Source organism: Pelobates fuscus, chromosome 9 (genome assembly GCF_036172605.1).
Source record: "Pelobates fuscus isolate aPelFus1 chromosome 9, aPelFus1.pri, whole genome shotgun sequence".
NCBI lineage: Eukaryota > Metazoa > Chordata > Amphibia > Anura > Pelobatidae > Pelobates > Pelobates fuscus.
In genome coordinates, this window is record NC_086325.1 from 46,163,923 (window position 1) to 46,236,011 (window position 72,089).

The 72,089-nt window shown below is 39.5% G+C and overlaps 1 protein-coding gene across 1 annotated transcript; it reads right to left on the minus strand.

The window, feature by feature from the left end:
- Positions 1 to 14,534: 14,534 nt before the first annotated feature.
- Positions 14,535 to 43,584, minus strand: P2RY10 (P2Y receptor family member 10). The gene is made up of 2 exons (XM_063433351.1): positions 43,513 to 43,584; positions 14,535 to 15,679 (listed from the first exon to the last, which is right to left on the minus strand). Exon 2 carries the CDS (start codon positions 15,626 to 15,628, stop codon positions 14,660 to 14,662), a length of 969 nt encoding a protein of 322 aa, XP_063289421.1. The 5' UTR covers positions 15,629 to 15,679; positions 43,513 to 43,584; the 3' UTR covers positions 14,535 to 14,659.
- Between the last annotated feature and the right edge of the window lie 28,505 nt (positions 43,585 to 72,089).

The following is a 72,089-nucleotide window of genomic DNA, read 5'->3' on the forward strand; positions in this document are numbered from 1 at the left end:
GCGCTCATGCGCAGTGGGTGTGGTGGCGCAGCAGGGGGTGTGGTTCAGAGGGTCACGCAGTGGGCTCTCCAGCATTGGGCATGGCAACACATATGTTGTGGGCATGGTTTCATGGAAAGGGGCGGGGTACCTGTCAAATTCTAGTTTGACATAAAGATTCCATCTACTGCTTGTACATACAGTCCCCCAAAAAGACATTCTTGAATCTACTACTGGATTTTTAATCGATAAGACTATATTATTTTAACCTACTTTGCTCTTTATTACTGGCGCTGCCTATCTACTACTCTCTACCCTATTGCTTTCTCTACCTGTAAGACCTTCTGAGGAAGCCTTACTACCCTGGTGTGCTGCCCAATTATCAATTGTTTTATCCATACCCATACCTTGAGTGCTGACCCATCTCTACCTTTTTTTTTTTTTTTTTTTTTTTTACTGTAGCATATTTGCCATGACCATTTTTTCTACTCTTCTGTTGCCGGAATTCAGGCTTCACCAAGAAAGAGGCACCTTAATAAGCTTGAATTGTAAATTTATTGGATCTGATTCTGAAAATGTCATGATTATATGATGGAACTGATTTGTGGAATTTCTAAATGTCCATGTCAATCACTCTTGCTCTATGTTCTTGTGGGGTGTTTTTTTTTTCATGTTTTGTTATTTAAACCTTAATTAAAGATTGATACACTAAAAAAAAAAAATTTATTAAAAAATCTCAATTGATTTCTTTGTTCAAAAGTTTCAGCATCCAAAAAACAGGGGTGGAGCACTGAGCAGATGAAACCTGGGCATTTCATTAATGCCTTTCAGGATTATTCAGGAAAGTGAGAATTGTTGGGAATCCAAATTTTAGGCTGAACTGGAAGCACAGATGAACAGGAGAACTCTTCCAGTTTGGCTATTTTAGCCTTACATTTGAAATTCACTTAGAATGTTTGACAATTCTCACTTTTATGAATCACCATCTGAAAGGCACTTTGTCAGTAATAGCAGATGTCTCTACAAGTTCCAGAAACACCTGCTCCGAGTTTCATTGAGAATATGCACAGAGAGCTTTGAAATCTGTTAGTTAACCCCCTACCCACACACTATTAGACAAACCGGCAGTTAGAGAGTTGTTTTGGTGCTATTTATCTCATGTGGGCTAATGACTGTCACATTTATAATCTCTGCAAAGAGAGTTAAACAAATATTACAGTGCTGGCATAAACATGCCTATTAGTTCAGACCCCTAAAGACAACATTCAGAAGACTCTGAAGCTTCAACTGGTGGTGGGCACATATTAAGGTTGATGATGCAATGTATGGGGATTAGCACAAAAAGAATAATTTTGTATAGATAATTTTGCATATTGTTAAATGCATTTTAAATGGGTTAAAGGAAAACTATAGTGTTATGAACACACTGTATATTCCTAATACAGTGTCCTAATCACTTTTTAGATTACCTCCTCCCACAAGTGGGCATTACTTATTTTATCCCACACTGTGCTGTTGTCTCTGTGGTTGACCATGCTAGCTTGGGTGAGATCATCAATCTTGATCTCAGCAAATCAAAAGCTTTCCCACAGGAATGTAGCCCATGGATCAGCGCAGCTAAGAGGAATAGGCCTTGACAGAGCCAGGAGGTAGGCATAGCAACCACAGGAAGTTAGTGACAGCTAGCATGCTGGGTAGGGCGGAGCCATAAGGGGAATATTAACACAAGCCATTATATGAAGTGGCCATTTTAACTGAACCTAAGCTTACCTGTCAGTTGTCCCTCCCACCCTCCCTGTATTTGGTTAGGTTAGTTGATTTCCCGTTTTTTCACAGCGGCGGGGAATGGCCTGGTTAAATCGGAGGGTAGATGGAGGAGAAAGTGGTCATCCTGAGGTTTAGTGTGGATTGGGCAGTGTTGCACGTGGTTGGTAGGTTCGAGCCCGTCGGTGGCTCCGAACCTGGGGGTGTGGTGGTGTCTTGGTACACCCTACACTGGAACTGATGGGTAGCGGTGTCTTGGTACACCCCTACAATGGATATGGTGGGTAGCGTTGTCTTGGTACACCCCTACAATCGATATGGTGGGTAGCGGTGTCTCGGTACACCCCTACAATTTAACCTGGTGGAAATGTGGTCATATTGGACGGCCAGTTTCTGTATTAACATGTTTTTTAGATTGTTATCTGTGTTATTATTGTGGGGTCATTGCTAGGGGTATGTTATGTATATGGGGGGATGTTAACTTTAATAAGATTTGTTGGCAATGACCCCATTTGTTATTCCTTAATTATTTTATTAATAATTTAATAAAGCTGTGGACTAATTATTTCCAACAGTATAACCTGTGTCCGTGTTTTAATGGGGGTTGGGGTAAGGTTAGCGCATATGCCGGCAAATCCGACTGTGCGCCTGTCAAGCTTTTGGAGGCTAGTGCACATGAACAGCAAAACACAGCGCTGCACCAACCAGATGGTCTCTAGGACTCCGTCCGATTGAAATTTACTAAACTGGTTCATGGATTGCAGGATAAAACTTACCAGGAAAGGTTAAAGGATCTTAACATGCATAGCTTGGAGGAAAGATATGAAATGATAGAAACAATTAAATACATAAAGGGAATCAACACAGTAAAGGAAGAGACCATATTTAAATGAAGAAAAGCTACCACAACAAGAGGACAGTCTTAAATTAGAGGGGCAAAGGTTTAAAATAATATCAGGAAGTATTACTTTACTGAGAGGGTAGTGGATGCATGGAATAGGCTTCCAGCTGAAGTGGTAGAGGTTAACAAATTGAGGGAGTTTAAGCACACGTTTGATAGGCATAAGGCTATCCTAACTATAAGATAAGGCCAGGACTAATGAAAGTATTTAGAAAATTGGGCAGACTAGATGGGCCGAATGGTTCTTATCTGCCGTCAAATTCTATGTTTCTGTAAATAGTCAAGATTCACTCAGATATTTCTGTGTATTTGCCTTTAGCGACTGTCAGAGTCACAGCCAGTAGAGGCATTTAAACCCAATGCTTTCCACTACAGGGTTAAAATGAGAGGGACACGACACCTGAACCTCTTCATTGAAATAAAGTACTCTGGGTGTGTATACTGTCATTTTAAAAACAGTGTGGCTTGCCTCTTAACCCCTTAACGACGAGTGACAGACGAGGTCCGTCACTCAGGGGAAACCCTTAACGACGAGTGACGGACCTCGCCCATCACGCAGTAAAATTAACCCCAGATCGCCGCAATCGCTGCGATCGCGGGGTTAATGGTGAAAAACAATTATATCATTGTGGATGCAATGAAATAGGTAAACCCAGGAGCTAATTCCACTTAAAAAGGCTTGAATCACCAATATGGATATGCAGTGCGAATACCAGGCAACTGTTATATATATGGTGTGTATACCTTTAAGTCTGTTAAAAAACAGAATAGGGTTATAACACACCAATTGCTTATACTTAGTATAAAAGAAAGATAGTCTTTGTACACAGAGAAACAGTATGAGGAACTGTTCCCTATATTAGTGTGAGATTAGTGCAACATAAAGAATATATCTGGTGTATATCCCTTTAAATCTGTATATGTCAAAAACAATATGCTCATGAAGATAAAACTTCAAAGTTTATGGATGACTGTATTCTATGTAAAAAATCAATTAATAGAATCCAATAAGTTGAAATTGGTACAGAATTTATTAGAAGAAAAAATAATAATAATAACTGTGTCAAACCATAAATGCTTATGCAGAATGACAATGAAAAATTAAAAATATATATATCGAAAAGTATAAAAATATATAAAAATATCAATTGGGGACGGTTTGCAAGAATATTATATATATATATAATATATACAAAAAGGAGGAGGATAAAAAATTGTAGGAGGATAAAAAATTTTTGGAGGAGGATAAAAAATTTTGAGGGAGGATAAAAAAAAATAATAAAAATTAAATTAAACTTTGGAGGATAAAAAAATTCTTTGGAGGATAAAAAAAATTTTTTTGGAAGATAAAAAAAAAAAAAAATTTTTTTTATAAAAATGCATTAAGTTCAAAGTCTATGTTTAGACCTTTGGGAGCCAGGGTCTCCAGATCAAAGATCCACTTTGCTTCGATTTGATCTAAATTTCTTTCAATGTTTCCGCCTCTCCAATGAACATTCACTTTTTCAATAGGTAGGAATTTCAGTGTTGTAGGATCTCCCCTATGGAACTCTTGATAGTGTTTGGAGAGATTGTGGGTCTATAGTCCCCTTTTGATATTACGTATGTGTTCTGATATTCTAGTTTTTAGGGATCTTTTTGTTCGTCCTACATATTGCTTGGAGCAAGGACAGGTAATAAGATAGATGACCCCTACTGTGTCACAGCTCATATCGGTGTGTAGATTGTATTCTTCTGAGTTGTGTATAGACTTGAATTTGGTAGTTTCTAATTCCAAGGAGGGGTTGTTTTTGCATGCTATACACTTGGTACATCTTTTAAAACTTCTAGTTCTAGTTCTGTCTTGAGCAACATGGGAAGATTTGAGAGTTGGTGCTAACATCAGTTGTAGGTTGGGTGCTTTTGTGAAGATAATGGGAGGTTTGGGGTCTAGAATGTCAGTGAGTGTGGAGTCGCTCCTGAGTATATTCCAATGTCTGTGTAGAATTCTTTCTATAATGCGAGATTGGTGGTTAAATTTGGTTATGAAGGCAGGTTTTGATTGGAGCATATCTTTAGTCTTCTTCATACTCTTCAGAGTATCTTCTCTTGGGATGGTCAATGCTTTCTTTCTGGCATCCGTCAGTAACGTGGTGGGATATCCTTTGGTTAGAAACCTCTGTTCCATTTCCTCCATTTTCTCTTCACAGGATTCCATTCTGGAGCAGTTTCTTCTAATTCTCCTGAACTGGTTGTATGGAATATTCTTCAACCAGGTATGTTTGTGATGGCTATTAAAAGGAATAAAATTGTTGCAGTCCACAGATTTCTTAAAAGTCTTAGTGTGTATTTCGTTGTCTTCAATATATATATTCAAGTCTAAAAATTCGATCTGTTGATGTGAGTGATTAAAGGTGAATTCCAGGTGATATGGGTTAGTATTGAGGTAGTTCTTGAATTGTTCCAAGGATTCCAAGTCTCCTTTCCAGATGAAGAAGCAGTCGTCGGGGTTAATGGTGCTCGGATCAGGCTGTCCCAGCACATGTGCCCGCTCTGACAGGGTTCAGTGTGAAGTGCAGGGAGACGGATCAGTGCTGATCCTGCCCCCTGTAAAAGAAAAATAAAGTTTATTTAAAATCCCACCCCCCTTTACCATTTTAATAAAAAATTAACCCCTTCTCTGCCAATTGATCACTGACTACAGTGATCAATTGGCAGGGATTGCATTTTACTATGATCTGATTTTTTTTTTTTTAACCCCTGAGGGTTAATTCTTTTTTTTTTTTTAATCCTCAGGGGTTAAATTTATTTTATTAATTAATTTAAGTATTTTAAAATTATATATTTAGCTAGCTGGGGAGGGTGGAAGTTAGTGGGGAATTGGGGATTTGGTGTTAGGCTAACTAGGGGTTAACGTTAAAAAAAGTTTTAAAATAAGCTTTAAAAAGTTAGAAATGAAGTTAAAAAAATGTTTTAATAACGTTTAAGTAAAAAAAATAAAAAAAACACCCCCCTTTACCCAGTCCAAATAAAAATGAACCCCTTCCCTGCCAGTCGATCACTGCCTACAGTGATCAAAACACAGATCACAGTATTATACTGTGATCTAATTTTTTTTAACCCCTGACGATTAACTTTTATTTATTTTTTAATAAAATTTAAATATTGTATAATTAAATATTTTTTTCTAGCTGGGGTGGGTAGGAGTTATGGGAAAATGGGGAATTTACTGTTAGTGCTGCTTACTGCTAGTTAGGGGTTAACGGTAAAAAAAAGCTTAGAAAAATGTTAAATCTGTAAAAAAAAAAAATTAAGAAAGTTTAGGAAAGTTTAAAAAAATTAATAAGCAAAACAAAAGTTTAAAAAATAGTTTTAAAAAGTTAAAAAGTTAAAAAAAAGTTAAAAAATACATTTAAAAACACTCATTACGAGGGGCGGAGCTAGCTAGCTAACGGAGCGGTCGCATGCACCCTGAGCTCCGACGCCGAAAACGCTTGAAAACCCACATTACCCTAATCGGAACAACGGGTCTGCACTCCAAAAACATCACCTGAAGCAGGAGAACATGGGCAAACACTCCCGCAAATCTCGGGGCTCAGGTGAGCACAACACCCGAGATATTCGTTTTTTACTCACCCAGACACTCAGGCCTAAAATGGCGGACCGCAGGGCAGAAACACCACACGGCTCCACATCGGCCTCCGAGGAGGAAGATCCTGAACCGGAGGAGACTCAGCTGCACACTCGAAGTGGCAGAGTGGCCCCCCAACGGCAACCCGACCCGCAACTGGCTACAAAAACAGACATAACCGCAATGGTGGCGGAGCTCAAAACCTACATAGCCTCTGAGATGGCGGGCCTGAAAACGGACCTCAGCACTCTAGCAGGCAGGATACAATCCTCGGAGTTAAACAGGACATCACTGCAGCCCAACTGCAGGGAGTAACCCTCGCATGTGCAGAGCTGACAGCGAAGGTGGGACAGATGGAAGACGCAGCAAGACAGCGTAACCTCAAAATTAGAGGGATTACAAACAACATTGATGCCGGAGAGCTCCCACAGTACGTCACGAGATTACTCTCCACTACTCTGACACCCAAGCAGGCTAAAAGTATGCAACTTGACGGGATATACCGCCTCCCGGGTAGCCTCACAACCAAACCCTCGGGGTCAAGGGATGTCATTATTTGCTTTCGGTCACGAAACGACAAGGACATATTTATGGCACAGACTAAAGGCCAATCACCATTCATCTTTGAACAGCACGCACTGTGCTTTTTCCAAGACCTCAGCAGATCCACACTGCAGTGGCGCGCAACATTGAAGGAGGTGACAACTTGACTGCGAACAGCAGAAATTCCGTACAGGTGGGGGACTGTTTTACGTTCCGACTCACTTTCCCTTAGATAAGTCCCACGGGACTAGCGGACCTACATGGGTCGTTCATACCTTTGTGCAATGCGCTATTACTAGCAATCGCTCCTTAAACACAACCCCCCCCCCCCCCCCCCAAAGCTCCGGGGATATGGAGCTTACTTAACTCTCCATTGGGCTCAATGCACTTCTGCTGATAATGAGCACAACACAGCCCATAAATGTTGACAGAACACCGCTATATTTAATAGCCAACCGCAATGGGGATCCTGGGAACCAATACTTTCTGTTACCCACCTGCCACTAAGTTTCCTCTTCCATGCCTTGGCGTGATTCATTCGCCAAGCTAAACTATGGCAGCCACGCTGACTCATTCTATATTTTATTTCTCGCACTTACTGGCATTATATGCTTGTTACCCATCTTGGCACTACAAAAATAAAGAATTAAAAAAAAAAAAAAAAAACACTCATTACCACTACACCTAGAACAAACTAGAGAAAAAATGATCCTACGCTAAGGTTCAAAATATGCCTTTTGAATTACCCCAGGGTGTATTCTTTAATAAATAGTATGTGTTTGTGGGGAAGGTTCAATAACCAACCATCTAAACTACTCCAAATTGGAACATGGACACAGCGTAAAACTTCAAAGTTAGAAAAAAACTGAATGGCTGCGTCTCAAATGTGCCCCTTCAACATCCACATATACCTGGCAAAGGTACATACGGGGGTATTGCTGACCACATAGCTGAGCAACATATGACGTATTATACAGTCGTAGCACACATAAGGTTTGCAAAATATACTGTGCAAACTCACTTTGTGTGTCAAAAAGGCAGAAAAAACGCTTATTACCACTACACCTAGTACAAGCTAGCGGAAAAATGATCCCACGCTACGGTTCAAAATATGCCTTTTGAAATACCCTGGGATGTCCTCTTTAAGAAATGGTATGCCTTTGTGGGGTATTTGGATCATATAGCCTGGTAAAATACTCTAAAATGGGACATGGGCACAGCGTAAAAATTTAAAGTTTAAAAAAAAAACTGGAATGGCTGTGTCCCAAATGTGCCCCTCCAATGTCCACATAAACCTGGCAAAGGTACATACGGGGGTATTTTTGTACTAAGCCGACATAGCTGAGCAACATATGAAGTATTATAGAGTGGTGGTACACATAAGGTTTGCAAAATATACTGTGCAAACTCACTTTGTGTGTCAAAAAGGCAGAAAAAACGCTTATTACCACTACACCTGGTACAAGCTAGCGGAAAAATGATCCCACGCTAAGGTTCAAAATATGCCTTTTGAAATACCCTGGGGTGTCTACTTTAATAAATGGTAGGCCTTTGTGGGGTAGTTTGAATTTAAAACCTGCAAAGATGCTTGGAAATTGCACGTAGGCCCAGCGTCAAAATTCAAAGTTCTGTAAAAACTGATATGGCTTGGTCTCCTATATGGCACTGTAGCTTCACAAAATAGTGCCAAAGACATTCATTGGGGATGTCTTTTTATTCAGACCAAGACTTGGCTGAGCATAATTTGGGGGGTTTGAACTTAGTGGCACATATGAAATATACAAAATGCCCAGCAAAAATGCAATCCGTATGTAAAAAAATGCCCACAATTATTTTTTACCACATACTTTGGCATATATTGGTGAAAAAATGGGGGCATGCTAAGGCACAATATGGAGCTTATGAGATACCCTGGAGTGTCTACTTTTACAAATAGTAGGCCTTTGTGGTTTTTTTTTGAACAGTCAAACTACTATAATACCCCAAATGGAAGCATAGGCTCATTAAATCCGTCTCTCAAAATTCGACTGTGAATACTGAAAAGGACAGGTCTCCTGTATGGCACTGTAGCTTCACAAAATAGTGCCAAAGACATACAATGGGGGTGTCATTTTACTCAGCAGATGTAACTGAACACAAAGTAAAACTTACTACGTACAGGAATAGCACACACCAACTTTACAAAATACACATGAGAAGTTATTTGTTATAAGTTTGTGTGCCAAAACCCCCCCAAAACACAATTTTACTCCAATATTTAGCAGAGATTGTCGGTGAAATGGCTACGTAGAAAGTGTCAAAACAACCTTAGGTAAAAAGCCTGTGATGTCTACTTTCTATAAATATATACTTTTGTGTGGCAATTTCGTTTTCTTTTATGGCTATTAAGCTTACAAGACAAACATACCAAATTCTAAAATCGCTCCACATTAAAAGTTGATTTTACTCCTTGTGCTTTGTGACCTGTAACTACCAAAAAAAACTTAAAATCCAAGACACATTATATATTCTGTAAATCAGAACAACTAAATGAATTTATTTTTAATTACTTTCCTTAACCTGCACTAATTGTGCACACATTATTATTGCAAAAACTGTAAAAAAACACACAAAAGTTTTCAATTTTTTTGCATTTTTCTGTATTTTTTTTATAATAAATAAGCATGTGTATATATATATATATATATATATATATATATATATATATATATATATGTTACATCAAATTAAAGCCCTTTCTGTCCTTTTGTTTTTTTAAAAAGCTGTTTAATACAAGTATCCTTTTGAGAGTATTGCGACTAATTCCCAAATCGCAGAACTTAAGTGATGCAAAAGAGACCAATTAATATATTTTTTAAATGTATCTCATGTATTAAGATAGAAGGGTTTACTCGACTATTTAAAACCATACAAAGTCAGCCAGTACCCTCTTTAGGAGGCCAAGCCAAGGCCATGAATCCTGTTTATCTTCTAAGAGGCAGCCTAATCACCAGGGCAAGAGTGTTGCATGAGGTCTGAGACATCTAAAATACCATATTTCTAAATGAAAAGCTTCCATACACTGCTGAACATCCAACAAATGAAATGAAATTATTTTTGTTAGAGGAGCCTGTCTCTCCATTATCTGCTTATCTGCTCTGAACAGCTTATTGCCCAGTTGAGATCATTTTTGTTTTCTGCATGGTATTCTGCTTTATATAAAGCCATCATAATCGGGGACTCCAGATGACCCTGACTCGAGATCGCCCTATACTCTAGTAAGGGAAAATAGCTCTCTAGATTTTAGTGCAGGGCTAGGCAACCTTTTGGTAGCACTGTGCCGAAGCAAAGATATGTATTCCCTTAGGGTGCTGGTCTTATTCTTTTAGGTAGCATTTAGGTACGTTGGAGAAGTCTGTGTGTATTCTATAAAAGTGTGGTTGTGGCTGCTTTGTGGGGTTTTATCTGTGTGCATATGGGCTGTATGTGTGTGTGGGATGCCTGTAGTTTTAAGTAAGTGTTTGTGGAGGAGTTTGCGGCATTGCATGCATTTTTGTGTAGGATGTTTGTGGATTTTTGTGTATATTGGCTGCCTGCTGTATTATGTATTTGGCAATGTCTGTGTTGTAATATGTATGTGGACTGTTTGTGGTATTGTGTGTATATGGACTGCCTGTTGTGTTATGTAGGCTGCCTGTGCTATGAATGTTTGTGCTCCCTCTTATCTTGTGTGTGTGTGGCGGCTGTCTGTGATATTAATCATATCTATGTGGGTTGATTGCACTTCCCGTGCATGTTGTGGTGTTGTGTGTATGTGGGATGTTTGTGCACTATGTGTGTTGATAGAGAATCTCATTGGTGGTGTTTATGTGTTTGCGGACTGTGTGTTGTGTATGTATGTGGGCTGTCTGTGATGTTAAATGTGTGTGAAGTTTAGTACTTAGTGATGTTGATCGTCTGTGTCATTGTGTGGGGAGGGATGCTTGTGGGCTGACTATGTGTGGCTGTGTTAAGAGTTATGTGGGGTCTTTATTAAATAAATAATGCTTGTATTTATAAAAATAAGTTATTATAAAACATTTTTGAACCCCTCCTCTTGCCTACCTTTCCCAGGGAGGGGAGTGTGAATCTTCATTAATCCTTCGTAGTCTGGTGTGCCTTAAAATTGATACATGCCATTTACTAGATAGATGAATACACAGATGGGCAGACAAATGGATTTGGACAGGTTGTTTATCTGTTTTCTGTGTTTTCTGTGTTTTTGTGTTTGTGTATACATATATCTACATTACTATATATATTAATGTTACTTGCCACTGCAAGCCTGGAGGGTCCGTGGCGCACACACCATGGAGTTCTACTCACCAAGGCTGATGTTTTTCTCTCCAATGGCTAGTGCACAAGTCAAAGTTTTAAGTCTTAATATAAATGTACACTATATTTATTTTTGTTTTATCAGATCTGTCACCTTAAACATTCTTTAATGCAGAATGTGAAATATAATTTATGTTCACAGGAAAGCTATCTATTTCATATATCTGGATTTAAGAAATGTTGAGAAGAAAGCAAAAAATAGAACCTTTAATTATATATATATATCTTTCCTACGAGTTAAAATCTTCAACATGAAAGAGAATAACTGCACGTTGGCTACGCAATTTGTTCTTGCAGGTTTTTCAGTATTCCATGAATTTGAATTGTGTATATTTGTTCTTCTATCTGCTGTTTATGTAATAACTGTTACAGCTAATGTTCTCATTATTGCCATTGTTATTAACGATCAACATCTCCAAAAGCCTATGTACTTTTTTATTATCGGACTTTCTTTCCTAGAGATTTGGTATCCTTCAGTGACGGTCCCAAGACTGTTGGGTTCTCTTCTCACCAGAGAAGGTTCTATTTCTTATGCAGGTTGCATAACACAATTTTATTTCCATTTTTCATTTGGTGGCACTGAAAATTTCCTTCTAGCTACTATGGCCTATGATCGATATGTGGCCATCTGCCACCCACTCAGATACATAGTTATCATGAGCTCCAATACTTGCACCAACCTGTTACTGGGTTCCTGGGTGTGTGGATTCCTTGTGGTGATTGTTCCATGTCTACAGATCTCAAAACTTCCATTCTGTGGCTGCAATAAAATTGACCACTATTATTGTGACTTCGCTGCTTTGTTGAAGTTATCCTGTTCTGATACATCGAACATAGAAAAACAGGTCTTTGTAATGGCCTGTTTGGTAATTTTGGGCAGTTTATCTCTAATACTTATTTCTTATCTATATATTATTCAAACCACAATGACATTCCTAACTTCTGATGGCAGGAACAAAGCATTTTCTACCTGTGTGTCTCATCTGATTGTTGTTGGCATTTTTTATGGTACCACGATCTTCATGTTTATTAGGCCAAGCACCAGATACTTTTTGGATATTAATAAAATCATTTCTATATTCCCATCAGTGGTTACCCCACTTATAAACCCTGTTGTTTATTCTTTAAGAAACCAAGAAGTAAAAGAAGCTCTGAAGAAGACAATCTCCAAGATTAAATATTTACCAGAAGGTAAAAGAAACACATGTTTTTATTTATCCCCATGCTAGACCTATTCTATGGGGATTGAGTTAAAAGTATTTTGGAAAGACAAGTGTATACAAAATATGTATTTTTACATTTTCTGAAAAAATAGGTGGAAATGTTTGTACATGACTTTTGTAAGACTGCGCTAGGCCAAAATAGTTGATTTGGGGGGGGGGAGGGGGGAATCATCATGTCTACTATAGTCACAGAGTTGACCGCCATTTGTAGTGTCTAGACCCCACAAATGTATTCACTAAACAATGGCATGAATTCACCAGGAAGTTGCAAAATACAGAACAAAATAGACACACTGGAAAGAAATCCAGGAAGTATATTTCCAGTGTAGCTATTAAGTTAAAGCAGATTTGTCATTTGTGAGTTTTTTTTTTGATAGACATTTTATCTGACAAGCATTTTGCTATGGGTTGTGCTTCTTTTTTTAAATCCAATATAGGTTTTTTTAAATATAATTTACATTGCATGTCTGGCTTTTTTGACACAGCCAGAGCATACCTGGTAAGTTACTTTAAACCATGCATTGCCATCCACAGTGGGGGCATGCTAGCATTCCGCACTAAGCATGTATTTGTAGTTTTTTTTTCGGTAGATGTGGCAGTAAATTAATAGCCCTACTAGCATCGGGTTGCAGCTAAAAGGACATCTTAGTGTCATCTTAATTATTAGTTTATAGCCCCCTACCCTCTATATACATTTTATTATTGAGCTAGTGACAGGGCAGCCACCAAAGATCCTGTCTATGGGCAAATATTACTTATAGTTCGCTTGTAAAAAATCAAGTGAATAATAATTTGTGAATGTTTATTTTACCATATGCATTCAAATTTTCATCAGACTCTGAATGTGTCTGTCTTAATGGTGCAGACCAGTGGACAGAATAGATTTAGCTTTAGTAAATGTGAGAATTGCTATTACAGTAGAAATTTTGACTTTTTTTTATGTTTTTTTTTTTTTTTTTTTTTTAAACACTTCCTTAAAGGGAAACTCCAGTGCCAGAAAAACGATCCGTTTTTCTGGCACTGGAGGGTCCCTCTCCCTCCCACCCACCAATCCCCGGTTACTGAAGGGGTGAAAACCCCTTCAGTCACTTACCTGGGACAGCGGCGATGTCCCTCGCCGCTGTCTCCGCCTCCGCGACGCTCCTCCTAATGATTACGTCGGCCGGTGGGCGAGACTAATCTCGTTCACCGGCTGAGGAGACCTAATGCGCATGCGCGGAAATGCCGCGCATGCGCATTACGTCTCCCCATAGGAAAGCATTGAAAAATCATTTCAATGCTTTCCTATGGGGTTTTGAGCGACGCTGGAGGTCCTCACACAGCGTGAGGACGTCCAGCGACGCTCTAGCACAGGAAACCTGTGCTAGAACCCAGGAAGTGACCTCTAGTGGCTGTCTAATAGACAGCCACTAGAGGTGGAGTTAACCCTGCAATGTAAATATTGCAGTTTATGAAAAACTGCAATAATTACACATGCAGGGTTAAGGGTAGTGGGAGTTGGCACCCAGACCACTCCAATGAGCAGAAGTGGTCTGGGTGCCTGGAGCCTTACATTCCAAAAGCATATGTTTCAGGCAGAGGTGTCCCTCAGGGGGCTGACTTAGGCTGGTATTAATAAAAGTAGAATAATTATAATAAACTGCCCAACTTTCCACGCTCACTACCAGTTTCAGGTTTATCAACACTGACTTTGTTTTGCTTTTTACTCATAACCTACCGTTCATGTAAATCTGCTAAATTTAAAGTAGTGCCTGTAACTACAATACAATCATGTATATAACAGTCAGCAATGCAGTTTGTAATACCGCTGCTTGGTTTAAGTAAGGCAGCTGTATTTACTATATTTGAGTATTATCCCCATATACATTATTAATGTTTACATTCTGGTAGCAATCTGAGATTCGGAAACTCCCAAAAATGTGCAGATTCTTTACTAACACACCACGGTGCATGCGTTTTTATTTTTACATTTTTTACCTTCTGCATAATATATTATGTTGGTACTTATTTGCCTGTTTTCATTACCTAATTGTAGAACTTTTATGGCTGATAGGAAATATTGCAAGAAGAGGTATACTACATAAATTCTAATGCTTTAGAAGGCCCGATATCTTTCAAATGATGCATGAAACAAATAAATGTAAAATGAAAAGTCTGTAGATTTTTATTTTTATGGTACCTACACACACACACACACTTTCTATTTTGGCCTAACTGACAATGTAAAACATAAAGTCAAAAAGTCAAACCAAAACATCTAATAACCAATGACTTTTTGGCTTTTTGCTATGACCTAAAAGACGAGGCACTCTCTCTACTCATTAGACGTACACGTATCATCGTGGACCCGTGTCGGACAACTTCATTTTTGAACTCTGAAGCACTGAAGTAGTAAAGTATTGGATCTAAACAACAGTTAATGCTTGCGAGACACAATGAGAAAGGATGGAATGTCAGAATGACCTTTTGCACAGAACAGTTTTTGATGATACTCCAATTCACCAGCATATAAAAAAAGAAATTGATGTGGTATGGGGCAAAACAGATGAAAAATACAGCAGCACACGTTAAAACCATCCTGAGAGCTTTCCGTTTTTCACTAACATTTTGGAGTTGCAGAGAGTCATTTTTAAGCTGAGATCTGGTTTTAAGAGTACAGTATGTAATAATTATCACAGGTATAACAAATCCACCTAACTCTGCTGCTGTGATCATAGTCAGTGCTGGACCATGTGCCATTTTGTTATTCATTCCCAGGTCAGCAAAACAGGCCACGCTTGTGTTACTTAGCCCGTAACTTCTAATGATTGGAAAGGGTAAACAAGAAGCCCCGATGACCACCCATACAAGACAACTTATGGCAATGTCATATCTACGCTTCCAGTCCTTTGCTTTGAAAGGGTTAATGGTGAACATGCAGCGTTGGATGCTAATGAGCATTAAAAACATAATACTGGCGTACATATTGAGATACTTAAGATAGAAACAAAACAGGCATAGGAAGTTTGTAAATGGCCAGACATTAATTAAATAGTAGTAAATCCTCAGTGGCAGTGACAAAACATGAGCTAGATCTGCCACTGCCAGATTTATCATAAAAATAATGGCTTTGTTCTTCTTATTAGTATAACCGCAGAGAACCCAAAGGGCCACACTGTTGGCCAGGAGTCCAGGAATGAAAACCAGAATGTAAGTGGTGGAGTACAGGGTGTACTGGAAACCAGTATCATTGGTACAATTTGAATCATTTTTCATTTTGTTTCATTTGTTCCTTAAAATGCCTTATGTGAAGGGTCCTGATTTTCTCTGTAAAATAAGAAAAGAGAGATTACATTCATATAGTTTTATAGTTTTGCTTGTCCATTAACCGATAAGAAACATGAACACAAGTATAAAACATAGCATTTATTTAAAATGTAAAAGCATATAGAAACAGTGCATGGACCACAAACATTGCACAAAAAGTCTGCACAATGTTCACAATTCTGAGTGTTTTCTACAGCTATGCATCTGCCACAGGCACAACTCGTTTATTTTTTTGTCTGTGAACTAGCCTATTCTGTTCAGCGTATCGCTACCATCAACATGCAGACACATTCAGGATCATTCACCAAGTGTCAATCGTCGGTAAGACAAAGGGAATTCAAAGTGATTTATGCCAAGCAACCCAAACTGAGAATATAGAACATTATTCTATTTGTGACCCAAAATTTGCAGATCACTTTAAAATCACTTCGAATTCATATTGAATAACTTGAAGGATAACACTTCAGTGAATAACACTCGTTACTGGTTTTCGTTTGCCATGGGACAATATTAAATAAAATATATATTAATATAAACTTAAACCTTTTTTTTTTTTCTGGAAGCTCAGATTGGAGATCTGGAGAGGCAAATTGCAACACTGAGGGAGAGGAGTCTGCTGCTCACTGAGCAGAGTTTAGTGGGGCAGGTAGTGGAGTGGAGTGGGAGGAGATGAGACAGTTGGTGAACAAGCACATAGCTGGGTAATAGTGGGGTGAGGAAGCAGGGGTAGAGGGAAGAGGAAAGGTTTAGCTAGTCCTGATCTTGTGCAGCCCAAAAGATTTGCCCATTTGAGCTGCGAGCATCAGTTCAGGAGTAGCTGTACTGCAGGAAGCTGTTCATTCTGCCGTGGGAACAGCCCCTCTAGTATGGGTGGGGTTGAGAGTGTAAGATAGGCTAGACAGGTTGTGGTGGTAGGGGACTCTATTATTAAGAGAGTAGATAGGGTAATCTGCCACTCTGATCGTCTCAACTAGACAGTTTGATGTCTCCTGGGTGCTCGGGTCCGGCATGTTGCTGACAGAGTGGAGTGATTATTGGGAGAGGCTGGGGATCACCCAGCTGTCATAGTCCATATTGGTACCAATGACAAAGTCAGAGGAAAATGGAAGGTCTTAAAGAATGAGTTCAGGGAACTAGGAAGTAAGCTAAAGAAAAGGACCTTTTCAGAAATATTACCTGTGCCGCATGCTACAGAAGAAATGCAGCGGGATATTAGAGAGGTCAATGCATGGCTGAAGTCTTGGTGCACGAAAGAGGGTTTTGGGTCCTTAGAGTACTGGGCCGATTTTGCGCTTGGGTACAACCTGTATAGCGGTGATGGATTGCACCTAAACGGAAGAGGGTCTGCTGTGCTGGGGAATAACATGGCTAGAAGGTTGGAGGAGATTTTAAACTAGTAGTAGGGGGGAGGGTCACAGCAATCTAGAAAATGGAGATAGGATAGAAAGGAGATTCTAGTATAAGTATAAGGGGGGAGGAGATGAGGGGAGGGGCAAGCTCAGAAAAAAGGAGGTAAGTAATATTGATAAAAAATTCACAAAAAGTCGGAGAACTCAATTATACTGATACTGCCATCCACTTTAGGAATATCTTAAAAACCTGGCAGGGATTGGAACTTTCTTGGTTGGGCAGGATTGAAGCAGTAAATTTCTATCTCCTTCCTAAGTTAACATTTTTATTTAGTAATCTCCCGCTGAGGGTGTCATGCCAGACGATACGCGGTCTTCAAAGGCAATTATCAAATTATATTTGGCAAGATAGGAGACCTAGAGTCTCATTGGAAATACTACAGAGAGACTGGAAAGAAGGGGGGATTCGTTTCCCAGACATACAGAAATTATATATGAACAACATGGTAGCACATCTAATTAAGTGCGACAATTTTACAATGGCTAGACCAAACTGGTTAGATATTGAAAAATCAGATCTTGGTGACATAGAACCCCTATCGTTGTGGTGGTGCGATAGTGAATTTCTAAAAAATATAAGATCTAGCAATCCGATGAATAATACAATGATTTATATCGTTAAGCATTTGAAAAAGAAATACGGAATAAAACACTTATCACTAAATGCCCCATTAACAACCTTAAAACTTTATATAAAGGATATAAATATCCAAGAATGGGAAACTGGTGGAGTTGTAAGAATAGCGGAACTTTTGAATAATAATAAAATGTTGCCATTTCCAATATTACAATCCAAATATAACCTCCCTTCGAAGGAAATCTTTAACTACTTAAGAATAAAATCCTTTACAATGGGAAAAGACTTTTCGGAAAGTTCCCTAATGGACCAGTTTGTAGAATTTCATTATAAAAAAAAAATTGCTTCTAGATATAATCAATTCGTAAGAAGTCAAAGGCAAATAGATAAAGCGCCAGCAATGAATAAATGGGAGCAAGAACTTCATTTTTCATCCTCGGTGGAGGACTGGCTGTTGGGTTTACAAGCAGTAAAAAGATATATACACGGGGTTAATATACAGGAAGTGTACTTCAAACTAGTATACCGTTGGTACCTGGTGCCTACTCGCCTTCATAGATTTCAACCCACACTCCTACCAGATTGTTGGAGATGTGGTAGGGAGTTAGGTACATTCCCCCACATCTGGTGGGACTGTGAGGAGTTGAAACCTATGAAACTAATCCTAGCGGAATTGGTAGACTTTATGTTCGAGGTTCGGACTGAGATCACGCCTCAAATGTTTTTGTTTCATTTAGATTTACCAAAAAGTAACATAAAACTAAAAATTCTTATGATTCATATCTGTATGGCAATAAAAATAGTTATGGCCAGAAATTGGAGAAATATGGGTGCGTTAAATTGGCAGGATATATGTACGCAGATTGATTACCAACGCAGCATGGAAGCTGGGATAGCCCTAAACAAGATATCTAGAGAAAAATATAATGAAGTCTGGGCCCCTTGGGTTAGATTTACTAACTATAAAATTTAATCCACCCCCTGCCCCCCCCCCTCACATAGATAGCTACCCGTAGGCAGTAGAGAGAATGGGATGTATGGTTAAGATGTATGGTATGTTTATATGGCTGTAGATACAGTAGAATATTGGTAGATGTCGATTAGAAACACGGTCCTACTGTTAATTATAATTATTATTATTATTATTGTATCACTATTGTAAAGATATCTTTTGTACTGTGTTTAAAATTTATAGTGGAAAACTGTATCCGTACTTGAATGAAATTTAAAAAAAAAAAAAAAGAAAATAAAGATTTATATATATAAAAAAAAAATTCACAAAAAGTACAAATGAATCATGATAATATCAAATGTATGCTTACTAATGCAAGGAACCTATATAACAAAATGGGGGAACTAAAGGCAATAGCATACACTAAACAATATGATATAATTGGCATAACAGAAACATGGTGGGATGAGACACATGACTGGGCAGTTAACTTAAATGCTTACACGTTATTTAGGAAGGATAGGAAAAACAAGAAGGATGGTGGTGTATGTTTGTATGTCAACCATGAGTTAAAGTCAAATCTTAGGCATATGGAGTGTGACGAGGAAAATGTGGAAACTTTATGGGTAGATATCTGCTTGGGACAAAAGAAGGGAAATCAATTATTGGTTGGGATATGTTATAAACCACCTAATGTAAATATTAATGAGGCAGAACATGTGTTAGAGCAAATTGGGAAAGCTGCAAATCTGGGTAATTTTAATCCCGGACATGGGATAGAGGGACTAGTACTTCAGCAAGGGGAATCAGGTTTTTGAATGTTTTAAATGACACCTTCATGTCACAACTGGTACAAGCACCAACTAGAAAGGATGCTTGTCTGGATCTCGCTATAACAAACAATGTTGATCTTTTGACCAACATCCAAGTAGGGGAGTATTTGGGAAATAGTGATCACAATATGGTCATTTTCTAAATAAACTCAAAATAGCAAAAGCACATGGGGTATACTAAAACGTATAATTCTAAAAAAGACAATTTCAATAAGATTAGGGCAGCTCTACAACATATTGACTGGCATAAACTCCTTAGTAAAAAAAAACACTGAAGATAAATGGAAACTCTTCAAACAACTAAAAGGGTAGAAAGGTACATTTCTCAGTATGTACAATTGGGTAATAAATATAAAATAAACAAATTGAAACCACTGTGGCTTAGTAGAGAAGTAAAACAAGAGATTAAAAACAAGAAAAGGGCATTTAAATCGGACAAATCAGAGTCATCCTATATAAGATATAAGGAAGCCAATAAATTTTGCAAAAAGGCAATTAAAGTGGCTAAACTAGAAAATGGGAAATTGATAGCCAAAGAATCCAAAACCAACCCCCCAAAATTTTTCATGTACATCATGTACACTGGAAACAGAGATGGGTCTGTTAGTTAATGAAGACCAGGAAAAGGTAGACATTTTTCTTCAGTATATATTAATGAGGATCCTATAGCAAGAGATATGCACATGATTGCTGCAAAAAACTTGCAGATAACTTGTGATTGGATGACTCGAGGCAAGGTGCTACAGCAAGAAAATTAATGTAAATAAAACTCTGGGCCTGACGGTATTCACCCATGAGTACTTAAGGAGCTAAGTGGGAAATAAGTGAACCTCTGTATTTAATCTTCCAAGATTCTTTTGTTTCAGTTATTTTACCGGAGGATTAGAGGAAGGCAGATGTCATTCCTATATTTAAAAAGGGTTTGAAATCATTGCCTGGAAATTATAGAGCTTAACTTCTGTGACTGGGAAAATATTTGAAGGGCTATTAAGGGATAATATTCTGGAATTCATTAGGACGAACTTTGTTATTAACAATAATCAGCATAGTTTTATGAAACGTAGGTCATGTCAAACTAACCTAATTGCATTCTACGAAGAAGTAAGTAGAAGTATAGATCAGAGTGTTGCAGTGGATGTGATCCATTTGGATTTTGCCAAGGCATTTGATACGGTTCCTCACAATAGGTTAGTCTTCAAACTAAAAGAAATTGGGTATGAATATTCTTGTTCTTGGGTAGAACACTGGCTTAAAGATAGAGTACAACAAGTTGTCATTAATGGTACATTTTCAAGCTGGACAAAAGTGGTAAGTGGTTTCCCTCAGGGTTCTGTGTTGGGACCGCTTCTATTTAACAGATTTATAAATGATCTTGAAATAGGCGTTGAAAGCCATGTTTTAGTGTTTGCAGATGACACAAAACTTTGTAAAGTAATAAAATGTGAGCAGGATATTGCTTTGCTGCAGAGGGATTTAGATAGATTAGGGGACTGGGCACTGAAATGGCAGATTAAATTTAATGTAGAGAAATGCAAAGTCATGCATTTCGGGATCAAGAATGCACAAGCAAAGTACACCCTAAATGATAGTGAATTATCATAACCACACATGAGAAGTATTTGGGAATTGTTATAGACAACATATTAGGCAGCAATATACAATGTCAATCTGCAGTTGCTAAGGCCAGTAAGGTTTTATCATGAATAAATAGGGGCATAAATGCTCGGAATGAAAGTATAATTTTGCCTCTTTATAAATCGCTGGTAAGACCACAACTTGAATATGCTGTCCAATTTTGGGCACCTGTTCTAAAGAAGGATATCATGGCACTAGAAAAAGTGCAAAGATGAGCTACAAAATTGATAAAAGGAATGGACATTTTAGTTACGAAGAAAGGTTAAACTTTTTAAATCTCTTTAGTTTGAAAAAATGGTGAATCAAAGGGGCTATGATAACATTATACAAATATATTCGGGGCCAGTACAAACCAATATCTGGAAATCTATTCATTAAAAGGGCTATACATAGGACACGAGGTCACGCATTTAGGCTGGAAGAAAGGAGATTTCATCTAAGGCAAATAAAAGGTTTTTTTACAGTACGAACTATAAGGATATGGAATTCTCTGCCTGAAGAGGTGGTTTTATCAGAATCCATACAGATGCGTAAACAGGTTTTGGATAAATACAGGGAGTGCAGAATTATTAGGCAAGTTGTATTTTTGAGGATTAATTTTATTATTGAACAACAACCATGTTCTCAATGAACCCAAAAAACTCATTAATATCAAAGCTGAATATTTTTGGAAGTAGTTTTTAGTTTGTTTTTAGTTTTAGCTATTTTAGGGGGATATCTGTGTGTGCAGGTGACTATTACTGTGCATAATTATTAGGCAGCTTAACAAAAAACAAATATATACCCATTTCAATTATTTATTTTTACCAGTGAAACCAATATAACATCTCAACATTCACAAATATACATTTCTGACATTCAAAAAAACAAAAAAAAACAAATCAGTGACCAATATAGCCACCTTTCTTTGCAAGGACACTCAAAAGCCTGCCATCCATGGATTCTGTCAGTGTTTTGATCTGTTCACCATCAACATTGTGTGCAGAAGCAACCACAGCCTCCCAGACACTGTTCAGAGAGGTGTACTGTTTTCCCTCCTTGTAAATCTCACATTTGATGATGGACCACAGGTTCTCAATGGGGTTCAAATCAGGTGAACAAGGAGGCCATGTCATTAGATTTTCTTCTTTTATACCCTTTCTTGCCAGCCACGCTGTGGAGTACTTGGACGCGTGTGATGGAGTATTGTCCTGCATGAAAATCATGTTTTTCTTGAAGGATGCAGACTTCTTCCTGTACCACTGCTTGAAGAAGGTGTCTTCCAGAAACTGGCAGTAGGACTGGGAGTTGAGCTTGACTCCATCCTCAACCCGAAAAGGCCCCACAAGCTTATCTTTGATGATACCAGCCCAAACCAGTACTCCACCTCCACCTTGCTGGCGTCTGAGTCGGACTGGAGCTCTCTGCCCTTTACCAATCCAGCCATGGGCCCATCCATCTGGCTCATCAAGACTCACTCTCATTTCATCAGTCCATAAAACCTTAGAAAAATCAGTCTTGAGATATTTCTTGGCCCAGTCTTGACGTTTCAGCTTGTGTGTCTTGTTCAGTGGTGGTCGTCTTTCAGCCTTTCTTACCTTGGCCATGTCTCTGAGTATTGCACACCTTGTGCTTTTGGACACTCCAGTGATGTTGCAGCTCTGAAATATGGCCAAACTGGTGGCAAGTGGCATCTTGGCAGCTGCACGCTTGACTTTTCTCAGTTCATGGGCAGTTATTTTGCGCCTTGGTTTCTCCACACGCTTCTTGCGACCCTGTTGACTATTTTGAATGAATCGCTTGATTGTTCGATGATCACGCTTCAGAAGCTTTGCAATTTTAAGAGTGCTGCATCCCTCTGCAAGATATCTCACTATTTTTTACTTTTCTGAGCCTGTCAAGTCCTTCTTTTGACCCATTTTGCCAAAGGAAAGGAAGTTGCCTAATAATTATGCACACCTGGTATAGGGTGTTGATGTCATTAGACCACACCCCTTCTCATTACAGAGATGCACATCACCTAATATGCTTAATTGGTAGTAGGCTTTCGAGCCTATACAGCGTGGAGTAAGACAACATGCATAAAGAGGATCATGTGGTCAAAATACTCATTTGCCTAATAATTCTGCACTCCCTGTACTTCCAAAAACATAACATACAGGGATATACTTTCTTATAAGTGGGGTAATAACTGCTTGATCCAATGAGATATCTGACTGCTATTTTGGGGTCAAGAAGGATTTTTTTCCTAGTTTGTTGCCAAATTGGAAGCACTTCAGACTGGGTTTTTTGCCTTCTTTTGGATCAACAGCAAAAACATATGTGAGGAAAGCTTAACTTGATGGACGCAAGTCTCTTTTCAGCTATGTAACTATGTAACTATGTAACCTCACAGTCCTTATGCTTCCACTTTTCAAGTTATGGTAATGTCGGCATCAAGACAAACATTCACGCTTAAATTTACAGAGAGAGAGAGAGTCATACTTCCTGCCCTTAACTGAGATACGATTGGTCATTGAGATGATAGACAGCAAAGTATTGTTACCTACCTCTTCAACATACCATGCTCCAAAGTATCACATAAGCAAATTGGAGAAAGTGCCCCTCGGTACAGAAACTCACCTGAACTGTGATTTCTAAGACAACAAATATCACAGCTTTACCTCAAAAAATCAAAATCCCATAATTATTTAGATGTAAAATTATCCTCTAGAACATGGTATTAACAGCAAACATATATTGCAAGTGGAACGTTCGGTCCGTGCGGCCAGAGGACAAGAGCAGTGCAAGTAAGTCTATGGCAGTTTTAGATGGAGATACTATGTTAAAATAGGCCAGTTATTGACTATTGATTATAGTACCTAATGTATAGTTAGTGGTCCTCTAGCATTAAGTCACTCAATTGCTAGAGATGACAAATTTTGGTCTGCAACTCTAGATTCTCTAAGTATAGTTTTTGACGGCTACCCCTAGTCCTAAGGAGCTAGGGTTGGAATTTCTCTATCTCTGTCAACTTTTTGACTTCTGTCCTATCCTACCTTATGTGTATATTAAGTATGAATGGTAATATAGGTTGAGGTTCTCAGTTCAGGGATGCATGCTATACTATATTTCTATAGTTGTCTTCCCTGGACCTCTAGTGGCTAAGATCAAGTATTGCCACTTTGTATAAAATTCATGATAATTTAGGAATTTGAATTTGATACTAGAAATTTATTACAAGTATAAGTACTGTTTTTTTGTTATCTTAGGCTCCTAGAGAATTCAAAGGAAAAGACTTGAGATGAACGGAGAAAGCCTTTCAATTATTGAGTTATTTTAATTTGGTAATAAACGATCTCTTATATTTTTATGATTTCCTGACAAGTATTTGTTTGTCATTACGCAAATTTTGTCATACTGCTACAAGTATATTCTAACTCGCTTTTTTCTCTGTACTTCAGTGTGTGAAATATCTACTCCACTTTAATGAGAATTAAACAAAATATTGCATTTCAAAAAAAAAAATAAAAAAAAATAGTAATATGAAATATTGTTACCAAAATGTTTTTTAATCTCAATTGAAACAATGTTAAATCTTCATTAAAATTCGATTTTTTTTGTACGCTTCTATCTTTAGTCATTTATCATCTGTTTACATGGAAACATGCAAATGAAAGTTGACATATACCCATGTATATTCATAAATCAGGAAATGGAAAGAAAAGTAAAATAACTAAAAACAAAAATGTTCTGCTTACCGCTATAAGAGCAATAACCAAAAACCGTGGTGAACACAATTGCAACCTGTCCTCAGTGTACAGCGAGATGTTTAGTTCTTTATATAGAGTAATGGTATTTATGGCAGGATTATAAAGGGGATTTTAGATTGCAAGCAAGAGGGTCACAAAAGTAAGTGAATGAACACTCTCTATTGCATTGGGTATTATTCGATTTGCTAAATATTTGTACATCAATGTAGAACCCTGCAAACTGAGCTGTTAGCTACTATTCATCATAACTAATAATAATAAGTTGAAGATAATCAACACCTCTGCTTCCTTCCTCTTGGTTTGAGACATGCATTGTGTACTGATTATTTTCCTCATTAGGTGTTGTAATTGCCTCTGCTAAATGTTTCTGTTTAGGACATAATGCATACATTGCTCTTACTGTAATCTTATCTAAAGCCAAAGTGGTAAACTTTAAAGGGGCAGTTCAGCAATATACATCATTCACTTATCATTACATAGAGTACAATTTAAGGATTTACCCTGCCTCATTGTAGATAACATAATATACCTGCAGCAATTTGCAATGAAATTATAATAAAATAAGTAAAACATGCTGCTATATTATATATTTATTAAATTACATAAATTTCTTTCTGTTGGTCACTTCTCACTTGATCCATTAATAAAATCAAGTTTTAGTAACTCTCCCCTAGCTATCAATCATCTTTTTCCATGAGCCATCTCTTCTTCTTGGCGTCACTGGTGGAATTCCGAATCAAAATTAACATAATTGCAGTTGGTTCTTGATTTGACTATATTTCGGCTTGGAGTTTGGGAATTTGACCGATCACCGGATCAGCCCAAAATTGGACAGATTATAGTTTGCACTGAAACAATATCTAAGTCTAACACAATGTATTAAGAATGGGGTAACGTGACCATGACGTACCTCCTTCTAACAATATGGACCCATTGAAACTGAATAAGGGTTTAGTTTTGGTCCCTACTCATGGGTTAAGAACCACCATCAAAAAGAATGGTTTTTGGAAAAAGAATTTTAAGACTGGAGGACATTTATTAAATTGTGATAAATTCAAAAGATGTCTTGCCATTGACAACTCATTTTTTTCCTTTTGCACCTAGAACTTTGACTTCTTTACAGGCCATGCTTTAAGACTTTATACCTAATGAGAATTAAGTTGGACACCAGGAGTTCGAATATATGTATTAAGAGTTAATGTGCTAATAAACCACTGTCCACCTTCACTTCATTAGTGAAGCTTCACATGGAAATAACCCCAAAATAATTTCAAATGTCTTGGTAGAGCACCAGGCCTGGTATCATATTAATTGCATCACACTGAAGTGATTATGGTGTTTGGAGTGTTTCTTTAATATGATACATTAAGGATGTATTGTCAGTTCTTTTTAAGGATATAACATGCTAGGAGTTGTGTTGTCTATACTTCAGTTTGCAGAGGTTCTTGAGGTTATTGATACCTATTTCCATAGACATCAAATGGTTTCATTGAATGGTTAGAGCGCTCCTCTCCTGCCGGTTATTTCTTGTAGCGTGGTCAGCACCAGAGCAGGGGGGCAAGCAAGGGAGCTCCGCTCTACATCTGCTCTCTTCCTGTATAGCGCCCTCGCGTGCCCCGCAGTGGTGCCTGGGAGCTGGAATGTGACGTCAGGCGCATGAGGGAGTTATACAGGAAGAGAGCGGATGTAGAGCAGAGCTCCCTCAGAAAAGCACACCACCAGTCCACTGGACCCCAGGATCCCCCACAGTTCTCCAGAAGGTAGGGAGACTGCGTGGAGTGTATTTTTTCTAAGCCCCACTCCCCTCCCCCCCAAAAAAAACATGTCTCTTTCTCCACCACAATGCTCCCTAACTATCCAAAATAATACCCCTGTCCCATGTTACTGCCCCTATCCCCCCACAATACTGCCCCATAATACAGTCCCTATCCCCCCACAATACTGCCCCGCCCCCTAATACAGTCCCTATCCCCCCACAATACTGCCCCTGCCCCATAATATTTTCCCTATCCCCCCACAATACTGCCCCTGCCCCATAATATTTTCCCTATCCCCCCACAATACTGACCCCTGCACCTCAATATTGTCCCTTTCTCCCCCACAATGCTCCCTAACCATCCAAAATATTGCCTCTGCCCCCAATACTATCCATATCCCCCACAATACTGCCCCTGCCATTAATATAGTCTCTATCCCCCAACAATACAGCCCCAGACGCCCCAAATGCTCTCCCTATCCCTCCACAACACTGCCCCTGCATCATAATACTATCTCTATCCCCCCACAATACTGCCCCTGCCTCATAATATTGTCCCTATCCCCCCACAATACTGCCCCTAACCCCCAATACTGTCCTTAACCCCCACCATACTGCCTCTGCCCCAACTCTGTCCCTAACCCCCACACAATGCTGCCCTAACCACCCACATTCCTGCCCCTGCCCACCCAAAGTTGTCCCAATCCCCCCTCACAATGTTCCCCTAACCTCATCAATACTCCACACAATACTGCCCCCCTGCCCCCTAAAACCACCACACAATATTGCCCCTGCCCCAATACTGTTCCTATCCCCACCATAGCCCCAGTCCCCCACAATACTGTTCATATCCACCCCCACCACAGCCCCAGTCTCACACAGTACTGCCTCTACCCCCCACTAAGCCCCAATCCTCCACAATACTGTTCCCATCTCCTTGTTAATGCCCCAATCCCCTAAAATACTGCCCCTATCCTACCACACTAAAGAATCAATCAGCCACAATACAGCCTGTGCCCATCAGAATAAAGCCCCAATCCCCCACAACACTGCCCCTATTAGCCCACTCTAAAGCTGCTATCACCCACAATACTTCCTCTATTCCCCAAAACTACCCCTATCTCCCCCCGCTAAGCCCCCTGTCCCACACAATACTGCCCCTACCCCCCCCCCCAATTAACCCCTTAAGGACACATGACATGTGTGACATGTCATGATTCCCTTTTATTCCAGAAGTTTGGTCCTTAAGGGGTTAAAGCCCTATTGTACAGTGCTACAGAATTTGTTGGCGCTATATAAATAATAATAAAAAAGTCTGTATCCCACACAATTCTGCTCTATACCCCACAGTGCATCTTTGCCTGTGCAACCAAAAATTGTTGCACCAGCCCTGGGTGAGTAACCACAGAGACACATATTATGCTACGTTTATGCTAGGGGCATAATTTATCATGATCTAAAATGAACAGCTCTTATTTATGGTGGATTTTTTAAAATTAATTTTCATTACTTTTAGTAGGTACTAGTAAATTAATAATTTGTTTATTACATATGTTAACCTCATTTTCCCTGCAACATACAGTAGCATTTAATGACATCACATACATCTGTCTATGTGGAGTAGTTACACAGGGAATATTTGTAGCACGGAAACCTGTGTATCTAGCAATTATATTCTCATTCTCGGATTGTGTAATCCTGCATATATAGTGTTATTTATCCTTTTATTAACAATGCCAGTTAAAGACTGTACAACTTTCAATGGAAGTTCCAAAGCTCTGTACATCTCTGCAGTACCAAACCCTACGCAGCATGTAGACAATCAACACAAGACTGAACCTCTTCCCAAAATGCTGAGAGTTCCCTGGAGATGCTGTCTGTTATGTGGTTTTAGAATTCAAGTAACAATTGTACTTACCACAAATTTGAGTGGAAGTCATTCCTACTGATTGATTGGCTCCAAACATAGCGATATCAAAATTGCAGATTTGTTTCATGATCTCTCAAGGTTTTTTATTTTATTTTTTACTTTTCTTTAATTTATTATAAATCATGTAATAAATATGATAGTTGTGGATCCACAGATCAAGAATTATTGACCAGGAGTTCCACTCATTGACATGGGATTACACGGGTTGTTTTTAAACTAACTTTGTTTTTGAGGAGAGAAGTTTCTAACATATATTCCACGAAGAATATAAAACAATACAAAATTACCACGATCAGTATTGTATCTATCCCACCAAAAAAACATGAACTCCAGCCTAAATGAAGACGTTAAAAAAGGAAAAAGATGAACATAAAAAAAGAGGGATTGGAAGGTAAGATAAAGGAGTGTAGGTGTAAAATAATATTTTAACTGTACTTCCTGTATGTTAGCATTATTATAAATAAGTCATATTTTGACATTTTTAGGAAGCTGAGTTGCTAATAATACCACCTGGGTCCTTATAAAACTGACAAAAGCAGTGCAACTGACCATTTGTATATATCTTTTTCACAATGATTGTATATATCCTAATGAGAAAATAGGCAAGTACAGGAAAAAGGCATTTTTATGCATTTTGTCCAATAACACATAAGCCAAAAAAAGATATCCTTAGATAGAGAGAGAGACACACACACACACACATACACACACACACACACACACACACACACACGGCCATCTTTAAAGCAGGGCAAACGGGGCAGCTGCCCCGGGCCTACTCACTCCTGGGGGGCCCAAAGCAGCTACCCCATGGGCCCTGCTGTCCGCCCCAAAACATTTTTGTTTGCCCCCTGGGCCCGCCGGTGCTGTGGCTGCACCGGGAGCCCACACACTAAGAGGGCCCGGTCGTGCGATGTGGCCCTTTAACAGCGCCCCCTTGTTTTACTGCAGCAGGCTAGGAGGAAGTGACTGCCGTGAGTCACTTCCTCCAAGATAGATTGAAGCCGCGCGGGATGGAGGAGGAGGAGGCCGTCAGGAGGGAGCTGGAGTGCAGGAGCCCCACACTCCCAACCAACTCAGCCTGCCACTGGACCCCAGGGAACCCATAAAGTAGGCTGGAGGCTGGCTTTATTAATGTAAACTTTGCATGTGTGTGTGTGTCTTACTATGTGTGTATGTGTGTGAGTATGTCTGTAAGGGTGTCTGTGTGTGTCAGGGTGTCTGTGTGTGTCAGTATGTCTGTCAGTATGTCTGTCAGTGTGTCAGGGTGTCTGTGTGTGTCAGTATGTCTGTGTGTCTTAGTATGTGTGTATGTGTGTTAGTATGTGTGTCTTAGTATGTCTTAGTATGTGTCAGTATGCCTGTCAGGGTGTCTGTGTGTGTGTCTTAGTATGTGTGTATGTGTGTCAGTATGTGTGTCTTAGTATGTCTGTGTGTGTCAGTATGTCTGTCAGGGTATCTGTGTGTGTGTGTGTCTTAGTATGTGTGTATGTGTGTCAGTATGTGTGTCTTAGTATGTCTGTGTGTGTCAGTATGTCTGTCAGGGTGTCTGTGTGTGTGTCACTGTGTCTGTGTGTCAGTATGTCTCTGTGTGTGTCAGTATGTCTGTCAGGGCCTTTGTGTGTATCAGTATGTCTCTGTGTGTGTCAGTATGTCTGTCTGTGCATGTCAGTTTGTCCGTCAGTGTGCATGTCAGTTTGTCTGTCAGTATGTCAGTGTGGCAATATGTCTGTCAGTGTGTAAAAATGTAAACTTTTCACGTGTGTCAGTATGTCTGTGTATGTGTGTGAGTATGTCTGTCAGGGTGTCTGTGTGTATCAGTATGTCTGTCAGTATGTATCTCTGTTGTCAGTATGTATATCGGTGTATCTGTATTTAGTATATCTATGTTTCTCTATGTGGTCTGTGTGTATCTGCATGTGTGTCAGGTTGTGTATCTGCGTGTCTGTATGTGTGTCAGTGTGTGTCTGTATGTTATCATTGTATGTATGTGTATGTTGTCAGTGTGTGTACCTGCGTGTGTATATCTGTGTGTGCATCTGTATATAGTCAGTGTTTTTATCTGTGTATGCATGTGTGTCAGTATATGCATCAGTGTGTCTGAGTATCCATATGTGTCAGTGTTTGTATATATGTCTATGTATGTGTGTCAGGTTGTGTATCTGTGTGTCTGTATGTGTTAGTGTGTGTATCTGTGTCAGTCTGTATCTGCATGTGTGTTAGTGTGAGTGTCAGTGTTTATGTCTGTGTATCTGCATGTGTTTCAGTGTGTGTGTGTGTGTGTGTGTGTGTGTGTGGCAATCTATGTGTACATGTGCATACATCTCATCATTCAAATCGCCAACACTACACACAAGTGCACCCCTGCATTCAACCTTCAACACTACATACAAACACAGTCCTGCATTGAAACGTCAACAATACATAAACACCAAAAATATATATAAACACACCCCAGCATTTAAAAAAACAAGCACAAAAAAACTACACATAGATGCATGCTTGCATTCAAACACCAACACCACATACAAACACACCCTTACATTTACACAAACATACTCCATATACAAACATGCTTCCATTCAAACACACAAACACAACTGAGTGTTAAATACAACTCTGCAAGCATGGGAAAATGGTCCCGCTACTGCGTTGCGAAGTGGAGAGCGTGATTGCATGTCAGGGAGTGGGGGTCAGGGGGCCCCATCAAATTCTTGCCCAGGGCCAAATAAATTTTAAAGACGGCCCTGCACACATACACACACACACACTCTCTCTCTCTCTCTCTCTCTCTACCTATAACTTGTCGATTTTCTCTGTCTATTTTGGCTACTAATTTGAAATTCCCTTGCTAATTCTCCACTGAATAAACTATAATGTGTTTCTGAAGTTAAAGTGTTAATCCTACCACCATAACCACTTCACTGCTTGGAGTTTGTATGTGCAGCGTTTCATGTATGCTATACATACAGAGATACAAAACTTTGCCACTGGAGGTGAAACTCCACCAGTTCTGTGCATACTGGGTGTCAGCATAGTGAATAACCATGATTGCTTTGTTTCTTCTCATCTCTGTATACCATCTCTATGCTGACTGTCAGGGGCAGAAGTCAGATATTATCATTAGTGACTAGCCTTTCACCCATTTTGCAATGTGATTACAAATGCTAAACCAGACATCTCCCTTGGCAATATTTTATATGTTAGAATATTTCTTCATTTTGTCATTGCTTGTAACCTTTGGCACTCCAATTGGTTTGTACTACATTCCCGCTGATGTTTTGCAAGCATTATGGCTGTATGAGCATTATAGAAGATGTAGTCCACAACATCTGGCATGACGATGGTTATAATAAGGTTTATTATCTAAATAGTAAATTATAATGAAATGAAAACCATATATGTATTATTATTATTATTATTATTATGAGCCAAAATAGACAAGTTGGAAAAAGATTAGTTTCCATAATTTTTCCCCCTCAAATATTTTTGCCTATAATTAGTACTTATGTGGCACAACATATTTCACAGTGTTTTATAATTACAGAAAGAAGATATTTAGAGGTGAAGAAGGTCATGCTCAAATGAGCTTACAATCTATGAGGAGTTGAGGTAGATTGATATACAAAGGAATAAAGAGTAAGCCCTCTTTGAATTATATGGTTTTACATATCAGGACATAATAACAATCATCTATTCCATAACATGTCTTAAAGTTAGGTAACCACAACCTCAGATGAACAACAGCACATGGCATGGCATCGTGACATGGCATCGTGTAATGATTTTTTAAAACAAGAATAAAGCCAAAGTGGAAAAACCAAGTACACCTTATGATTCAATAGCTTGTAGAAGTAATCATTTTCTGTATGACTTTATCAGTATCTCACATCATTGAGGAGGAATTGTGGCCCACTCATCTTTACAACGTTGCTTCAGTTCATTGAGGTTTTGCTGGCATTTGTTTAAGAAGCTCTCTTAAGGTCACATGACACAATTTTACTAGAGATGAGGTCTGGACTTTGACTGTGCCATTGCAACACCTTAATTATTTTCTTTTTTTCAGCCATTCTGTTGTAGAGTTGCTGCTGTGCTTGGGATCATTGTCCTTTTAAATTAATACAATTCGGCCAAGCTTTAGCTGTGGGACAGATAGCCTCACATTTGACTCTAGAATACTTTGGTATACAGAGAAGTTCAAGGTCGAATAAATGACCGCAAGGTTCCCAAGTTCTGTGGCTGCAAAACAAGGCTGAAATCATTACCCCTCCACCACCATGCTTGACATTTGGTATGAGGCATTTGTGCTGATATGCTGTGTTTGCTTTTTGCCAAACATGGTGCTGTGCATTATGGTCAAACATCTCCACTTTCATCTGTCCAAAGGACATTGTTCCAGAAGTCTTGTTGTATGTTCAGATGCAACTTTCCAAACCTATGTCATGCTGCCATGTTCTTTTTAGAGAGAAGAGGCCTTTCTCCTGGCAACCCTTCCAAACAAACCATACTCGTTCAGACTTTTTTTGTTTGTAACTTTAACATTTAGCATGCTAATTGAAGCATGTAGAGTTTAAGATGTAAATCTTCTTTTTTTTGCAATTTCTCTGAGCACTGCATGGTCTGATCTTTGGGTGAGTTTGCTGGAACTTCCATTCCTGAGGAGGTTGGCAACCTTCTTGAATGTTTTCCACTTTTGAATAATCTTTCTCAATGTAAAATGATGGACTTAATAAACAATAAATTGTTTGTAAATTGCCTTATAACCCTCCCTGGTTTGATGGGCAGCAACAATTGCTTTTCCATGATCATTGCCAATGTCTTTCCTCCTTGGCGTTGTTAACTAACCCCTAAATGCTACAGACCAGCAAACTACTAAAACGTTGGCTTTTATAGAGGTGGTCACACTTGTTGATGATCAATGAATTGAGGGCATTTGATTAGCAGCACCTGTCTGCTACTTAGTCTCTTAATTCCTATGGAAGCAGTAACAGTGTACTTAATTTGTCATGCATGGCTTTTCCATTTTGAATTTATTTTTGTAAAATAATCATGACACGGTGTAACATGTCATGTGAAGTTGTTCATCTGTGGTTGTATTTACCTAATTTTAAGACCTGCTAAGGAGCAGATGATTGTTATAGAGTGAGCTCATCAGCTGACAATAAACAAACAAAGGAGCAAGGAGGAGGATGCAATGCCTGGTGTGGAGAATGGAATACTAAGGGAGTACAATATTACCTATGATAAGACTTAACTTTTAATAGATTAAATCAAAAGTCCTACAAGGACTAAGACAAGAACTAACCACAAGACATAACATATAGTACTATAGACAAAGGATAACGAAAATACACAACAACTATTAAATACTCCCCCTCTGATGATCTAGCGAAACGTACATCAGGGGTTAGGGGCTTCGTTGTTTCCACTAAATCTCTAGAATATTTCTATCAGGCATTTGAGATTAAATCTTTTTATACTTCAGCATGGCATTTTTCCTGTTCCACTGGCGATAAGGCTAATAAGGTTCTAGCCACTATTACTGCTGAGGTGTGGTTGGGGTGCCAAATATTGTTTTTTTGGCTAGGGACTTATTTAGGGGTAAGGGGTGCCCATGAAGGCACTATAGGGAAAGACATTGCTTTCACATTTGTCCCCCCCCCCCCTTTTTTTTCCTCACCTCCGTCCTCAGGTGCTTTTAAAGCAGTGAAGGTTTAACTATCAGACCTTCAGTTTACCAACCTCTTTACCCCTCATTTTCTACTCCTCATCAAGCGCCAAATACCAGGTTGGGTCTCCTTGACATCAACAGGAGATCTACCTAGGGTAAGTGTAAACATATAGCGCTCCACTTATTTGACTAGTACGGTCTGGATTTTTAACCAGACTATACTAGACTCACTCTGGTTCATCTTTATATTTAGTGGGGGAAAGAGAGCACCCACTAGAGTGTGCAGCTGCTTCTTATCACTCTATTATATCTACAAGCGCACTTGACACAGTAATCACCATTTTTTTAAATCAACAGGAGATCTAGCTGTAATTCCTAAACTGTGTATGTTACTTATTATAAATGTTACCTGCACATGTAACCTTCTCTGCAACAGATATCATTTTACCAACTGTTTTACCAACTGTTGCAGAGTTTGACTACTAGCTACTCTATACCACACACTTAGTGTAATCTACTAAATAATGATTTATTGAGACTGTTTAGGACTACTGAGCTGGTGAGATAGTGCTCTAACTTGATCACAATAACAGGGCATGTACCCAAGCATTTTCTAGTAACACAGTGTACCTTAAGTAATTCTGACCTACTCTAGGCATGTCTACTAAATAAGTATTGACTTAGATTATTTCACTCCCAGTGGCTGGGAACGAGGTCTAAGATGACCACCATCACAGGGTGTTAACCCAAGTACATCATTCTGAGGTACATTCTAATAATATTTTTCGGTGGCACCTATCATATCATTGTCACTAGTGGAACAGCCCCAGCTGTTTTTAATAGTTGTTGTGTATTTTCGTTATCCTTTGGCTATAGTACTATATGTTATGTCTTGTGGTTAGTTCTTGTCTTAGTCCTTGCAGGACTTTTTATTTAATCTATTAAAAGTTAAGTCTTATCATAGGTAATCAGGGCCGTCTTTAACACGGGGCAAACGGGGCAGCTGCCCCGGGCCCTGTCCCTGCTGGGGGGCCCAAGACAGCTGCTCCGTTTGCCCTCTGCCCGCAAACTATGGGGGCCCATCGGGTGGCCCATGCACTTAGGGCCACCCAGTGGGCCTGTGTTAGCAGGGGCCCGGTCGGGCGCTGTGGCGCTTTAACAGCGCGACCGGGCCCTTGCTTTTTGGCAGCCGGCTGGGAGGAAGTGGCAGCCGCGCGTCACTTCCTCCCACAGAAAAAGGAGCCGCGCGGAGGAAGGAGGATCAGCTGTACAGGAGGGGGCCAGGCCGGGAGAGAGCGAGAGCTTAACTCCCAGCCACCCCAGCCAGCCCACTGGACCCCAGGGAAGCCACCCTCCAGGAAAAGGTAAGAAACTGGAGGGTGGTTATCAAATTTTGCATGAATGTCTGAGTGTGTGTGTGTCAGTATATATGTATGTGTGTATGTCTGTTAGTGTGCCAGAATGTCTTTGTGTGTGTGTGAATCTGTCAGTGTCTGTGTGGTTCAGTATGTATGTGTGTTTGTCTCTCAGTTTCTGTGTGTATGTGTGTTTCAGTATATCTGTCTGTCTGTGTGTATGTGTGCCAGAATGTCTGTCAGTGTGTCAGTATGTCTGTGTGTGTTTGTAATGCGTTCATGTTCTCTTGCTTATGACAGGTGCCAATCACAGTATTGCCAAATATATAACAAATATTACAGAGGCATCAGACTCAATTGCATGTTTATGGTTGCTGATGAATTATTAACATAGTCAACAAAATCACAATCGCACACGTCCAAGTGTTTTGTTTTTTTAACACTTTTTGCATTTTTAGTTTCACAAAAATTAAAGAAAGATCTTACAGATCCTATATTTTGCGTTACGCAAACAAGCTTAATCTCAATAATTTTGGAAAAGATTTATTGACATATTTCTCTCTAAAATTCAACTGTCAAAAATCAGTTGATAACTCACTGATACTCTTTTCAACAAATTAACTTATATCTGAAAATGAACTAATTTAAAAGTTTTGCAGTACGTGATGATAGATTATCTGATTCATTGCTGATAACTATTAACCTGTGATGTTATCAAAAAGCCACCAAAAAACTAATTTGGACAATGATAAACATTAAACACAGTTATTAGTTTTGATGATTTTTAATTCTGATGTCTAACTTTGTCAGAATTAATGGTAGAACGCAATATGTTTAGATTTTGGAATAGGCAATATTTTCAGAATTGATTATCCACCCCAAAAAACTGTCAGTGTCTGTGTGGTTCAGTATGTATGTGTGTATGTGTGTTTCAGTATGGCTGTCTGTGAGTGTCAAAATGTCTGTATGTGTGTTTGTCTCTCAGTGTCTGTGTGTATGTGTGTTTCAGTATGTCTGTCTGTGTGTATGGGTGACAGAATGTCTATGTGTGAGTCTGTCAGTGTCCGTGTGGTTCTGTATGTCTGTGTTTGTCAATATGTCTGTCAGTGTATGTGTGTTTCAGTATGTCCATCTGTCTGTGTGTATATGTGCCAGTATGTCTGTCAGTGTATCTGTATGTCTGTGTGTGTGAATCCGTCAGTGTCTGTGTGGTTCAGTATGTCTTTGTGTATGTGTGTTTCAGTATGGCTGTCTGTGTCAGTACGTCTGTCAGAATATGTCTCTGTATCTGTATGTTGTCCATTTGTGTTTGTGTGTGTATCTGTATGTGTCAGTGTTTGTATATGTATATCTGCATGTGTCAGGTTGTGTATCTGTGTGTCTGTATGTGTGTCAGTGTGTGTGTCGGTGTATCTATATGTAGTCAGTGTGTGTACCTTTGTATCTGCATGTATGTCAGTGTTTGTATCTGTGTGTGTGTGTCTGTGTGTATCTGTATGTTCTTGTGTGTATCTATATGCGGTCAGTGCGTATCTGCATGTGTGTCAGGTAGTGTATTTGTGTGTATCTATATGTAGTCAGGGGGGCCCAAGTAAATGCTTGCCCAGGGTCCAATCAAATTTAAAGACGGCCCTGTAGGTAATATTGTACTCCATAAGTATTCCATTCTCCACACCAGGCGTTGCCTCCACCTCCTTGCTCCTTTGTTTGTTTATTGATAGACGCATTTCCTTCACACATCCCAGCAGCGGGGATTATACCATTGTACGCCCTTCACTCCAGAGCTGGCCATAACTCTTTTAAATGTGAGTTTTCTACCTTCTACTACTATTTTACCCTTTGGATTTTAGATGTGCTGCACTACTGGCTGCCTCTGTTTCTTTGTTTTTCATATATGCGAATACCCTGAGACATTAGGACACACCCACCCCTACTGAGATGTCTACTCATCTATATCCCATCAAGCATTGATGCTCTAGTGCGACTCTTTTGGACTATCTTACGTTATTTTACTTTTTTGCTGGCGCAGCCCTACCCCATCTCTTTATATGTGTATATATACATAAAACAAATTGTATAAAATAAATATTACATGTGACATTACTTAGTCCTGACACTGACCAGTATTACTTAATCTAGAAGTTAAAACCATGGGCATTTAGTCTGAAGCAAGGCCAGCCCTAGCCTATGGCAACCAAGTGGGTGCCACTACCCGGCTCTTTGGGGGCTCTCACTTGGCAGGTGCACAAGTATACTGGTGGGAGGAATAATGGGCAGCGAGAGAGATATGTACTCACTGTGTCCTTCCTGCACAGTTCCATTGTACACCCTGTAGTGTTCTAGCAGCCGGTATGTGAAGTCACCCCAGCATCAGTTTCACTACAAGCTGAGGATGGGAGCTGTGCAGGAAGGGCACAGTGAACCCAGCAGCCCCACTGAACCCCAACGAGAGGATCCATCCCAGCTCTCCCAGGCACAGGTAGGGAAGCTAAGTATGTCTGTGATTAAATGTATGCATGAGAATACTCAGAATGTGAGCAGTCTGCTAGCCAAATAAGGGAGCTATCTGCTAAATGGCTCCCTAATTTGATATCTTTAAATATGACAAATCCACATAAGGATATAAAAGTAAGCAGCTATCCACTAAAGTGCTGAATGATCAAATTAAAATAGCTTTTCTTAATTTTGATATTTCGTCAATTTAGTAGATAACTCCCTAATTTGGTACCCTTATGTAGATTTGTCATATTTAAGGACACCAAATTAGGGAGTCATTTAGCAGATAGCTCCTTTATTTGGCTATCAGACTGCAAGGGGGTGTTCCAAAACTAATACATAGGTGTGACAATTTCTCTTGAAATCACCAGTTTATGAATTAGGTGGCACGCAGTTAATCCCTAAAGCACTTTAGCAAGCTGAACGGGACTTTAGGGTTCCTTCAAGTTGCAAGAAGAATTTTCAACTGTAAGTCTTTCTTTACACTTCTGTATTTGCGTGCTATACTGACACAATGCATTACAAGGCTCAGGGGCGTATTAGCCGCGAGGCAAACAAGGCATTTGCCTTGGGCGGCATTTTCCAGGGGGCGGCAAAAAACGCCGCCCCCAAATGCCCAGGGCAAATGCCTTGTTAGCCTTGCGGCTAACTGGGCTGCCGGTCGGGCTGCTGGGGTGGTTGCTGGGCGGGCGGCTGGCGAGGGAGCTCTTCCTCTGAGCTCTCTGCTCAGCTCCCTCGCGCGCCGCAGAGTGAGGCTGGGAGCCGGAAGATGACGTCATCTTCCGGCTCCCAGCCTCACTCTGCGGCGCGCGAGGGAGCTGAGCAGACAGCTCAGAGGAAGAGCTCCCTCGCCAGCCGCCCGCCCAGCAACCACCCCAGCAGCCCGACCGGCAGCCCCACTAGACCCCAGGGAGGTAAAGAAACCCCCCCCCAGCATTCCCAAAGGTAAGGAGGCTGGGGGGGGGCTAGATTAAATTAATTATATTATATATATATATTATATATATATATAATATATATATATATATATATATATATATATATTATTATTATATATATATTATTTATATATTATATTATATATATTATATTATTATTTATTTATATATATATTATTTATATATTATATTATATATATATTATATTATATTATATATATATATTATATTATATATATATATTATATTATATATATATATATATTATATTATATATATATAATATTTATATTATATTATATATAATATATTATATTATATATATATATAATATTATATATTATATTATATATATATTATATTATATATATATATAATATTATATATATATATAATATTATATTATATATATATATATAATATTATATTATATATATATATTATATAATATGTTATATATATATTGTTATATATATATTATTATATATATTTTATATATATATATTTTATATATTTATTATATATATTATTATATATATTATTATATATATATTATTTATATATTATATATATTATTTATATATTATATTATATATATTATTTATATATTATATTATATATATATTATTTATATATTATATTATATATATTATATTATATATATATATTATATTATATATATATATATTATATTAAATATATTATATTATATATATTATATTAAATTATATATATATATTATATTAAATTATATATATATATTATATATTATATTATATATATATATTATATTATATATCAGAGAGTGTATGTGTCTGACAGTGAGTGTGTGTCTGCTAGTGAGTGTGTGTGTGTGTGTGTCTGTTAGCTAGTGTATGCGTATCTGTCAGTGAATTTGTGTGTGTGTGTATTTAGAAGGCGGGACGGGGGGGGGGAAGGGTTGGGGGGGGGCGCCTGAGTTTTGTCCTGCCTAGGGCAGCACAAAACCAGGATACACCACTGACAAGGCTAGTATAAAACATTTTCCATGGCTGCTTTTAGTCCCAGTCCAGCCCTGCCTAGATTAAAGGAACACTATAGGGTCAGGAACACAAACGTATTCCTGACCCTATAGTATTAAAACCACCTTTTAGTTGGCTTGTTCCCCCCTTAGCCCCCTCAAGAGGTAGAAAAACTCACCTTATTTCCAGCGCCACGCAGTTCCACCGGCATCAGAATTAAATGATGTTTACCAATTCAAAGATTTCCCATAGGGAAAGCTTTCGATTGAGTGAAATCGGCAAGGGTGTGGGACGGGGGCATGGCCAAATGCCGGCTGAGCCAATCAGCATCTCCTCATCAATGCATCTCTATGATGAAAGTTCAGCATCTCTGTGCAGCACTGCCCCAGGAAGCACCTCCAGTGGCCATCTGAGGAGTGGCCACTGGAGGTGTCCCTAGGGGGGCAATGTAAATGTTTCTTTGCTTGGCATAATATATTATTATGCATAATACTTCTATGCAGTGTTTTTATGTTAACATAATGTCAAATAGAGTAAGCAAAGGACTTCCCTTTTCAGCTATGTTCTCCGTGAAAATGGACCATCAACACAAAACCATATTTAAAAAAAAAAAAAAAAAGAACTGAAATAATCTAACAGGTCTTTAACCCATGCATATGCCTGAGGTTTGTATCAGCAATTTCATACAGTAATTTCAACAGAAGGATGTCAAGTAAAAAAAAACATCTTGATCATCTCTATGATATGGCCATCTCTATTAATATACAACCCTAGGCACACTTCTTCACATTAACCTACTTTGCAGAATCTAGACTACTTTTAGACTTAAAGGCGTAGTCAAATCATAATAACTGTTACAGTCTGTTGAAATGGTTATGGTGCCATGAATCCCTTGTATCTATCTTATGGTGAAGAAAGTCTTGCAGCTGCTGGAAACATTATTATCTAAGAAAATATAGGTGCTTCATGTAACCACCTTATCATGCCCTAGGCCAGCGGTCGGCAACCTTCAACATTCTGGATGTTGTGAACTCTCCCCCCCTTGGATGCGTGTCAGCATTACATGTCGCTGTAAGAGTATTATGGGAGACGTAATCCACAACATCTAGCATGCCAAAGATTGCCTATTTCTGGCATAGGCCAAGATAAGGTAGGTACATGGAGTGCACCTAGAATTTCTTAGATAAGAATGTTTCCAGCAGCTGCAAAAGCAATTAACCACGAGATGGTTATAGTGCTTGGACTATCCCTTTCATTTTTAAATAAGCACTGTATGATTTTTTCTCAGGAGTATAAGCTACCATTGTCCTGCAATATGTTGGTTGTCCTGTTACATCATTATATTTTTGTTTGCCCTCTCTGTGCCCCTTGCAAAGATGTCAGACTTATCATCATAGCAGTGATATACTCCACATAACATATAGTCAATACAGGATGCAGGAAGTCATTGTTTTAGGGCTTGGGTACCATCAGTATAAGGGATCCAGTGACAGGGTATACCCTGTTTTTTTACATGTGGTCTAGCAGGCTTGGGTGTCCCTAGCCAGTCGTATATCTATACATATATTTTTTGACCTTCACGTTGCTTTACTCTCTTCCTTCCTGCACATAAAAATGGGGAGGTGGAAGCTATTTACAGAATCCCACGTTTTAATTGTGGATGATGGAGACAGCCTTTTATTAAGAGTTTAAGGAGGAGCATTGTGTAATCACTGGAGGGTTATGTGGACTTTGCTTCTTTTCCGTATACTTTTCTTTTGTAGCAGGAACATTTGGCTGTTAGTAGAATCTAATGTTTATTTTTCATAATTATTTTTGCATTATTTTATTTTTTTGTGTTCATTTCACTGATTAAAAATCCTGGAAGAAGAGAAATTAAGTACATATTAAAACAAAAATCATAAAAATTATGATTATGATCAAGATCCCTTATTTAATTTGTGTATGTGTGGATTTGGAAGTTATTATGGGAGTTCATATCAAGCTTAATATTTCTAAATGTTAGGACTTTAAGATTTGCTTGTTTTCTGTAGAATTGTTTTGTGTTTAATCTGTTGTCAGTGATGCGTTAGTAAACAATGTCTCCTCACTAATGACATGTTTTGACAAGTTTTCGTACGACGTACAGAATCGTTTAGTGTCTATTGATGTGGCTAATGAACAAACAGCTAAATGACTAAATCGGATTCAAAAGGTTTACAAAGTGCATCAGCTATGACACTTGCAAACCGCACTTCCTAACTGTATTTTTTTCAATTCTTTTGGTGGTGTTTGTGAAGATATTTGTATTGCCTGAAAGATTGTTAGTAACCGAATTAGTGATAACGTCTAATACTTGTCGCTATGGGTTAGGGGTTACTGCTATGGGTTAGGGTCAGAGTAAAAATACACACATAAAAAAAAAAAAAAATTAAATAAATAAAAAATAAATAAAAATTAAATAAAAAATCAAGCACTCTTTTTTAACCATGTATTAACTTGCTGTTAAACAGCTTACATTTAATGCTAAAAGCGAAAAAAAAAAAAAAAATCTTCAATAGGGTATCCCTTCTAAATAAGTAAAATATGCAATATAGATGTTTGTCAAAGCTGGAGAACATAAACAGGGTTGGTCAATAAACTCTGAATTTTCACAAATTACATTAGAATGAAGAAACTGAGGTAATAACAGCTGGTCTGGAAAAAAATATTCAACTCATTCATAGCTACAACTTTTTTTGACAATTTTTTGCCTCATTTCTTCCATTAGGATTTGCGAAAATTCGAAGAAAAAAAATTCCAACGACTACCGATTTAATAAATATTCCTCGGACTCAATTTCCCACACAAAATAAAAACACACACAAATCGCCATTTAGTAATTAGCCTAGGCAGTGATAGAGTATTTTCAAATCTTTTAGACAGGGTTATTTATGAAAGTGAGAATTTCAAGTGAATTTCAAGAACAGAGTAGTCAAACTGAGAGCATAGCTGGCTTAGAGATTTTTTTTTTCTGGATTAGCTATTTTGGCCTTAAATATGAAGCTCACCTTGAGTTCTCGCATTAATAAATAATCATGTTAGTGTTAAATTACATTAATTGTGTACAACTACCATACAAAGCGGAGTGGGTCCATTTTAACAATGTTATACAATACATTTCACGCAGTAAAACCACATTTCCTGTTATTTTTACAGTTAAAAAAGAAATGATTACTTACGTTGCTACTTGTCAGAATACAGCATGTCTCATTCATTTGATAAAAAGCATGAATTGTGCACATACATATAATGAATTAAAGGCAGTAGTGCAGTAGGGATGCAAGATGTCCACAAAAAAATTAATCAGAAATAATAGAAACTTTAGGGGTTCACTAAACAAGGTATTCTAGTAAATCGAAACACAAGCAGCAAAATCTAAGCAAAAAAATACTAAGCTGGGAAATCTGCTGAATTTAAGATTTGTTTCTGTACTGTAAATATTTTGCACATTTTCACAGTTTAGTGGATAAAACCTTAAGAATTAATTTATGATCCAAAAGTATGAAAATATACATAATAAAAACGTACCTTTTTATTGTTTTGCACCAGAGCGCACAGCATGCCAACAATGACTATAAACAGTTCTGTGGAAAATGAACTCTTAAAAAAAAAAAAAAAAAAAAAAGCTTGAGAAAAGGAAGTCTTAGGCCCTAAGAGCTAACCACTGCAGACAAACCTGTATCTATGGTAACCAACACTACCATAAAAATGCAGTTATAATAACCGCCATAAACCAGGGGAATTCATAACAGTAGCAGAGTGAGACTACTGTCTGAAACATTTAAAAAAAAAAAAAAAAACACTATTATATGACTGAACAGGTTGATATTTGTGTGTGTCATTTCACTGTAATAAACTAGTTAAAGATACAGTGATGACCCTCTGGAATTGTATCCAGATAGAAATACAAATGTCCAGCACTCCTTATAGTGAAAATTATATCCCTTTAATGACAATCCCAGATAGCAACATTCTGACTGAGTGTCTTTATTAAGCAATCAAATCTCCTCCTTTGAGCTTGATTAATAGCTGGCAAGGATAGCTACATTTTACTCACATTTCTAAACAAAGGATGTGTTTTATACTGCATGATATTCTTAGTGTCAGGAAAACAAACTCTTTTTCCTGGCACTATAGCTTCCCCCTCTGACAAGACTCCCCCCGCCTCCACCCCATGGTGCAGAAGGGGTTAATAACCCTTTCCGCCACTTACCTGGATCCAGCACCAATGTCCCTCAGCGCTTGCTCAGCTCCGGCCAGGCAATGGCCAAGCTCGCATTTTGATTTCCCCATTGGAAATTATTGTTCAATGTTTTGCTACAGGCGTTCCAGAGATGCTGGAAGTCCTCATGCATAGCGTGAAGACGTCCAGCATCGTTTAGGTGACTAAAAGTTGCCTTCGAGCCCGGAAGTCCCTCTAGTGACTATCTGGTAGTTTTCTAGTGTTCCAGTCACTGCATCTCTAGCAGCCGTTTGCTCTCTACTGAACTACACTCAGAAATGCAGTGCCCATCTTATTGGTTGAGTGCAATCAGCTGATGCTCATAGCCAATGAGCTGGTCCTGCATGGACAAAAACTCCTCCTAGCAGAGACTTTCAACTCTCTATAGTGACCTTTGCCTGGTGAACCCTAGTTAAGAAGTCAAACTGTTAGCAAATGTATAACTACTTTCATTCGGGGGCACCGGGACAATCCTCTAGCATGTTGTAGTGGTTATGGTGTTTGGACTATTCATTTCAGAATGAGAGCACTGGGATAAGACATCACTCATACCTCTGAAAACCATATATCCTTTCAGCTCAATGTGATGGCACAGTGACAGGGAGAAATCATTGGGGAAATACAAAACACAGAGAGACAGGCAATAGCATTGTTCCAATGATCTCTATGGAAACTCAGTACTGCCAGACAGCATATTCACAGTACAGTCACCTGTACTTTAGACAAAGAAAGTCTAGGAAAGTGTCAGATCTCTGTACCAATACTTCCCCCTGCGATCAGACCCCAAGGGCCAGATGGAGCACCTTAACATAGAGGGCTATATCAGGCAATTCTGTTTCATATTTCTGCGTTAAATCATTACAATACACGAGGAAAGGATTGTCTAACTGGGAGAATATTTCACAACACTACATCTTAGTGCATTTGCAATTGTACTTGTTTCCCAGTTGGTATGGCATGAGCATGTTACAAAACAGTGTTAGTATTCAGGGCCGCCACCAGCTCAGACCCTAACTCAGCTCAGGGTCTGGGCCCCCTGGTGCCCGCCTCCAAATACCACCCACTGGGTCCGCCTCAAAATACTGCCCAAAGGAATACACACACAGACACAAACACACACACTGATACAAAAGGACACAGATACATACTAACAGACATACATACTGAAACAGACATACACGCATACAGGCATACATACTGACACACACATACTGAGACATACACACAGGCATACATAGTGACAGACAGACACATACTAACATACATACAGACACCGACATACATACATACACACACACATTAATACATACAGACATACAGACACTGACATCCATACACACATACATTCATAATGGCATACAGACATACATACATACATACAGACTGACATACATGCATATATACAGACATACTGACAGACATACATGCATACAGACATCCATACACACAGACCTACGTTCATAATGATATGCAGACATACATTCATGCTGACATACATACATACATTCATATATAATGACATACAGACATACATATATACATACATAGACAGACATACATGCATACAGACATACATGTATGCATACAGACATACACAGACATACATAGACAGACATACATACATAGACATACATGCATGCAGTCAGACAGACATAGACATACACACAGACATACATACAGACATACACACATACATACATACATACAGACATACACGCAGACATGCATGCATCCAGACAGACATACATACATACATACATAGACATACTGATACCGGAGAAACTGACGGAAGCCAAGCACAGAGAGATGGACACAGGTTTCTTCAGGAAGGAAGAGATTCTTTATTCGGTTCACCGATCGGGACTCAGAGGGACTAATGTCACCAAAATACAGCAAGTTCTGAGCCCCGGACAATAGTGCAGGCTCCTTATATAGGCACATAACTCCTCCCATATTAAGCTCCACCCGCACATTCTCTTGACCAATCAATACAAATAAGAATTAACTTCCTGCTTGACCGCATGGCCTGTCCAGCACAATGGAGGAGGGGAATACTACATCCTGTATTCTTGCACATGCTCCGTACACTACTGATTGTATCTTGCCTCGTGCAACCAACTGATCGATACGTCAGCATATGCCAGTACACATGCCACGTGGTAATCACGGCCTACTAAATTTATTTTTACCGAGATTCCACCACATTCCCCCCTTTGATGCCTCTTGATATTTCACAATTACTTGAGGCATCACTTAACCTTGGTTTGCATACACCGCAAGTTACCATGAACCAGACCAGACTTATCTATGATGTGAATCTTCAACACTCATCTTCCTGCATTGGTTCTCCCTGATCTAGAGCCTTATATTTATAAATTGCCATTATCTGTGCAGCAGCCTTCCTCTCTGCTATATTTTCTATCAGGCTTTGCACAGACCTAACTACTAAGGGTATAAGGCATGGCAGGAGTAGACACAACATTAAAATCAGTAGGACTCCACCTACCAATGCCTTAAGCCCTCCAAACCACTCATACCAGCTACCAAACCAACTACTTGGATTGTACCCTTTCCATACCTGAGTAGGCACATGCGCTAGTTTAACCATATGGCTAGTAAGCTCAGCTATTGCTTGCCATTCGTCATCTATTTGAAGACAGCAATTGCTCAGGTTAAACTTCCCACATACACCTCCCTCTACTGCCAATAGGTAATCCAAGGCTAATCTTCCAAGGCTAATCTATTTTGGTATGATTCACATCATACACTTTAACACCTAAAGTCTCACCTGTTTCGATAGGTAACAAGAAGAAGGATGGTTTGAGCATACCCAACACACATGCCCCTTCCCAGTCCTGTGGCAACTCCGAATAGGCTTTCTTACCACAGATCCAGTACAAATTTGCTGGGGCTCTCCAATTAGATGTGATGGATAGATCAAACCACACATCCTTTAAATTGGCGTATCTTGCAAACGGGTTAGATGGTTCTGAGACATTTGAAGCCGACCACCAAGTTGTATTCTTTGTATCATCATCATAAGCTTTTTGCCCTAGACAAGTTAATTCTCCTACAGAAGTATTATACATCATTCCTTTCCTCGCTATGCAAACGTAACCTATGATGGAGGTCTTTAATCTCCACTCAGATTTACCTCTAACACTCATATGATAATCGGCTTGTGAAGATATTAATTGGTCAACTGCCTTAGAACCGGACATTACCTCCTTTGCTTCCCAAGGCCATTGGTCTCCCATGTTAGTACCTCCACACACATAGCAGTTGGTAACATTAAGACTACCGGCAATACTTTCAGCTAAATCAATGAACAGGTTTTTAGCATTATGGGGGATCTTATTATCTATGCTCATCTCTTCATAAAAGGAATGGTATACTTGATGAGTTTGGGAGGTTACCGTATCAGTCTCTATCCCTATAAACAATACTGTCCCAGGGTCTAAACCCGTCCCGTATATTTGAAACCCAAATAAATTACCATATTTATCTAAAAACTTGTCAGGGTTATTTATAAGTATATGGATTGGTAGGCAACTTAGTTACAATCATGTCCTTGTCTACAGTCTGCCCCCAAGTTGCCCACCCCACGCAAGACCAATATGGGCAAAAGTTATAATCTCTATTTGGGCATCTAGGACTCACATACTTATTTTTACTACTGGGACAAATATATTTATCGTTAGACCCATACGTTCTCTCCCATCTAAGATCCCCACATACATTCCACGGTTTTCTACCACTTGATATCGCTTTACACGCATCAAATAACAGAACACCCGAAGAATGTACGGATTCTAATACTGTTTTGTTAATTAGGGTCCCCTGAGGATCTCCATTCCTGAGAGTCAACCAAATTGTACGGGGTTGATACTCTGGACTGAAGCACTTAGGTTCTCCTACTCCTAAATGGCACACACTATATTCTATATTTAAGTATCTACATCTTGATACATCTCCTTTACACTCGTATTGCGAATGCCAAATTAGGGTCTGGGAAATATGGTTACCTGTTCTTGTAGTCTTAATGCATACCTCACAGCTAGGAGTGTCGGTACCTCTACCTTCCTGAATATAAAAATACACATATAAAAACATTATTAGAAACACATCTTTCGTCGTCATCCTCAGTCTTCGTCCGTGCGATGGCACCTCAGCTTCCAGGATGTAAGGGCTGCAGGGAATGGAGTTCTGCTCGTCTTCACAGGGGTCCCTTCGAGACTTTTCCTGACTTATACACTATATGTCGGTGAGCGGACAGGCTTTATTATGGCCTTCTCACTCACTTACCAATCTCTGAAACAATAAAATTTGTAATCCACAAGGTTCCTCGTCACTCCGACTGAGTCGTGCGCTTTAACCGGATCTTGCAGTTATTCTCTGGATCTGCTGTAGCTTGCCAAGAATCGACTGCTGCTGGTTTAACCCTGGAGTGATGTATCCACGGAGTCACTTCGGCTACTTTTATCGCTGTAGGGGTAGACAAAAGAACAACATAAGGACCTCTCCACTTGGGCCCTAACGGTACATTATTCCACTCTTTAATCCACACTTGGTCTCCTGGGTGGTAACTATGAACTGGGGGGTAAATATTCACAGGTAATCTATCTTGTACCCATTTCTGTACCTCCTCCATAGTCTTACCCAACTCTACAACCTGCTGCCGAGTAATTCCTTCTCCCAACTGACTCAAATCCCCCCTTAAGTTACCAAGTACGGGAGGTGGTCGCCCATACATGATCTCAAAAGGAGAGAGGCCCATCCTTCTGGTAGGTGTACTGCAGATTCGCAATAGAGCTATGGGCAAGAGAACGTTCCACTTAAGTTGGGTTTCCTGACACATTTTAGCCAACTGATTCTTAATAGTTCTATTCATTCTCTCTACCTTACCAGAACTCTGGGGTCTATATGCCGTATGAAGCCTCCACTTTATACCAAGCATATGAGTCAGTTGTTGTAGGCATTGATGAATGTAGCGGAGAGCCGATCTTGCACAGCTATTCTCCACTAGAGATTCCAGTGAGGCTCAGGAACAAGGTGATGTTAAGTCCACAGGCAAGGTTTCCAGCAGGTAAAGTAATACAGCAGTATCCCCATCGCAATCCCAATAACTGGACGACACACAGTTTCAGGAGTAGTCTGACAAGCTTTATTCCACAGTTCCTTATAAAGCCCTCTCCCATGCAAGGGAGGAGGTTCTATCACTTAAGACATTATCCAATCTCTAAGTAGTAACCTCCCACAGATCTCCTCCCCTCCTCTAGCATCATAATCCCCTTATTGTGTACACAGTTTTCCCCGAGTTTTGGATGTACCCTAAATACTTGGGGTACATCCACAAATCCAACATCCCCAGATAGCTCTATTCTGGGGGACCAACATACTTAAAAATTAGCCCATTCGGATGAATGGTTCGTGAGATATGGGGTTCCAAAGATTTGACCGACCGCATGGGTAAAGTATCCGAAAACAGTTCCATGCATTTTGGCCCTGCGGTCGGTCACAAACAAGGGAATGAAAACAGGCGAATTGCCTGTGTTATAGAGCCTGGAGAGGGTTTGAATGAATTCCCTTGTTTATGGGGCTCTTTCTACCGAACGGCGGGTCATTCGGTAGTTTCCATACGAATTTCTGGAAGTATGGAGGTCTCAGCGGTGTTTGCCTAGTCAAGTGTCCGATTTTAGTTCCAGACACTCGACGGCAAAACACCGCTGTTCGGTAGTTTAAGATGGCCGCCGCCACGTGTTTGTTTCCCGAATGGCGGCCACCCAGAGGACAAAGACCACACTGCACTGATTGCCAATTACCTGTTTGCAACATTGTTGCAAACGGTAATTGGAGGCACACTCATTCCTGGGTGGTCTGGTTGTTCGGTAGTCTCATTCCCTTGTTTTATTTGAATGATTCTACCGAACAACTAGAGGAATACAATTCTTTACATACATTTAACTGTCATTATACCCGGATACCATGCTTTCTATACATGTACATACACATTAAACCAGCCATATGACCAAATACACTTATTCTCATACATGTCGTGGGACAGCCCGGTACCAATCCGCTACAATGAACAAAAGCTGGACCATTGTCCGATCCTATAGAGCAGGGTAGTCCATATCGGGGTATTATTTCTCGTAGCAGGAATCTCACAACTTCTCCTGCTTTCTCTGTACGAGTAGGACATGCTTCTACCCAGCCTGAATAGGTGCACACAACTACTAGTAGGTAGCGATGTCCACCAGATTTAGGCATTACTGTATAGTCAATTTGTAGATCGGACATGGGGAGTCCCCCCATAAACTGAACTCCTGGTGGCTTTACTGGTCCTTGCCTTGCATTATTTTTAGCACACGTTACACATCTTCGTACAATGGCCTGAGTCAAGTTGGACAATCTTGGTATGTAGAAATGTTTTCTGAGAGATTCTTCTGTACTATCTCTCCCAGAATGTGTCCCGTTGTGATAGTTTTGGACAATTTCTACCGCTAGTGATGCTGGAATGACTATTCTTCCATCTTCTAACTGATACCATTTGTTCTCCAAAAACTTTCCAGGTTCAGTCTTTAACCACTCCTCTTCTTGAGCTGTATAAACTGGAGTCCATTGAGACAGTGGAGTTGTATAAGAGCAGCTATATGCTCCACATATTCCTGTCTTTCTGATTCAGCGGCACGCTTAGCTGCACTATCTGCCATCCGATTTCCTTTGGTTATCATCACCATCTCCTCTCAGATGCGCTCGACAATGTATAATACCGACTTCTTTCGGCTCCCACACTGCTTCTAATAGTTGTAGGATTTCAGCTGCGTACTTAATTTCTTTGCCTTCTGAATTCAATAGTCCTCTTTCTTTATACAAAGCTCCGTGGGCATGAGTGGTTAAAAACGCATACTTGGAGTCCGTGTAGATGTTCACTCTTAAACCTTCAGCCAATTGTAACGCTCGTGTCAGTGCTATCAATTCTGCCTTTTGTGCTGATGTTCCTTTTGCCAAAGGCCGAGCTTATATCACCTTATCTATCGTTGTTACTGCATATCCTGCATAGCGGATCCCTTCTTTCACATAACTGCTGCCGTCGGTGTAATATTGAACATCGGGGTTCTGGATGGGAAAATCACGAAGATCTGGTCTACTTGAAAATACTTCATCCATCACTTCCAAACAATCATGTTGACTTTCAGTAGGTTGTGGCAAAAGGTTAGCTGGATTTAAGGTATTTACAGTCTCTAAATGCACTCTTGGGTTTTCACACAACATTGCTTGATACTTGGTCATACGGCTGTTACTAAACCAATGATTTCCTTTGTAATCCAACAACGTCTGTACTGCATGTGGGACTTGTACATAAAGTTCTTGACCCAGAGTGAGTTTATCGGCTTCAGCTACTAGCAGGGCGGCTGCAGCTACAGCTCTTAGACAAGGTGGAAGTCCGCTGGACACTGCATCCAGTTGCTTAGACATGTAGGCAACAGGTCTTTGCCATGATCCCAAGTACTGTGTCAATACTCCCACAGCCATTCTTCTTTGCTCATGTACATACAGGTAGAATGGTCGTGTATGATCAGGTAGACCTAATGCTGGGGCACTCATCAAAGCCTTCTTCACATCTTCAAATGCCGTTTGCTGTTCTTGAGTCCATAAAAAGGGGTCGTGCTCTGTACCTTTGATAGCTGCATACAGAGGTTTTGCCAGTATCGCGTAGCTGGGAATCCATATCCTACAGAAGCCTGCTGCCCCCAAGAATTCTCGCACTTGTCTTGGGTATCGGTATTTGGCACACAGCTTCTTTTCTCTCTGGCCCCATAATTCTTTGACCTTCAGAGATATGGAATCCCACAACTGAGCAAACACAACTGAGCCTTCTTTCTAGACACCTTGTATCCTGCCTTCCAGAGAATGTGTAGTAGATCGTGCGTTGCTTGCTGACATATTTCCTTTGTAACTGCTGCTATCAACAAGTCATCTACTTATTGTAACAATACACACTCTCCTGGGATGGACTCGAAATCCAGTAGATCTTGACTAAGAGCTGAACCAAATAGGGTAGGTGAATTTTTAAACCCTTGGGGCAGTCTTGTCCAGGTCATTTGGCGTTTTGAGCCCGTCACAGCGTTTTCCCATTGGAAAGCGAAGATACATTGGCTTTCTGTGGCAATTCGAAGGCAAAAGAAGGCATCTTTGAGGTCTAAGACTGTAAAATAAGTAGCCCCGCCCGGAATTAAAGCAAGCAGGTTATACGGATTGGGTACAACTGGATGTATGCTAACAACCGCATCATTGACTGCTCTCAAGTCCTGCACAGGTCGATACTCATCTGTACCGGGCTTTTGAACAGGCAGCAATGGGGTGTTCCAGGGGGAAGTACAGAATTTTAGGATACCATACCGTATGAACTTATCCAGATAAGATTGGATGTTCTTCTTAGCCTTCTGCGGGATGTGATATTGCCGTAGGCTCACTGGATAAACCCCAAGTTTTAGTTCGATTTTAATAGGTGGAATATTGCTGGCCAGTCCTGGTGGGTTGTTCTCTGCCCAAACTCCTGGTATGTTGAATAAGGATTCATCACTCCTAGGGTTTTGGCTAGTCAACGCTGTATAAAGTCGCCACTCTTCTTCCTTTGGTACGGATAATGTCATAATACCTGAAGGTCCATTAAACTTTAAGGATGTTGTTCCGTTTGGTAGGAACGTAATCTGCACTTGTAATTTGGATAGCATATCACGTCCCAGCAATTGGACTGGACATTCAGGCATGTAAAGGAATTGATGTTTTACTATGTGGCCTCCCAATGTACAGAGTCGACTTTTAAGAACCGGTTTTTCAGCACTTCTCCCAGTTGCTCCTATTACAGTAATAGTTCTTCCAGATGGAGGAGCAACTAGGTTAGTCACCACCGAATGTTCAGCACCAGTGCCGATCATGAACGCACTCCTTTTTCCCCCTATTGATACATCGACCATAGGCTCCGCTCGACCAAGGGGGATGGAGCCCGGTCGGTATCAATAGTCCTCCATAACCGTGTCAGCCAATCCTACAAAGTCCCTACCTTCTCTATCGCGGGACCTTTGCGCTGCTGGATAGTACCTATCTTCCCTTACACTTCCTCTGTTCCCATTACTTCCTCTATTACCATTGCTCCCTCCGGGGCCTCCTCTACCTCTCGCTCTGCCTCTAAAGTTTCCATAACCTGCCCTGGGTAGGTCTCTCTCGTATTGCTCTCTTTGCGGACACTCGCTTCTCCAATGCCCTTCTTCCTTGCAATACGCGCACTGATTCCTACTCAAGGGCTCCCTATTCCACCTACTATCGCCTCTATCTGTTCCCCGTCTGTCTACGCCTGTGATTGCTACCGCTAGCATATCTGCCTTTCTACGCATCTTGCGCTCTTCCTCTTTCTTACTTTCTGTTTCCCTGTTCATGTACACTTTATTCGCTACCTCCATTAGTTGGGTGATAGACATACCTGCAAACCCTTCTAAATTCTGTAGCTTACGCTTAATATCTCCGTAAGCTTGGCTGACAAAGGCGGAGTTTACCATTCGGGAATTATCAGCGTCTTCCGGATTAAAGGGGGTATACAAGCGGTATGCCTCCAATAATCGGTCATAAAAGACACTGGGCGCTTCATCACTTTTCTGAATCACCTCAACTGTCTTCGACATATTAATGGCTTTCTTCCCTCCGGCTTTCATGCCAGCAATTATAGCGTCTCTATAGGCTTTTAGTTGAACCATATCTGCGCCATTAACATTCCAGTCGGGATCGGTATTAGGATAATGTGTTGCGGCCCATGCTGCTGGATTAGCTTGATTTAAAGCATGGGCTTCATCCTCTAACGCTTTAATAGCCGCTTGGTTAATCCTAGTCCTTTCCTCATTATTGAACAATGTCATTAATAACTGCTGGCAATCAGCCCATGTCGGATTATGTGTCTGAACTATCGAGGTGAACAGATCGGTCATAGCTTGTGGTTTCTCAGTGTACGAGGAGTTGTGGGTCTTCCAATTCAAGAGATCGGTAGTCGTGAACGGGACATATACGAAGACTGGGTCAGCATATACCATTTGACCTGCGGCATCGAGATAGGCTGACCCAGGATTCAGACGAAGAGGCATCTGGTAATGTTTGGGTCGTTGGGTACCGGTCAGTTGTCGGGTTAGTATAGGACTACGTGGAGGGGCGTCAGTTATGGGTTCCAGTCGGGGGGTAATAAAGCATGAGGATGTGGGAGCTTGATTTTGGGAAAGGTCGGTAAATAGAATATTCTGAGCCGAGCTAGAAGAAGCTTGACCGGAAGTTTGAAGTGGCGCCAAATCAGGATATTCAGATCTAACGGGGGTTGGTTCTGGTTCCGGAAGGGAAGGTTTAATACGAGGGGGGGTGGATTCTGCACTGGAGGAGGAAGCGGAAGTGGATGGGGGCAATGGGGGAAGGGGTGTAGAACTTCCTGTACTCGTATCATTTCCTCCTAAAGGGAAGTAAGGGGGCGGCAAAGGGATCTCGGACTCAGGGGGCGTGTCCAAAATGGGCCTAACCATAGTCCTAGTGGACAAACAAGTCCTGGCCACCATGAGGCGACATTGCTCCTCGTGGCATATCCGAATCCATCTTGGCGAGTCGTTTACGGCCTGTCTCCAACAATCAATATATGGAAACTGTCCGTAAAGTTCAGGCCTACCTGACACAGCCACGTGTACACGCTGTATCAGGGTTGGATCCAAACTGCCACGTGGCGGCCATGCCGCAACCAAAGTAGGCCACTCCCTAGTGCACAAAGTGACCAAACGTACAGGGGACATTTTAACCCCAAAATCACATGTTTTAAATCCCTTTTTAAAATTCTTTACCATACAACCTAAGGGATCCAAAATCGTTGACTCTGACGCGCCCATACTTATCAATGGACCGTCGTTGACAACGAATACTATGCACACGTTCTATTCAACAGTCACACCCGTTTCTTCCGGCAACAGCACCACGTGGTACGGTTACCGAGTGAAACGTACACAATAACACAATAAACACTCAGGGAATTCCCGTACACACACAGCTGTTACACCAGTCACTAAATAATCAATATTATGCCCTTTGGCGAAACTATACAGTCACCCACGCTATAATTCTCTATATATGAATTACCCGTCTATAACACACCCCAGTAACATCGTCTTTTACAAATAGCGGTTACAGTACGGTTAGCATAGGTCAAAGCACAATTTAAGGTCACAATACAATTATTAGTGGTTATGGTGTTAAACATGCAATAGACGACAATGATTAGTACTTATATACAGTGTCAGTAAATATACAGGGTTATGGTACCGTGCACTATGATACAGCAACACACTATTAACACTCTCGCTAGACGGCTGAGCTCGAGCTATCTAACAAGATATACACTTTACTAACAATCTTTAACACATATACAATCCCAACTAAACTATTGGCCAGTACCTTGAATGGACTACCTAAAACTATCTACATCCGTTTTGGTTAGCCACACTGCCCAAGCACCACATATAGCGAACTAAAGGGCGGAATTTACAACAGAACCCTTTTAGTCTTTCTACTCTATCAATAGTCTAGTGGGTTCCAAATTTACACGCCTTCCCACTTAGCCAAGATAGGTTGAGATCTAGCGAACCGAATTTACACAGGCGCCGCTTAGTCTCCCGGTCCCTCCGACCTAGCGAACAAAATATACACCCTAGAACGCTAGTCTAGACAAGACACCGGTGTCCGGCTAGGGCTATTTACACAGGACCCCGCCTGACTCCAAACCAAATCAAACGGTCTTACTAAAGAGCGTTCGATTGAGCGGTGCGCCTTCGCTCCTTCCCTCCGACAGAGGGGGCAGATTCCATACACAAATTTAACCCCTTATGGGCCTACCGCACAATCGGTATACCCCTAGTGGGTCCGCCGTCTAAAACAGCAGTCGTCTTACCTCCTCGTTCCTGAACCTGAGTTCACACTCATCGACGGGGACACCCCAGCACTTACTACGTAGAGGCCGATGATCTCCTGGACAACAGACCAGTGGCGCCGAGACGAAGGGAGGTCCACGCAGAAGTTCAGGGGTGCAGCCGTAGAGAACGTGGGCAAAGATAGACCGTCTCATGCCTCTGCCTCTCAGCTACCGTTGAACGATGAGTTTCCCGGCCAATGCACCAAATGATACAGGAGAAACTGACGGAAGCCAAGCACAGAGAGATGGACACAGGTTTCTTCAGGAAGGAAGAGATTCTTTATTCGGTTCACCGATCGGGACTCAGAGGGACTAATGTCACCAAAATACAGCAAGTTCTGAGCCCTGGACAATAGTGCAGGCTCCTTATATAGGCACATAACTCCTCCCATATTAAGCTCCACCCGCACATTCTCTTGACCAATCAATACAAATAAGAATTAACTTCCTGCTTGACCGCATGGCCTGTCCAGCACAATGGAGGAGGGGAATACTACATCCTGTATTCTTGCACATGCTCCGTACACTACTGATCGTATCTTGCCTCGTGCAACCAACTGATCGATACGTCAGCATATGCACGTACACATGCCACGTGGTAATCTCGGCCTACTAAATTTATTTTTACCGAGATTCCACCACAATACATGCATACAGACATACATACATACATACATATACATACAGACATACATACATACATAGACATACAGACAGCCATACATGCATGCATACAGACAGACATACATAGACATACAGACAGACATACATACACAGACAGACAGACATACACAGACAGACATACATACACATACATGCATAGAGACACACACAGACATTCATACACATACATGCATAGAGACACACAGACATACATACATACACAGACAGACACACATACATGCATACAGACAAACAGACAAACAGACAGACATAGAGATACACACAGACATACAGACAGACAGACATGCATGCATCCAAATAGACATACATGCATACAGACATACACATACAGACAGACATTCATAGACATACATGCATGCATACAGACAGACAGACATACATACACATACATGCATACAGACACACACACAGACAAACATACATACACAGTCAGACATACATACATGCACACACAGAGCTCATTTTCCAGCCACCCTCCTGTCTCTTACCTTTTCTTTGCAGGAGGGTGGCTGGGGATGATGGGAGTCGGCGTGGCTCCCTCTTCACAGGCGCACACTCCTCCCGCGCGGAGTGAGTGAGCTGGGAGGAAGTGACCACTTCCTCCCAGCAGCACTTGCGGCTGCTTTTTTTTTTTTTAAAGGGGCCCGGTTGCGCTATACCGGCCATAGCGCTGACCGGGTCCCTGAAGGAGGGGGCTCATCGGGTGGCCCTAAGTGTGTGGGCCTCCCAATGGGCCCCACACGTGGGGCCCGGGCGGCCGGGCCCGTGACAACCGTTATGGTTGTCACCCCCTGATGGCGGCCCTGTTAGTATTCCTTTGAAGCGAAAGCTGTTAAATAGTCTGTTGACAGGATACACCTGCTTTGCACCCTGTAAGAAGAAATACACTTTCACTTTGGCTAAGCAACTATTGTTTCAGCGTTTGAAAATCCCAAGAATGCCTTCTTCAGCTTGATGTTAACATGTTTCCTGAAAACAGAACTACATACTTGGTCTCACACACTAAATTGGCCCATTTGTAAGGTACACTTGATTCCCTTTACTTGAACTTAAATTTTCACATTGCATTGTTTAAAAGTTTATTACATTAACATTTTAATGATTTATATGGATTTTTTTTTTTTAGAATGTTTAACTTGACTGCTGCTGCAGATTCACACTGTGCAATCACAGCAGCAGGCAAGTTAGGCTGAGCAGAAGTTGGTCAGATAGCAGTAGAATCCGACCCAACATGGTTGCTCAGCTAGACAAAAATTGGAAGATTTAAAAAAAAAAAAAAAAAATATATATATATATATATATATATATATATATATACTCATATAAAAAAATGTGTGTTCATTAAATGTAACAAAAATTGTCAAAAAAATTTACAAAAAAAACCAAGAAGTGAAAATATCTTGACAGTGATCAGTTAACACCTTTATGTTAGCACCATGTTAACACAATGGTGTTTGTGAGATTGATGCATGTCCTGAATGTAATTGACGTCCACAGAGTATATATCCTGTAACCACCACAAAAAAATATTCAGGCTTGCATTGAGGTCATCGAAGGCCACTATAGCACTTAAACACTGACACAATGTTTTAGGCTTTTCAGTGCGAAAGAAGAGAGATGTGGAAAAACCACTTAAAGGGAAACTCCAGTGCCAGGAAAACAATCAGTTTTCCTGGCATGGCAGGTCCCCTCTCCCTCCCACCCTCCAATCCCCGGTTGCTGAAGGGGTGAAAACCCCTTCAGTAACTTACCAGACGCAGCAACGATGTCCCACGTCGCTGCTTCTTCCTCCGCCGCCGCTTCTCCCAGTGATTGCGTCGGCCGGTGGGCGAGACTGATTCCACCCACCGGTCGGGGAGACCTAATGCGCATGTGCGGCAATGCGCATTAGAGCTCCCCATAGGAAAGCATTACAAAATGCTTTTCAATGCTTTCCTATAGAGAAATGAGTGACGCTGGAGGTCCTCACATAGCGTGAGGACGTCCAGCGACGCTCTAGCACAGGTTTCCTGTGCTAGGGACATGGTAGATAGCCACTAGAGGTGGAGTTAACCCTGCAATGTAATTATTGCAGTTTATGAAAAACTGCAATAATTACACTTGAAGGGTTCAGAGTAGTGGGAGTTGGCACCCAGACCACTCCAATGAGCAGAAGTGGTATGGGTGCCTGGAGTGTCCCTTTAAGCATCTTGAAATAAAGCACTATTTATTTCGGATAAGATAGGAAAATCGAATGTATGGATATCTATATATGAGATGGAAATGTTTTGCTAGATTGATTTATATGTATATTTACATATACTATTTTTTTTTTTCTGTCTCTCCTCTCTCTTCTCTTCTCTCTAGGCCCCACGCTTACTCTACGGGCATCAAGGCTCTATACGTAATATAATTATACTGATCAATGTGGATCAGTTCTCCTCTTTATGTATCTATCTGAGATATAGACTTTGTATGATACATATCATGCAAAGTAAGAATCTGGAAAGAATTCTACCAGATTCTTTGTTAACAAGAACAAAGCAAGAGGTCCTGACAGGCCCTCACTCTAATAAAGTGAAAATTATAGATAATTTTGTATGTATTTCATGTTGTAGTTGTAGCAGCGGAGAGTGGAATTTAAATAGGAGGGAATATGGTTAAATTGATATCTGTAAACGTACAGGGTCTAAACTCACCTATTAAGAGATCAATGGTGTTAAACCACATGAGAAGAGCACAAGCAGATTTATGTTTTCTCCAGGGGACCCACTGGACATCGATAGATAAATGTCAATGGAAACCAACTGGTTTTCCTTTAGTAGTCCATTCCTCAAGAACAGATAATAAAAAGAAATGTGGAGTAGCCATCTTATTCTCTAATACTCTCCAGGTATAGACTCTATATCAATTTATAGATAAAGATGGACACTATATGATATTGGTGTCTAAAATAAATGACATCAAGTATACCTTGGTGAACCTATATCTCCCAAATGTAGCTCCTATAACTCTATTAAAGAAAATCCTAGAAAAAAAGTAGATGAAGTAAGGGAGGATATTCTTGTAATAGCTGGGGATTACAATTCAATCTTAGATCTAACTCAGGATTAAGAAATTCCAGCAGGGGCCATTATCAGTAAATACGTATTAAAACAAGTAAAATCTCTAACAAATACCCTTAATATAAATAATCTGTTTGATATATTGAGGGTGTTCCATCAGTATGACAAAGAGTTTACTCATCTCTCCAGGGTTCATCACTCTCTCTCTCTCGAGAATTGACATGATATGGGGCAATCATATGTTAGTAGAAAAGGTTAAAAGGATATAAATTATCGATAATGCGTGGCCCGATCACCACATCTTAGAAATGGAATTGAATAGTGATTTTCAATCCTTTAATAGAACTAACTGGAGACTTTGAGACTCTCTACTAGAAAACAAGTAAAATCTTAAACACATAGAACCTAAAATAGAAGACTTTTCCTTGGATAATAATATATTAGATACTTCTCAAGGCATATATTGGTGTGCTTTCAGGGCTGTGACCCGTGGTCATTGTATAAAGCTTCAAAGTAGAATAAAGAAGGAAGTCTGTCCAAAGAGTATAAATTAAACCTATCACAGGACATTTTGTACAAACTTAATAAAAACTTAATAAAAATAAAACTTTAATTAGGGAAAAAATTGCAGAAAGAATAACAGCTAATCTTGACAAAATTAAAGAAGATTATTATTACAGAGGAAATAGGGCAGATAAAATTCTAACCAAAAAAACTAAAAAACAAACAAACAGATAATAGAGTTAATAAACTAATAGTTGAATCTAAAACATATATTAATCCTGTTGAAATTGGTCGGGCCTTTAATAATTATTATTCTAAACTCTATCATTTAGAATCTAAACATGGAACAGCAATGATATAGAATCATCTTTCTAATACCTCTCTTCCTGTCCTTCAAAAATATCAAAAAGATCAGCTTAATAGATCTATTAAGAGATCTATTACAAGAGAAGAGATAGGAAGGGCCATCTCTGACCTAAAAAAAATATAGGTCTCCAGTCCCGATGGTTTTCCCAATTCTTTTTTTAAGATATATGCTTCTAAGATCACAGATGTTTTGACTAGACTCTAGTCAAAACACCTGTGATCTTAGAAGGCTGCCATATACATGTCCTTTAATTGCTATAAAATATGGCATTTTAAGGTTTCCAAAGTATTGATATGGTTCCTTAAGTGTAAAACCCCCAAACGTTCATGTTAGTTTTTTTGGCCATTGATGTTAAGACAATCCATATGAAATATATATATCTACTATGCATACTGACAAATATTTTAGTGGGGCCAGTTTTAAAGACAGGAAATCATAATCTTCCCCAATTTATTTTTTAAAATTTTTTTTTTTTACAAAAACATGCCCATCTATAGGCACAGAATCTCTCATATTTGGTATGATAACAGGGGCATATAAAGTCCAATATATTTTACTAGAAAAATCCTGGGATTATTTATAATGAGAAATTCTTGTGCAGACGTGTAAAGATGAGTATTAGGATGGAATATAATTTTGTTAAATGCTTCTCTTTTAAAAACAAAGAAAACACTTTCTATAAATAATTCTGTTTGAGTAAGTGAACAAAGCCAAAATTCAATGTGAATTCTTTAATAGGTGAATTTCTGCCATGCATAGGTACAGAGAGAAACAAAGTAGTTGAACTAGAACAAAACATTACAAAGTGATGGATCCTTGAGAGATGGAATCGGAAATTCCTAAACGGAATATCGATAAACTACTGGAAAATGGTGAGGTGCTAAATCAGTAATAAAATATCCCAGATCTAAACAGACCCATTTAATAGACCTGCTATAGTGTAATCAAACGTCTGTTACTCTTTTCAAACATTTTTTATTGAAAATAGCTTTTCATAAAATAAAATTACAAACATATTAATGTATGATAATGAAAAGCAAAGGAAAAAAAAGGTAATGCAGAAATTGTTGTATTTGTAAATTATGTTTTGTGTAACAATATAATTACATCATTATACTACAAGTTACATTTTTTGAAAAAGGGAAAAAAAAGAAAAAAACAGGTTTTAGGTTAAAAAAAAAAGGGAAAGAGAAGGGTGCAGGGAGGGGGATATAGTTGAGCTCCTATAGTTGTGGAGCTGCAAGATTATTTAAATTATATAATTACTGTTTTATCAAATAACCTCTCCAGCTATTAATTTTCACATAAAATGTATAAAGAATGTACTAGATATTTAGAGTGGTTAACGTTTATAACAGATTTTCTTTATATTTCTCTGCTACTTAGGATCTACAAACATTAATTAAAGGGACACTCCAGGCACCCAGACCACTTCTGCCCATTGGAGTGGTCTAGGTGCCAACTCCCACTACCCTTAACCCTGCAGCTGTAATTATTGCAGTTTTTATAAACTGCAATAATTACCTTGCAGGGTTAGCTCTTCTATAGTGGCTACTGTCTACTGACAGCCACTAGAGGGCACTTCCTGCTTCATAGCACAGGTTTTCTGTGCTAGAGCGTCGCTGGACGTCCTCACGCTGTCGGGGAGGAGCAACCCGAAACCACCGCCGAGGGACATCGGCGGGGATCTCAGGTAAGTCACTGAAGGGGTTTTCATCCCTTTAGCAACTCGGGATTGGGTGGTGGGAGGGAGAGGGGACCTGCAGTGCCAGGAAAACGGATTGTTTTCCTGACACTGGAGAGAGTCCCTTTAATATCGTGCTCTGGTTTTTTTGTTTTTTGTTTTTTTTCACTTAATATGTGTGTGTTTGTCCCATTTGTGTTTTTTTGTTTTGTTTTTGTTTAATCAGAATCTAGATAAGTCAAATATACTCGAGTATAAGTCGACCCGAATATAAGTCGAGACCCCCTAATTTTACCCCAAAAAACTGGGAAAACTTATTGACTCGAGTATAAGACTAGGGTGGGAAATGCAGCAGCTACTGGTAAATTTCTAAATAAAATTAGATCCTAAAAAAATTATATTCATTGAATATTTATTTACAGTGTGTGTATATAATGAATGCAGTGTGTGTGTGTGTGTGTGTGTGTGTATAAAATGCAGTGTGTGTGTATGAATGTGTGTGTGTGTGTGTATGAATGTAGTGTGTGTGTGTGTATGAATGCAGTGTGTGCGTGTGATGCAGAGTGTGTTTGTGTGTGTGATGCAGAGCCTTGGTGGGAGGTGGGCATTTTTATTATTTTTTTTTAAATTATTATTATTATTATTTTAATATTACATTTTTGTTTATATATTATATTTTATTTTTATATTATTATTTCTTTTTTAAATTATTAATATGTTATTTTAATTATATTATTATTTAAATTATTATTTATATTTATATTCGTCCCCCCTCCCTGCTTGTTAGCCAGCCAGGAAGGGGGGCTCTCATTCCCTGGTGCTCCAGTGGTGTGCACTGTGCAGGAGGGGGCTGGCAGGAAGCGTTTACTTACCTTTCCTGCAGCTCCTGTCAGCTCCCTTCTCTCACCTCTGGTCCGGTCAGCTCCCTCTGCAAGTCTCGCGGTGTGAGTGCTGCGCGGAGCTCTGACCCCGCGGCTCTCGCGAGATTTGCAGTGGGAGCTGACCGGACCGCAGGTGAGAGAAGGGAGCTGACAGGAGCTGCAGGAAAGGTAAGTAAACGCTCTCTGCCAGCCCCAAACAGCCCCTTGTCTGTATTATGGCAATGTAAGTTGCCATAATACAGACATTGACTCGAGTATAAGACGAGTGGGGGGTTTTCAGCACACAAAATGTGCTGAAAAACTCGTCTTATACTCGAGTATATACGGTGTATATATGTGTATATATATATATATATATATTATTAGCATTGCTTTGCATGCTGTGTATATATATAGAGGCTTTAAACCTGATGTTTTTTCTGTAAGACCTTTCCCACAACAGGGAGATAGTAATAGACAACACTAACATACCGTATATACTCGAGTATAAGCCGACCCGAATATAAGCCGAGGCCCCTAATTTTACCACAAAAAACTGGGAAAACTTATTGACTCGAGTATAAGACTAGGGTGGGAAATGCAGCAGCTACTGGTAAATTTCTAAATAAAACTAAATCCTAAAAAAATTATATTAATTGAATATTTATTTACAGTGTGTGTATATAATGAATGCAGTGTGTGTATATGAGTGCAGTGTGTGTATGAATGCAGTGTGGGTATATGAGTGCAGTGTGTATGTATGAATGCAGTGTGTGTGTGTGTGTGTGTGTGTGTGTGTGTGTGTTGCAGAGCCTTGGTGGGGGGTGGGCATTTTTATTATTATTTTTTATTATTATTATTTTAATTAAAAAAAATGTTGTTAAATTATTTGTAATTTTTTTATTATTTATTTTTATTATTATTATTATTATTATTATTATTATTATTATTATTATTATTTATATTTTATAAATTTTTTCGTCCCCCCTCCCTGCTTAATACATGGCAGGGAGGGGGGCTCTCACTCCCTGGTGGTCCAGTGGATGGGCTGTGTAGGAGGGGACTGGCAGAGCTCTTACTTACCTCTCCTGCAGCTCCTGTCAGCTCCCTTCTCCTCCGCGCCGCTCCGTGCAGCTCCCTCTGCCAGCTCACGCTATGACCCTTCAAATTCCCTTTTTAAATCTTCCGCCGGTTTGAAATCGAGAAATCAGATCAAATGCCGGCGGGAAGATTTAAAAAGGGAATTTGAAGCCCCCAGAAGGATTGAAGCACTCCACTACTCCTGAGGAAGTCTGGTGATCCGGACGAAACGCGTAGAGACTGACAGTGATTGCTATTTTTTATTATTTTACCATTGTGTATTTGTTATGCCTGCCTGACATTTCTACAAGGACGTTTGGCTCCATTTCGATGGGAGAAACAGATTTGTTCTGATGGGCCTTTTTACAATTGTTACACTGTAAGTGCAACCATTAAAGCTGCTATTTTATTTCATAACAACGCTATACTATGACAATTTTTATTTTTTACATGTCCAATCTACTATTTTAACCCTGAGGGATTTGAGAAAATTCATCAAATTGATGTGCCTGAAAACCGCATATATCTTGTGAGTGTGACATAAACATAAGGGGTACCTGTGTTCTTACGTAAATCCCCTATGAGCTTATTCTTTCTTTTATTTTTATATGTCTAGGTATATTCTACCCTGTTTCCACTCTAAAATGTGCAGTGTTACTGTATTGGGAGGTCTAGGGGGTCCGGAGGGGTCCAGAGGGCTCTGGGTGGGTCCTAAAACCAGTTAGTATCTGGTGTGACCACCATTTGCCTCACGCAGTGCAACACATCTCCTTCACATAGAGCTGTCAGGTTGTTCATTGTGGAATGTTGGTCCACTCCTCTTCAATGGCTGTGCGAAGTTGCTAGATATTGGCAGGACCTGGAACATGCTGTCTTATTTGCCAATCCAGGGCATCCCACACATGCTCAATGGGTGACTTGTCAGGTCAGTATGCTGGCCATGCAAGAACTGGGATGTTTTCAGCTTCCAGGAATTGTGTACAGATCCTTGCAACATGGGGCCATGCATTATCAAGCTGCAACATGAGGTGATGGTCGTGGATTAATGGCACAACAATGGGCCTCAGGATCTCGTCACGGTATCTCTGTACATTCAAAATGCCATCAATAACATGCAACTGTGGTCGTTGTCCATAACATACAGCTGCCCATACCACAACCCCACCTCCACCATGAGCCACTCGATCCACAATGCTGACATCTGCAAACCGTTCACCCACACAACACCATACACACTGTCTGCCATCTGCCCTGTAAAGTGAAAACCGGGATTCATCCGTGAAGAGAACACCTCTCCAAAGTGCCAGAAGCCATTGAATATGAGCATTTGCCCACTCAAGTCCGTTACGACGACGAACTGCAGTCAGGTCGAGACCCCGATGAGGATGACGAGCATGCAGATGAGCTTCCCTGAGACAGTTTCTGACAGTTTATGCAGATCCTATTTGGTTATGCAAACAGATTGTTGCAGCAGTTGTCTGGGTGGCTAGTCTCAGATGATCTTGGAGGTGAAGATGCTGGATGTGGAGGCCCTGGGCTGGTGTGGTTACACATGCTCTGCGGTTGTGAGGCCGGTTGGATATACCGCCGAATTCTCTGAAATGCTTTGGGAGACTGTTTATGGTACAGAAATGAACATTCAATTCACAGGCAACAGCTCTGGTGGACATTCCTTCAGTCAGCATTGCACGCTCCTTCAAAACTTGCAACATCTGTGGCATTGTGCTGTGTGATAAAACTGCACATTTTAGAGTGGCCTTTTATTGTGGCCAGCCTAAAGCACACCTTTGCAATATTCACGCTGTCTAATCAGCATCTAGATATGCCACACCTGTGAGATGGATGGATTATCTCGGCAAAGTGCTCACTAACACAGATTTAGACAGATTTGTGAACAACATTTGAGTGAAAAAGACCTTTTGTGTACATAGAAAAAATCTTAGGTCTTTGAGTTCATCTAATTTTGTTCAGTATATATATATATATATATATATATATGGGCCAACAGAGTTTAGGAGATGCTTAGTCAAACTATTAAAATGAGATAAAAGGACTCCAGCGATACCCAGTCTAATGGGCCCTATTATTATTATTATGGCTCAACAGGGTCCAATATATCATTATCATGGTCTGATAGGGCCAAGAGATGCCTAATCTTACTATTAATATTATTGCCCAGGAGATGCTCAGTCTCTAGAGCACATCAACTGACCCCATCCCCAGAGGGTGGAAATTCTATAGCCTGGCACTGTGATGGGCACGTCTCACTTTTCACTAGACCTGCCTGGTAATGTATAGAGATCTTCAGTCAACACTCAAATGGGAAGTCATGTTGTTAATGGTAGGAACATATTCTGAACAAATGGCTAGGGACTTGGAAACTGCTAGCCATGAATGTCCGGATACTGACATCTCGTCAGCCCTTTTGGGCAATAATAGCACCATGTAGACTGGACATCAACTTTTCCCTGTTGGACCATATTAATATAAGGACCAGGTTACTTATTTAAATTATAATCCATCTAGAGCCCGTGGGGTAGAGAGAGGAGAGGCATTGGACACCCCTCTTTCTTAGAATTTATTAATTTAATAAATTATGGTCAGATCCATGTACTGATAGGCTAAGCAGCAAAGTTACTCCAGTTAGTAAATATTAGCTTTTTGGTGAGTTTGTTGACATGCAAATAAACATCCTTGCACTAATCCTTGCATTAAATAGGTGGTTACTTCTATATATGAAATACAGTGTTATGATATAAAGAGCCTATTATCACTGGACATTTTCATCTATTGGGAGTCCGATTTGTGTATCTTATAGGAGCACTCTAAACAACATAACCACTACAGCATGCATCTGCAAATGGTTTGACAACTTACCTGGTATCAGCTCCTCCTCTTCAGCCCACAATCTGCAGCACTGAACTAGCCCAGCGGTGCACGGAGAAGATCCTTGGCTTAGATTGATTTGCATTGCTGTGCTTAGACCGGTAAGCACTTCGTAGCATCTTCCAGAAGAAGATATAACGCGGGCCTGGCAGAGCCCATTTAAATGTCAAATTGTTCATAAATAACAACAAAAAATAGAGTGCCAAGGCACTCCTAGCACCATAACCACAACATCATGCTATGGTGCTTGGAAAACCTCTTTACTGAAGCATAGAGAATGTAATTGTCAGTTATGTGAAATTTTACCTGCATATTCGTAATCTATCATTTTAGTATTTTATGTCCAAGACCCTATTAGAGAGACAAATTCATGGGAGGTTCCTATCACAACATTTAACTGTGAAATAAAATACATAGATTTTTATCAGGTATTTCTTAATTTCAGAAGATATCCTACTCATTGTAACATACCTACTTCCTGTTAGAGGAGTATTGGATGTATACAGAGATTGTGAAATTCGGTCAATTTATAGAAGAAATAAATAGAGCTTAAATATTTCAGTCTGAGTGTCTCTTCCAAGCTTACATTGTTTAAATTGCCATCTTGATTTATGATGTATTTTATTACATATATTTTACAGATTCTAAACATGTATTCTAACACGCAGACACATTTTCATTTATTTTAACTACCGTAGTTTAAAAATGACTGGAAATATTGCAAGCGATAATGTAAATGTCGTAATATTTACCGTACTGACAATCAAGCATGTGACACTAAATCTTTTTTGAAATCTTCCATAACATTCTCTGGTTTATAAAGGGTGATTGTTCACATAAATCCTTTATACTTAGAAATGCGGTCATTTTTTAAAATAAAATGTTTTACAGATTTCTGCTTAACAGAACATGTGCTAAATATAAGTTAGCATATTTACATTTTTAAAATATGGAATAAACCTATACTTTTTTTTTTTATGGGCTGCATAAATAAATATAGTAATTTTAGTTCCTTTTTATTTTCATTTATTTTTTTAACCTTAGCAGTTTTATAGAAACTTAGGTAAATCAGAAAGTATTAATTTGGGGTATGAAATGGTTTGTGTATTTTGAGATCTGTGCTTTTTTTTTTTTTTTTTTTTTTAAATCCCATGCTTGGCACCTCTAAGATAAAGCATGCAATCGACCTTGTTGCCAATGCAAATACCACTCATGCTAACAGTTGTAAATCCATCAGCTGCTGGTAATAACTAAGGAAGACAGCCCATGTACCAAGTGTAATCAGCAATCGTTCACTGATGAATGTAGTCATACAGTCAGGGTTGCTCACTAAAAGTGAATTGTAAGGAATTCAAACAGGGTTACATACTAAAGCCAGAATTCAAAGTAAATGTTAAATTTAAGGTCAGAGTAGTCAAAATGAAAGCATGGCTTAGAAAATGAAAGCTGGCTTAGAGAATCTTTCAGTTTGGTTATTTTTACTTTATTATTTTGACCTTACAGGGCTATTCACTAAATTGATCATTCATACTGAACGCAAAGTGAATTTTGAATTTAAAGGGACACCATAGTCACCCAGACCACTTGAGCTCAATGAAGTGGTCTGGGTGCCAGGTCCCTCAGGTTTTAACCCTTCAGATGCAAACATAGCAGTTTCAGAGAAACTGTTATGTTTACATTTGGGGTTAATCCAGCCTCTAATGGCTGTCTTCCAGACAGCCACTAGAGGCGCATCTGCAACGCTGGAGGCGCATTTCGCCTCCATCGTGCAGAGCGTCCATAGGAAAGCATTCGACTCCGCTGACGTTGTACGGGGGAGCTGACGTCGGCAAGGGAGGAGAGGTCACCAGCGCTGAGGGAGCCCGGCGCTGGATTAAGGTAAGCTGCTGAAGGGGTTTTAACCCATACAGCGCCACGGGAGGGGGACCATGAAGGCTGGGGCACCCTCAGGGCACTACAGTGTCAGGAAAACCGCTTTGTTTTCCTGACACTATAGTGATCCTTTAAGGCGAAATTAGCTGAAATGGAAGAATAGCTTAGAGAGTTTTTTCCAGTCTAACTATTTTGACCTTAAATTTGAAATTCACTTATTATGTTATTATTTATATAGTGCCAACAAATTCCGCAGCGCTTTAGTGGGTGGACGAACAAACATGTAGTTGTAACCAGACTAGTTGGACACACAGGAATAGAGGGGGTGAGGGCCCTGCTCAATGAGCTTACATGCTAGAGGGAGTGGGGTAAAATGACACAAAAGGTAAGGATAGTATAAGACTAATGACAGTTGCAAGCAAGGACTCAGTCGGGAGCTATTAAGAAGTGGGTTTTTAATGATTTTCTGAAGGAGTGGAGACTGGGTGAGCATCTAAAGGAGGAGGCAGGTGAGTTCCACAGGAACGGTGCAGCCCTCAAGATGTCTTGAAGGCGAGCATCAGAGGTGGGAGTACGGACAGAAGATAGACGTAAGTCTTCAGCACTGGAGCAAAGCAGAAACCTCTTCTCGCTTTAGTAAATAGCCCTGCTTTAATTCACTTTTAATCCTTAGTTTAGTAAATAAATGTGAAAGTGAATTCAAAATATAGGCTTTAAAAGCCATCATTTCTGTTTTCATTTTAACAATTTTGCCCTTAAATTTGGAAATTCACTTTAAATTCCCGGCAATTCCTACTTTTGTGAGTTAGCCTGTGTGCATCTGCAAAAAAACATGTTCATTGTACTGCCCTTGCACAGTACAACAGTTTAAATGTTTACTTTTAAGATTAAAATCTAAACTTAATATGACTTTACACATGTAGTAGTTTAATGGAGCAAAGATGTCTTAACACGCATTAATGCCAGTAATATTATTCGATTTTCTTATAATGGGAAACCACTCAAGCATTTGGTTACTAAGAAATAGAGCTCTCATAACGCCCTAGCATGCACCTGCTGTGGTAGACAACAAGAACGTTTTATGTATGTCAAATCAAGATAACCCTTTTGAATTGTTAAACACACAGTACACCCGTAAATATATAACAAATTATCAAATCATAGTTTGCTTCATTTTTATTATGTCCTTAGTTTTATTGGTATTTTTACTAATGTTTTTTTTTAGTAAGGAACCTGGTGATAAAAGTTAGCTCACATCAAATTTATTTTTCTTCTATCCACTATTTGTGTGACCAAGCACTGAAGTAGTTAAAAATAAATTCACTGCAATCTACATTGAGCTCTTTATAAAAACTACAGGATATAGTTCCTTTCTTAAAGGGACACTCCAGACACATGAAGCACTTCTGCTTGCTTTTCTGATAAGCTCCACAGAGCTAATGGTAGCCGCAGGCTCTTTGGGTCAGATCGCACCTGCCTTCCCCTCTACTCAATGATCTGTATTAAAGCTCAAGGAGAAGCATTGGAAAACCGCAACGTGTTTCAAAGATGGTCTCAGTAGACACTTTGGACGGCAATGATAGTCTAAGCGTGATGGGCATAACTGGAAATTTATCATCAGTTCAGGTGTACCTTAGGTGCTAGGAGAGCCTCTAATTTTGACAAACTGCTAAAAAAAATGGTTTTAGAACTTGGGAGACAGCTCTTGGCATCATAATTATTATAGACTGTAAGCTCGTTTGAGCAAGGTCCTCTTCAACCTATTGTTCCTGCAATTTTTCTTGTAATTTTCCTATTTATAGTTAAATCCCCCCTCTCATAATATTGTAAAGTGCTACGGAATCTGTTGGCACTATATAAATGGCGCTAATAATAATAATAATAATAATGAGCTATTGTGGTTATCGCGCTTAGTAGGCACATACAATCTCTGTTAGTATGTTTTTGCATACAATTTTTTTTTATGTATATACTTGTTAATAAACTTGGTTCATTTTTTAAAAAAATTATTGGGTGCCAACATTGTATGGAACTAATAGGTTCCTTATGTTTTTTTGGGGGGTTTTGTGACACATTTAGAAATACGTTTATTTTTTTTAATGTGTCTATTTGCTATACTTACTCACAAGAAATATACATTTTATCACGTTTCACGAATTGTCCATACAAGTAACACTGCAGTGTTAGCTAGTGTGTTTGTTCAGATTTTTAACAACTCTTTTCAGACGTCTGAGCAGCCATTCTGTATGCAATAGCAGTTGCATTAATATATTTTAGATCTAAATATGTATATTTTTGTTTGTGTTTTTTTTTTTTTTTAAAGGGAGTCAATACTGGATGGGAGTACACATTTGTTTATCTTTACCTTTGCAAACAATAGATAAACGAGAGAATGTGCAAGTAATGCCTATTTTCTGATGAAGTTTGATGTAATGTCACAAAACGCATAGGCATTAAGTGTTTTGCTTGAGGTGGATCTGCAAACAAGTGACAGGGTGTGGAATAGTGTCTTGCACGATCCCTTGGAGTGCATATTATGTTGCTAATTGTTGTTTTAATAAAATGGTACTACACTATTGGTGCCATCTGCTGCACTTCCCTTTCAGATTACAAACAGTTTTAGGTTATTAGCATTTTTTTAAAAGTTAACTCAGTTCTTCCCAAATCAGTCCTCAAGGCACCCCTACTAGTCCAGGATTTGGAGATTACCCAATTATGTCTAAGGTGTTTTTAAGAAAAGAAAAGAAAAGAAAAGAAAACACCTTACACACAACTGGTTAATCCATAAATCATGGACTGATCTGGGAACCACTGAGTTAAGTGACATATTTTTTTGGTTACTTTTATCATAAAAATAATGTTATGAGTTTGACAAATTCTTCAATATTTTTTTTATTCAACCCAATAGAAAAA

Coding starts and splice junctions, on each gene's coding strand:
- P2RY10 (XM_063433351.1), bottom strand. CDS start 15,628: ATGAAAAATGATTCAAATTGTACCAATGATACTGGTTTCCAGTACACC.